The sequence below is a fragment of the Pongo abelii genome, chromosome 1 (genome assembly GCF_028885655.2).
Source record: "Pongo abelii isolate AG06213 chromosome 1, NHGRI_mPonAbe1-v2.0_pri, whole genome shotgun sequence".
NCBI lineage: Eukaryota > Metazoa > Chordata > Mammalia > Primates > Hominidae > Pongo > Pongo abelii.
Window position 1 is genome coordinate 102,888,990 of NC_071985.2, and position 72,089 is coordinate 102,961,078.

Here is a 72,089-nt window from a genome sequence, read left to right on the forward strand (position 1 = left end):
AGCCGTTTTAAAACACCATTGGGTAGCATCTGCAAGTGTTCATACAGAGCGCTTTGAGGCCTGTGGTGGAAAAGGAAATATCTTCATATAAAAACTAGACAGAAGCATTCCCAGAAAATTCTTTACGATGTTTGCATTCAACACACAGAGTTGAAACTTCCTATTGATAGAGCAGTTTTGAAACAGTCTTTTTGCAGAATCTGCAAGTGAATGTTTGGAGCTCTTTCAGACCTTCGGGGGAAACGGGAATTTCTTCACCTAAAAACTAGACAGAAGCATTCTCTGAAACTGCTTTGTGATGTTGGCATTGAACTCACAGAGTAGAACACTTCTTTTGATAGAGCAGTTTTGAAACACTCTTTTTGTGGAATCTGTAAGTGTTCTTTCTGAGCGCTTTGGGGACGATGGTGGAAAAGGAAATATCTTCACATTAAAACTAGACAGAAGCATTCTCAGAAACTTCTTTCTGATGTGTGCATTCCACTCACAGAGTTGAACCTTCCTTTTGATAGGGCAGTTTTTAAACAGTCCCTTTGCAGAAGCTGCAAGTCCATATTTGGAGTTTTTTGAGGCCTTCTTTGGAAACGGGACTTTCTTCACGTAAACGCTAGACAGAAGCATTCTCTGAAACTGCTTTGTGATGTTTGCGTTCAACTCACACAGTTGCACTTTTCTTTTGATAGAGCAGTGTTGAAACACTCTTTCTGTAGAATCGGCAAGCGTTCAGTCAGAGCGCTTGGAGCCCTATATTGGAATACGAAATATCTTCACAAGAAAACTAGACAGAGGCATTCTCAGAAACTCATTTAAGATGTGTGCATTCAACTCACAGGGTTGAACGTTCCTTTTGATAGGGCAGTTATGAAACTGCGCTTTGCAGAATCTGCAAGTACATATTTTGAGCTCTTTGATACCTTTGTTGGAAAAGGGAATTCTTCACATACAAACTAGCAGAAGCATTTTCTGAAACTGCTTTGTGATGTGTGCACTCAGCTCACAGAGTTGAACGTTTCTTTTGTTAGACCAGTTTTGAAACACTATTGTGTAGCACATGCAAGTATTCATTCGGAGTGCTTTGAGTCCTCTGGTGGAGAAGGAAATATCTTCACTTAAAAACTAGACAGAAGCATTCTCAGAGACTTCTTTCTGATGTGTGCATTCAACTCACAGAGTTGAAAATTTCTGTTGCTGGAGTAGTTTTGAAACTCTCTTTTTGTGGAATGTGCAAGTGTTCATCCGGAGCGCTTTGAGGCTTATGGTGCAAGAAGAGATATCATCACATAAAAACTGGGCAGAAACACTCTCAGAAACTTCTTTATGATGTGTGCATTGAAGTCACAGAGTTGAACCTTTCTCTGGATAGAGCAGTGTTGAAACAGTATTTTTGTAGGATCTGCAAGTTAAGGTTTGGAGCTCTTTAAAACCTTTTGGGGGAAATGGGAATTTCTTCACCTAAAACTTAGACAGAATCATTCTCTGAAACTGCTTTGTGATGTTTGCATTCAACTCACAGAGTTGCACCTTTCCTTTCATAGAGCAGTTTTGAAACACTCTTTCTGTAGAATCGGCAAGTGTTCATTCAGAGCGCTTTGAGCCCTGTAGTGGAATACGAAATATCTTCACATGGAAACAAGACAGAAGCATTCTCAGAAACTGATTTAAGATGTGTGCATTCAACTCACAGGGTTGAACATTCCTTTTGGTAGGGCAGTCACGAAACCGTGTTTTTGCAGAATCTGCAAGTGGATATTTGGAGCTCTTTGAGGCCTTCTTTGGAAACGGGAATTTCTTCATATACAAACTAGACAGGAGCATTTTCTGAAACTGCTTTGTGATGTCTGCACTCAACTCACAGATTGGAACCTTTCTCTTGTTAGAGCAGTTTTGAAACACTATTGTGTAGAATCTGCAAGTGTTCATACGGAGAGCTTTGTGGTCTATGGTGGAGAAGAAAATATCTTCATATTAAAACTGGGCAGAAGCATTCTCAGAAACTTCTTTCCGATGTGTGCATTCAACTCACAGAGTTGAACCTTCCTTTTCATAGAGCAGTTTTGAAACTGTGATTTTGCATAATCTGGTAATGGATATTTTGAGCTCTTTGAGACCTTCGTTGGAAACGAGAATTTCTTCACATACAAACTAGACAGAAGAATTATCTGAAACTGCTTTGTGCTGTGTGCACTCAACTCACAGATTTGAAGTTTTCTCCGGTTAGAGCCGTTTTAAAACACCATTGGGTAGCATCTGCAAGTGTTCATACAGAGCGCTTTGAGGCCTGTGGTGGAAAAGGAAATATCTTCATAGAAAAACTAGACAGAAGCATTCCCAGAAAATTCTTTACGATGTTTGCATTCAACACACAGAGTTGAAACTTCCTATTGATAGAGCAGTTTTGAAACAGTCTTTTTGCAGAATCTGCAAGTGAATGTTTGGAGCTCTTTCAGACCTTCGGGGGAAACGGGAATTTCTTCACCTAAAAACTAGACAGAAGCATTCTCTGAAACTGCTTTGTGATGTTGGCATTGAACTCACAGAGTAGAACACTTCTTTTGATAGAGCAGTTTTGAAACACTCTTTTTGTGGAATCTGTAAGTGTTCTTTCTGAGCGCTTTGGGGACGATGGTGGAAAAGGAAATATCTTCACATTAAAACTAGACAGAAGCATTCTCAGAAACTTCTTTCTGATGTGTGCATTCCACTCCCAGAGTTGAACCTTCCTTTTGATAGGGCAGTTTTTAAACAGTCCCTTTGCAGAAGCTGCAAGTCCATATTTGGAGTTTTTTGAGGCCTTCTTTGGAAACGGGACTTTCTTCACGTAAACGCTAGACAGAAGCATTCTCTGAAACTGCTTTGTGATGTTTGCGTTCAACTCACACAGTTGCACTTTTCTTTTGATAGAGCAGTGTTGAAACACTCTTTCTGTAGAATCGGCAAGCGTTCAGTCAGAGCGCTTGGAGCCCTATATTGGAATACGAAATATCTTCACAAGAAAACTAGACAGAGGCATTCTCAGAAACTCATTTAAGATGTGTGCATTCAACTCACAGGGTTGAACGTTCCTTTTGATAGGGCAGTTATGAAACTGCGCTTTGCAGAATCTGCAAGTACATATTTTGAGCTCTTTGATACCTTTGTTGGAAAAGGGAATTCTTCACATACAAACTAGCAGAAGCATTTTCTGAAACTGCTTTGTGATGTGTGCACTCAGCTCACAGAGTTCAACGTTTCTTTTGTTAGGCCAGTTTTGAAACACTATTGTGTAGCACATGCAAGTATTCATTCGGAGTGCTTTGAGTCCTCTGGTGGAGAAGGAAATATCTTCACTTAAAAACTAGACAGAAGCATTCTCAGAGACTTCTTTCTGATGTGTGCATTCAACTCACAGAGTTGAAAATTTCTGTTGCTGGAGTAGTTTTGAAACTCTCTTTTTGTGGAATGTGCAAGTGTTCATCCGGAGCGCTTTGAGGCTTATGGTGCAAGAAGAGATATCATCACATAAAAACTGGGCAGAAACACTCTCAGAAACTTCTTTATGATGTGTGCATTGAAGTCACAGAGTTGAACCTTTCTCTGGATAGAGCAGTGTTGAAACAGTATTTTTGTAGGATCTGCAAGTTAAGGTTTGGAGCTCTTTAAAACCTTTTGGGGGAAATGGGAATTTCTTCACCTAAAACTTAGACAGAATCATTCTCTGAAACTGCTTTGTGATGTTTGCATTCAACTCACAGAGTTGCACCTTTCCTTTCATAGAGCAGTTTTGAAACACTCTTTCTGTAGAATCGGCAAGTGTTCATTCAGAGCGCTTTGAGCCCTGTAGTGGAATACGAAATATCTTCACATGGAAACAAGACAGAAGCATTCTCAGAAACTGATTTAAGATGTGTGCATTCAACTCACAGGGTTGAACATTCCTTTTGGTAGGGCAGTCACGAAACCGTGTTTTTGCAGAATCTGCAAGTGGATATTTGGAGCTCTTTGAGGCCTTCTTTGGAAACGGGAATTTCTTCATATACAAACTAGACAGGAGCATTTTCTGAAACTGCTTTGTGATGTCTGCACTCAACTCACAGATTGGAACCTTTCTCTTGTTAGAGCAGTTTTGAAACGCTATTGTGTAGAATCTGCAAGTGTTCATACGGAGAGCTTTGTGGTCTATGGTGGAGAAGAAAATATCTTCATATTAAAACTGGGCAGAAGCATTCTCAGAAACTTCTTTCCGATGTGTGCATTCAACTCACAGAGTTGAACCTTCCTTTTCATAGAGCAGTTTTGAAACTGTGATTTTGCATAATCTGGTAATGGATATTTTGAGCTCTTTGAGACCTTCGTTGGAAACGAGAATTTCTTCACATACAAACTAGACAGAAGAATTATCTGAAACTGCTTTGTGCTGTGTGCACTCAACTCACAGATTTGAAGTTTTCTCCGGTTAGAGCCGTTTTAAAACACCATTGGGTAGCATCTGCAAGTGTTCATACAGAGCGCTTTGAGGCCTGTGGTGGAAAAGGAAATATCTTCATATAAAAACTAGACAGAAGCATTCCCAGAAAATTCTTTACGATGTTTGCATTCAACACACAGAGTTGAAACTTCCTATTGATAGAGCAGTTTTGAAACAGTCTTTTTGCAGAATCTGCAAGTGAATGTTTGGAGCTCTTTCAGACCTTCGGGGGAAACGGGAATTTCTTCACCTAAAAACTAGACAGAAGCATTCTCTGAAACTGCTTTGTGATGTTGGCATTGAACTCACAGAGTAGAACACTTCTTTTGATAGAGCAGTTTTGAAACACTCTTTTTGTGGAATCTGTAAGTGTTCTTTCTGAGCGCTTTGGGGACGATGGTGGAAAAGGAAATATCTTCACATTAAAACTAGACAGAAGCATTCTCAGAAACTTCTTTCTGATGTGTGCATTCCACTCCCAGAGTTGAACCTTCCTTTTGATAGGGCAGTTTTTAAACAGTCCCTTTGCAGAAGCTGCAAGTCCATATTTGGAGTTTTTTGAGGCCTTCTTTGGAAACGGGACTTTCTTCACGTAAACGCTAGACAGAAGCATTCTCTGAAACTGCTTTGTGATGTTTGCGTTCAACTCACACAGTTGCACTTTTCTTTTGATAGAGCAGTGTTGAAACACTCTTTCTGTAGAATCGGCAAGCGTTCAGTCAGAGCGCTTGGAGCCCTATATTGGAATACGAAATATCTTCACAAGAAAACTAGACAGAGGCATTCTCAGAAACTCATTTAAGATGTGTGCATTCAACTCACAGGGTTGAACGTTCCTTTTGATAGGGCAGTTATGAAACTGCGCTTTGCAGAATCTGCAAGTACATATTTTGAGCTCTTTGATACCTTTGTTGGAAAAGGGAATTCTTCACATACAAACTAGCAGAAGCATTTTCTGAAACTGCTTTGTGATGTGTGCACTCAGCTCACAGAGTTGAACGTTTCTTTTGTTAGGCCAGTTTTGAAACACTATTGTGTAGCACATGCAAGTATTCATTCGGAGTGCTTTGAGTCCTCTGGTGGAGAAGGAAATATCTTCACTTAAAAACTAGACAGAAGCATTCTCAGAGACTTCTTTCTGATGTGTGCATTCAACTCACAGAGTTGAAAATTTCTGTTGCTGGAGTAGTTTTGAAACTCTCTTTTTGTGGAATGTGCAAGTGTTCATCCGGAGCGCTTTGAGGCTTATGGTGCAAGAAGAGATATCATCACATAAAAACTGGGCAGAAACACTCTCAGAAACTTCTTTATGATGTGTGCATTGAAGTCACAGAGTTGAACCTTTCTCTGGATAGAGCAGTGTTGAAACAGTATTTTTGTAGGATCTGCAAGTTAAGGTTTGGAGCTCTTTAAAACCTTTTGGGGGAAATGGGAATTTCTTCACCTAAAACTTAGACAGAATCATTCTCTGAAACTGCTTTGTGATGTTTGCATTCAACTCACAGAGTTGCACCTTTCCTTTCATAGAGCAGTTTTGAAACACTCTTTCTGTAGAATCGGCAAGTGTTCATTCAGAGCGCTTTGAGCCCTGTAGTGGAATACGAAATATCTTCACATGGAAACAAGACAGAAGCATTCTCAGAAACTGATTTAAGATGTGTGCATTCAACTCACAGGGTTGAACATTCCTTTTGGTAGGGCAGTCACGAAACCGTGTTTTTGCAGAATCTGCAAGTGGATATTTGGAGCTCTTTGAGGCCTTCTTTGGAAACGGGAATTTCTTCATATACAAACTAGACAGGAGCATTTTCTGAAACTGCTTTGTGATGTCTGCACTCAACTCACAGATTGGAACCTTTCTCTTGTTAGAGCAGTTTTGAAACGCTATTGTGTAGAATCTGCAAGTGTTCATACGGAGAGCTTTGTGGTCTATGGTGGAGAAGAAAATATCTTCATATTAAAACTGGGCAGAAGCATTCTCAGAAACTTCTTTCCGATGTGTGCATTCAACTCACAGAGTTGAACCTTCCTTTTCATAGAGCAGTTTTGAAACTGTGATTTTGCATAATCTGGTAATGGATATTTTGAGCTCTTTGAGACCTTCGTTGGAAACGAGAATTTCTTCACATACAAACTAGACAGAAGAATTATCTGAAACTGCTTTGTGCTGTGTGCACTCAACTCACAGATTTGAAGTTTTCTCCGGTTAGAGCCGTTTTAAAACACCATTGGGTAGCATCTGCAAGTGTTCATACAGAGCGCTTTGAGGCCTGTGGTGGAAAAGGAAATATCTTCATATAAAAACTAGACAGAAGCATTCCCAGAAAATTCTTTACGATGTTTGCATTCAACACACAGAGTTGAAACTTCCTATTGATAGAGCAGTTTTGAAACAGTCTTTTTGCAGAATCTGCAAGTGAATGTTTGGAGCTCTTTCAGACCTTCGGGGGAAACGGGAATTTCTTCACCTAAAAACTAGACAGAAGCATTCTCTGAAACTGCTTTGTGATGTTGGCATTGAACTCACAGAGTAGAACACTTCTTTTGATAGAGCAGTTTTGAAACACTCTTTTTGTGGAATCTGTAAGTGTTCTTTCTGAGCGCTTTGGGGACGATGGTGGAAAAGGAAATATCTTCACATTAAAACTAGACAGAAGCATTCTCAGAAACTTCTTTCTGATGTGTGCATTCCACTCCCAGAGTTGAACCTTCCTTTTGATAGGGCAGTTTTTAAACAGTCCCTTTGCAGAAGCTGCAAGTCCATATTTGGAGTTTTTTGAGGCCTTCTTTGGAAACGGGACTTTCTTCACGTAAACGCTAGACAGAAGCATTCTCTGAAACTGCTTTGTGATGTTTGCGTTCAACTCACACAGTTGCACTTTTCTTTTGATAGAGCAGTGTTGAAACACTCTTTCTGTAGAATCGGCAAGCGTTCAGTCAGAGCGCTTGGAGCCCTATATTGGAATACGAAATATCTTCACAAGAAAACTAGACAGAGGCATTCTCAGAAACTCATTTAAGATGTGTGCATTCAACTCACAGGGTTGAACGTTCCTTTTGATAGGGCAGTTATGAAACTGCGCTTTGCAGAATCTGCAAGTACATATTTTGAGCTCTTTGATACCTTTGTTGGAAAAGGGAATTCTTCACATACAAACTAGCAGAAGCATTTTCTGAAACTGCTTTGTGATGTGTGCACTCAGCTCACAGAGTTGAACGTTTCTTTTGTTAGACCAGTTTTGAAACACTATTGTGTAGCACATGCAAGTATTCATTCGGAGTGCTTTGAGTCCTCTGGTGGAGAAGGAAATATCTTCACTTAAAAACTAGACAGAAGCATTCTCAGAGACTTCTTTCTGATGTGTGCATTCAACTCACAGAGTTGAAAATTTCTGTTGCTGGAGTAGTTTTGAAACTCTCTTTTTGTGGAATGTGCAAGTGTTCATCCGGAGCGCTTTGAGGCTTATGGTGCAAGAAGAGATATCATCACATAAAAACTGGGCAGAAACACTCTCAGAAACTTCTTTATGATGTGTGCATTGAAGTCACAGAGTTGAACCTTTCTCTGGATAGAGCAGTGTTGAAACAGTATTTTTGTAGGATCTGCAAGTTAAGGTTTGGAGCTCTTTAAAACCTTTTGGGGGAAATGGGAATTTCTTCACCTAAAACTTAGACAGAATCATTCTCTGAAACTGCTTTGTGATGTTTGCATTCAACTCACAGAGTTGCACCTTTCCTTTCATAGAGCAGTTTTGAAACACTCTTTCTGTAGAATCGGCAAGTGTTCATTCAGAGCGCTTTGAGCCCTGTAGTGGAATACGAAATATCTTCACATGGAAACAAGACAGAAGCATTCTCAGAAACTGATTTAAGATGTGTGCATTCAACTCACAGGGTTGAACATTCCTTTTGGTAGGGCAGTCACGAAACCGTGTTTTTGCAGAATCTGCAAGTGGATATTTGGAGCTCTTTGAGGCCTTCTTTGGAAACGGGAATTTCTTCATATACAAACTAGACAGGAGCATTTTCTGAAACTGCTTTGTGATGTCTGCACTCAACTCACAGATTGGAACCTTTCTCTTGTTAGAGCAGTTTTGAAACGCTATTGTGTAGAATCTGCAAGTGTTCATACGGAGAGCTTTGTGGTCTATGGTGGAGAAGAAAATATCTTCATATTAAAACTGGGCAGAAGCATTCTCAGAAACTTCTTTCCGATGTGTGCATTCAACTCACAGAGTTGAACCTTCCTTTTCATAGAGCAGTTTTGAAACTGTGATTTTGCATAATCTGGTAATGGATATTTTGAGCTCTTTGAGACCTTCGTTGGAAACGAGAATTTCTTCACATACAAACTAGACAGAAGAATTATCTGAAACTGCTTTGTGCTGTGTGCACTCAACTCACAGATTTGAAGTTTTCTCCGGTTAGAGCCGTTTTAAAACACCATTGGGTAGCATCTGCAAGTGTTCATACAGAGCGCTTTGAGGCCTGTGGTGGAAAAGGAAATATCTTCATATAAAAACTAGACAGAAGCATTCCCAGAAAATTCTTTACGATGTTTGCATTCAACACACAGAGTTGAAACTTCCTATTGATAGAGCAGTTTTGAAACAGTCTTTTTGCAGAATCTGCAAGTGAATGTTTGGAGCTCTTTCAGACCTTCGGGGGAAACGGGAATTTCTTCACCTAAAAACTAGACAGAAGCATTCTCTGAAACTGCTTTGTGATGTTGGCATTGAACTCACAGAGTAGAACACTTCTTTTGATAGAGCAGTTTTGAAACACTCTTTTTGTGGAATCTGTAAGTGTTCTTTCTGAGCGCTTTGGGGACGATGGTGGAAAAGGAAATATCTTCACATTAAAACTAGACAGAAGCATTCTCAGAAACTTCTTTCTGATGTGTGCATTCCACTCCCAGAGTTGAACCTTCCTTTTGATAGGGCAGTTTTTAAACAGTCCCTTTGCAGAAGCTGCAAGTCCATATTTGGAGTTTTTTGAGGCCTTCTTTGGAAACGGGACTTTCTTCACGTAAACGCTAGACAGAAGCATTCTCTGAAACTGCTTTGTGATGTTTGCGTTCAACTCACACAGTTGCACTTTTCTTTTGATAGAGCAGTGTTGAAACACTCTTTCTGTAGAATCGGCAAGCGTTCAGTCAGAGCGCTTGGAGCCCTATATTGGAATACGAAATATCTTCACAAGAAAACTAGACAGAGGCATTCTCAGAAACTCATTTAAGATGTGTGCATTCAACTCACAGGGTTGAACGTTCCTTTTGATAGGGCAGTTATGAAACTGCGCTTTGCAGAATCTGCAAGTACATATTTTGAGCTCTTTGATACCTTTGTTGGAAAAGGGAATTCTTCACATACAAACTAGCAGAAGCATTTTCTGAAACTGCTTTGTGATGTGTGCACTCAGCTCACAGAGTTGAACGTTTCTTTTGTTAGGCCAGTTTTGAAACACTATTGTGTAGCACATGCAAGTATTCATTCGGAGTGCTTTGAGTCCTCTGGTGGAGAAGGAAATATCTTCACTTAAAAACTAGACAGAAGCATTCTCAGAGACTTCTTTCTGATGTGTGCATTCAACTCACAGAGTTGAAAATTTCTGTTGCTGGAGTAGTTTTGAAACTCTCTTTTTGTGGAATGTGCAAGTGTTCATCCGGAGCGCTTTGAGGCTTATGGTGCAAGAAGAGATATCATCACATAAAAACTGGGCAGAAACACTCTCAGAAACTTCTTTATGATGTGTGCATTGAAGTCACAGAGTTGAACCTTTCTCTGGATAGAGCAGTGTTGAAACAGTATTTTTGTAGGATCTGCAAGTTAAGGTTTGGAGCTCTTTAAAACCTTTTGGGGGAAATGGGAATTTCTTCACCTAAAACTTAGACAGAATCATTCTCTGAAACTGCTTTGTGATGTTTGCATTCAACTCACAGAGTTGCACCTTTCCTTTCATAGAGCAGTTTTGAAACACTCTTTCTGTAGAATCGGCAAGTGTTCATTCAGAGCGCTTTGAGCCCTGTAGTGGAATACGAAATATCTTCACATGGAAACAAGACAGAAGCATTCTCAGAAACTGATTTAAGATGTGTGCATTCAACTCACAGGGTTGAACATTCCTTTTGGTAGGGCAGTCACGAAACCGTGTTTTTGCAGAATCTGCAAGTGGATATTTGGAGCTCTTTGAGGCCTTCTTTGGAAACGGGAATTTCTTCATATACAAACTAGACAGGAGCATTTTCTGAAACTGCTTTGTGATGTCTGCACTCAACTCACAGATTGGAACCTTTCTCTTGTTAGAGCAGTTTTGAAACGCTATTGTGTAGAATCTGCAAGTGTTCATACGGAGAGCTTTGTGGTCTATGGTGGAGAAGAAAATATCTTCATATTAAAACTGGGCAGAAGCATTCTCAGAAACTTCTTTCCGATGTGTGCATTCAACTCACAGAGTTGAACCTTCCTTTTCATAGAGCAGTTTTGAAACTGTGATTTTGCATAATCTGGTAATGGATATTTTGAGCTCTTTGAGACCTTCGTTGGAAACGAGAATTTCTTCACATACAAACTAGACAGAAGAATTATCTGAAACTGCTTTGTGCTGTGTGCACTCAACTCACAGATTTGAAGTTTTCTCCGGTTAGAGCCGTTTTAAAACACCATTGGGTAGCATCTGCAAGTGTTCATACAGAGCGCTTTGAGGCCTGTGGTGGAAAAGGAAATATCTTCATATAAAAACTAGACAGAAGCATTCCCAGAAAATTCTTTACGATGTTTGCATTCAACACACAGAGTTGAAACTTCCTATTGATAGAGCAGTTTTGAAACAGTCTTTTTGCAGAATCTGCAAGTGAATGTTTGGAGCTCTTTCAGACCTTCGGGGGAAACGGGAATTTCTTCACCTAAAAACTAGACAGAAGCATTCTCTGAAACTGCTTTGTGATGTTGGCATTGAACTCACAGAGTAGAACACTTCTTTTGATAGAGCAGTTTTGAAACACTCTTTTTGTGGAATCTGTAAGTGTTCTTTCTGAGCGCTTTGGGGACGATGGTGGAAAAGGAAATATCTTCACATTAAAACTAGACAGAAGCATTCTCAGAAACTTCTTTCTGATGTGTGCATTCCACTCCCAGAGTTGAACCTTCCTTTTGATAGGGCAGTTTTTAAACAGTCCCTTTGCAGAAGCTGCAAGTCCATATTTGGAGTTTTTTGAGGCCTTCTTTGGAAACGGGACTTTCTTCACGTAAACGCTAGACAGAAGCATTCTCTGAAACTGCTTTGTGATGTTTGCGTTCAACTCACACAGTTGCACTTTTCTTTTGATAGAGCAGTGTTGAAACACTCTTTCTGTAGAATCGGCAAGCGTTCAGTCAGAGCGCTTGGAGCCCTATATTGGAATACGAAATATCTTCACAAGAAAACTAGACAGAGGCATTCTCAGAAACTCATTTAAGATGTGTGCATTCAACTCACAGGGTTGAACGTTCCTTTTGATAGGGCAGTTATGAAACTGCGCTTTGCAGAATCTGCAAGTACATATTTTGAGCTCTTTGATACCTTTGTTGGAAAAGGGAATTCTTCACATACAAACTAGCAGAAGCATTTTCTGAAACTGCTTTGTGATGTGTGCACTCAGCTCACAGAGTTGAACGTTTCTTTTGTTAGACCAGTTTTGAAACACTATTGTGTAGCACATGCAAGTATTCATTCGGAGTGCTTTGAGTCCTCTGGTGGAGAAGGAAATATCTTCACTTAAAAACTAGACAGAAGCATTCTCAGAGACTTCTTTCTGATGTGTGCATTCAACTCACAGAGTTGAAAATTTCTGTTGCTGGAGTAGTTTTGAAACTCTCTTTTTGTGGAATGTGCAAGTGTTCATCCGGAGCGCTTTGAGGCTTATGGTGCAAGAAGAGATATCATCACATAAAAACTGGGCAGAAACACTCTCAGAAACTTCTTTATGATGTGTGCATTGAAGTCACAGAGTTGAACCTTTCTCTGGATAGAGCAGTGTTGAAACAGTATTTTTGTAGGATCTGCAAGTTAAGGTTTGGAGCTCTTTAAAACCTTTTGGGGGAAATGGGAATTTCTTCACCTAAAACTTAGACAGAATCATTCTCTGAAACTGCTTTGTGATGTTTGCATTCAACTCACAGAGTTGCACCTTTCCTTTCATAGAGCAGTTTTGAAACACTCTTTCTGTAGAATCGGCAAGTGTTCATTCAGAGCGCTTTGAGCCCTGTAGTGGAATACGAAATATCTTCACATGGAAACAAGACAGAAGCATTCTCAGAAACTGATTTAAGATGTGTGCATTCAACTCACAGGGTTGAACATTCCTTTTGGTAGGGCAGTCACGAAACCGTGTTTTTGCAGAATCTGCAAGTGGATATTTGGAGCTCTTTGAGGCCTTCTTTGGAAACGGGAATTTCTTCATATACAAACTAGACAGGAGCATTTTCTGAAACTGCTTTGTGATGTCTGCACTCAACTCACAGATTGGAACCTTTCTCTTGTTAGAGCAGTTTTGAAACGCTATTGTGTAGAATCTGCAAGTGTTCATACGGAGAGCTTTGTGGTCTATGGTGGAGAAGAAAATATCTTCATATTAAAACTGGGCAGAAGCATTCTCAGAAACTTCTTTCCGATGTGTGCATTCAACTCACAGAGTTGAACCTTCCTTTTCATAGAGCAGTTTTGAAACTGTGATTTTGCATAATCTGGTAATGGATATTTTGAGCTCTTTGAGACCTTCGTTGGAAACGAGAATTTCTTCACATACAAACTAGACAGAAGAATTATCTGAAACTGCTTTGTGCTGTGTGCACTCAACTCACAGATTTGAAGTTTTCTCCGGTTAGAGCCGTTTTAAAACACCATTGGGTAGCATCTGCAAGTGTTCATACAGAGCGCTTTGAGGCCTGTGGTGGAAAAGGAAATATCTTCATAGAAAAACTAGACAGAAGCATTCCCAGAAAATTCTTTACGATGTTTGCATTCAACACACAGAGTTGAAACTTCCTATTGATAGAGCAGTTTTGAAACCGTCTTTTTGCAGAATCTGCAAGTGAATGTTTGGAGCTCTTTCAGACCTTCGGGGGAAACGGGAATTTCTTCACCTAAAAACTAGACAGAAGCATTCTCTGAAACTGCTTTGTGATGTTGGCATTGAACTCACAGAGTAGAACACTTCTTTTGATAGAGCAGTTTTGAAACACTCTTTTTGTGGAATCTGTAAGTGTTCTTTCTGAGCGCTTTGGGGACGATGGTGGAAAAGGAAATATCTTCACATTAAAACTAGACAGAAGCATTCTCAGAAACTTCTTTCTGATGTGTGCATTCCACTCCCAGAGTTGAACCTTCCTTTTGATAGGGCAGTTTTTAAACAGTCCCTTTGCAGAAGCTGCAAGTCCATATTTGGAGTTTTTTGAGGCCTTCTTTGGAAACGGGACTTTCTTCACGTAAACGCTAGACAGAAGCATTCTCTGAAACTGCTTTGTGATGTTTGCGTTCAACTCACACAGTTGCACTTTTCTTTTGATAGAGCAGTGTTGAAACACTCTTTCTGTAGAATCGGCAAGCGTTCAGTCAGAGCGCTTGGAGCCCTATATTGGAATACGAAATATCTTCACAAGAAAACTAGACAGAGGCATTCTCAGAAACTCATTTAAGATGTGTGCATTCAACTCACAGGGTTGAACGTTCCTTTTGATAGGGCAGTTATGAAACTGCGCTTTGCAGAATCTGCAAGTACATATTTTGAGCTCTTTGATACCTTTGTTGGAAAAGGGAATTCTTCACATACAAACTAGCAGAAGCATTTTCTGAAACTGCTTTGTGATGTGTGCACTCAGCTCACAGAGTTGAACGTTTCTTTTGTTAGACCAGTTTTGAAACACTATTGTGTAGCACATGCAAGTATTCATTCGGAGTGCTTTGAGTCCTCTGGTGGAGAAGGAAATATCTTCACTTAAAAACTAGACAGAAGCATTCTCAGAGACTTCTTTCTGATGTGTGCATTCAACTCACAGAGTTGAAAATTTCTGTTGCTGGAGTAGTTTTGAAACTCTCTTTTTGTGGAATGTGCAAGTGTTCATCCGGAGCGCTTTGAGGCTTATGGTGCAAGAAGAGATATCATCACATAAAAACTGGGCAGAAACACTCTCAGAAACTTCTTTATGATGTGTGCATTGAAGTCACAGAGTTGAACCTTTCTCTGGATAGAGCAGTGTTGAAACAGTATTTTTGTAGGATCTGCAAGTTAAGGTTTGGAGCTCTTTAAAACCTTTTGGGGGAAATGGGAATTTCTTCACCTAAAACTTAGACAGAATCATTCTCTGAAACTGCTTTGTGATGTTTGCATTCAACTCACAGAGTTGCACCTTTCCTTTCATAGAGCAGTTTTGAAACACTCTTTCTGTAGAATCGGCAAGTGTTCATTCAGAGCGCTTTGAGCCCTGTAGTGGAATACGAAATATCTTCACATGGAAACAAGACAGAAGCATTCTCAGAAACTGATTTAAGATGTGTGCATTCAACTCACAGGGTTGAACATTCCTTTTGGTAGGGCAGTCACGAAACCGTGTTTTTGCAGAATCTGCAAGTGGATATTTGGAGCTCTTTGAGGCCTTCTTTGGAAACGGGAATTTCTTCATATACAAACTAGACAGGAGCATTTTCTGAAACTGCTTTGTGATGTCTGCACTCAACTCACAGATTGGAACCTTTCTCTTGTTAGAGCAGTTTTGAAACGCTATTGTGTAGAATCTGCAAGTGTTCATACGGAGAGCTTTGTGGTCTATGGTGGAGAAGAAAATATCTTCATATTAAAACTGGGCAGAAGCATTCTCAGAAACTTCTTTCCGATGTGTGCATTCAACTCACAGAGTTGAACCTTCCTTTTCATAGAGCAGTTTTGAAACTGTGATTTTGCATAATCTGGTAATGGATATTTTGAGCTCTTTGAGACCTTCGTTGGAAACGAGAATTTCTTCACATACAAACTAGACAGAAGAATTATCTGAAACTGCTTTGTGCTGTGTGCACTCAACTCACAGATTTGAAGTTTTCTCCGGTTAGAGCCGTTTTAAAACACCATTGGGTAGCATCTGCAAGTGTTCATACAGAGCGCTTTGAGGCCTGTGGTGGAAAAGGAAATATCTTCATAGAAAAACTAGACAGAAGCATTCCCAGAAAATTCTTTACGATGTTTGCATTCAACACACAGAGTTGAAACTTCCTATTGATAGAGCAGTTTTGAAACAGTCTTTTTGCAGAATCTGCAAGTGAATGTTTGGAGCTCTTTCAGACCTTCGGGGGAAACGGGAATTTCTTCACCTAAAAACTAGACAGAAGCATTCTCTGAAACTGCTTTGTGATGTTGGCATTGAACTCACAGAGTAGAACACTTCTTTTGATAGAGCAGTTTTGAAACACTCTTTTTGTGGAATCTGTAAGTGTTCTTTCTGAGCGCTTTGGGGACGATGGTGGAAAAGGAAATATCTTCACATTAAAACTAGACAGAAGCATTCTCAGAAACTTCTTTCTGATGTGTGCATTCCACTCACAGAGTTGAACCTTCCTTTTGATAGGGCAGTTTTTAAACAGTCCCTTTGCAGAAGCTGCAAGTCCATATTTGGAGTTTTTTGAGGCCTTCTTTGGAAACGGGACTTTCTTCACGTAAACACTAGACAGAAGCATTCTCTGAAACTGCTTTGTGATGTTTGCGTTCAACTCACACAGTTGCACTTTCCTTTTGATAGAGCAGTGTTGAAACACTCTTTCTGTAGAATCGGCAAGCGTTCAGTCAGAGCGCTTGGAGCCCTGTATTGGAATACGAAATATCTTCACAAGAAAACTAGACAGAGGCATTCTCAGAAACTCATTTAAGATGTGTGCATTCAACTCACAGGGTTGAACGTTCCTTTTGATAGGGCAGTTATGAAACTGCGCTTTGCAGAATCTGCAAGTACATATTTTGAGCTCTTTGATACCTTTGTTGGAAAAGGGAATTCTTCACATACAAACTAGCAGAAGCATTTTCTGAAACTGCTTTGTGATGTGTGCACTCAGCTCACAGAGTTCAACGTTTCTTTTGTTAGACCAGTTTTGAAACACTATTGTGTAGCACATGCAAGTATTCATTCGGAGTGCTTTGAGTCCTCTGGTGGAGAAGGAAATATCTTCACTTAAAAACTAGACAGAAGCATTCTCAGAGACTTCTTTCTGATGTGTGCATTCAACTCACAGAGTTGAAAATTTCTGTTGCTGGAGTAGTTTTGAAACTCTCTTTTTGTGGAATGTGCAAGTGTTCATCCGGAGCGCTTTGAGGCTTATGGTGCAAGAAGAGATATCATCACATAAAAACTGGGCAGAAACACTCTCAGAAACTTCTTTATGATGTGTGCATTGAAGTCACAGAGTTGAACCTTTCTCTGGATAGAGCAGTGTTGAAACAGTATTTTTGTAGGATCTGCAAGTTAAGGTTTGGAGCTCTTTAAAACCTTTTGGGGGAAATGGGAATTTCTTCACCTAAAACTTAGACAGAATCATTCTCTGAAACTGCTTTGTGATGTTTGCATTCAACTCACAGAGTTGCACCTTTCCTTTCATAGAGCAGTTTTGAAACACTCTTTCTGTAGAATCGGCAAGTGTTCATTCAGAGCGCTTTGAGCCCTGTAGTGGAATACGAAATATCTTCACATGGAAACAAGACAGAAGCATTCTCAGAAACTGATTTAAGATGTGTGCATTCAACTCACAGGGTTGAACATTCCTTTTGGTAGGGCAGTCACGAAACCGTGTTTTTGCAGAATCTGCAAGTGGATATTTGGAGCTCTTTGAGGCCTTCTTTGGAAACGGGAATTTCTTCATATACAAACTAGACAGGAGCATTTTCTGAAACTGCTTTGTGATGTCTGCACTCAACTCACAGATTGGAACCTTTCTCTTGTTAGAGCAGTTTTGAAACACTATTGTGTAGAATCTGCAAGTGTTCATACGGAGAGCTTTGTGGTCTACGGTGGAGAAGAAAATATCTTCATATTAAAACTGGGCAGAAGCATTCTCAGAAACTTCTTTCCGATGTGTGCATTCAACTCACAGAGTTGAACCTTCCTTTTCATAGAGCAGTTTTGAAACTGTGATTTTGCATAATCTGGTAATGGATATTTTGAGCTCTTTGAGACCTTCGTTGGAAACGAGAATTTCTTCACATACAAACTAGACAGAAGAATTATCTGAAACTGCTTTGTGCTGTGTGCACTCAACTCACAGATTTGAAGTTTTCTCCGGTTAGAGCCGTTTTAAAACACCATTGGGTAGCATCTGCAAGTGTTCATACAGAGCGCTTTGAGGCCTGTGGTGGAAAAGGAAATATCTTCATAGAAAAACTAGACAGAAGCATTCCCAGAAAATTCTTTACGATGTTTGCATTCAACACACAGAGTTGAAACTTCCTATTGATAGAGCAGTTTTGAAACAGTCTTTTTGCAGAATCTGCAAGTGAATGTTTGGAGCTCTTTCAGACCTTCGGGGGAAACGGGAATTTCTTCACCTAAAAACTAGACAGAAGCATTCTCTGAAACTGCTTTGTGATGTTGGCATTGAACTCACAGAGTAGAACACTTCTTTTGATAGAGCAGTTTTGAAACACTCTTTTTGTGGAATCTGTAAGTGTTCATTCTGAGCGCTTTGGGGACGATGGTGGAAAAGGAAATATCTTCACATTAAAACTAGACAGAAGCATTCTCAGAAACTTCTTTCTGATGTGTGCATTCCACTCACAGAGTTGAACCTTCCTTTTGATAGGGCAGTTTTTAAACAGTCCCTTTGCAGAAGCTGCAAGTCCATATTTGGAGTTTTTTGAGGCCTTCTTTGGAAACGGGACTTTCTTCACGTAAACACTAGACAGAGGCATTCTCTGAAACTGCTTTGTGATGTTTGCGTTCAACTCACACAGTTGCACTTTCCTTTTGATAGAGCAGTGTTGAAACACTCTTTCTGTAGAATCGGCAAGCGTTCAGTCAGAGCGCTTGGAGCCCTGTATTGGAATACGAAATATCTTCACAAGAAAACTAGACAGAGGCATTCTCAGAAACTCATTTAAGATGTGTGCATTCAACTCACAGGGTTGAACGTTCCTTTTGATAGGGCAGTTATGAAACTGCGCTTTGCAGAATCTGCAAGTACATATTTTGAGCTCTTTGATACCTTTGTTGGAAAAGGGAATTCTTCACATACAAACTAGCAGAAGCATTTTCTGAAACTGCTTTGTGATGTGTGCACTCAGCTCACAGAGTTCAACGTTTCTTTTGTTAGGCCAGTTTTGAAACACTATTGTGTAGCACATGCAAGTATTCATTCGGAGTGCTTTGAGTCCTCTGGTGGAGAAGGAAATATCTTCACTTAAAAACTAGACAGAAGCATTCTCAGAGACTTCTTTCTGATGTGTGCATTCAACTCACAGAGTTGAAAATTTCTGTTGCTGGAGTAGTTTTGAAACTCTCTTTTTGTGGAATGTGCAAGTGTTCATTCGGAGCGCTTTGAGGCTTATGGTGCAAGAAGAGATATCATCACATAAAAACTGGGCAGAAACACTCTCAGAAACTTCTTTATGATGTGTGCATTGAAGTCACAGAGTTGAACCTTTCTCTGGATAGAGCAGTGTTGAAACAGTATTTTTGTAGGATCTGCAAGTTAAGGTTTGGAGCTCTTTAAAACCTTTTGGGGGAAATGGGAATTTCTTCACCTAAAACTTAGACAGAATCATTCTCTGAAACTGCTTTGTGATGTTTGCATTCAACTCACAGAGTTGCACCTTTCCTTTCATAGAGCAGTTTTGAAACACTCTTTCTGTAGAATCGGCAAGTGTTCATTCAGAGCGCTTTGAGCCCTGTAGTGGAATACGAAATATCTTCACATGGAAACAAGACAGAAGCATTCTCAGAAACTGATTTAAGATGTGTGCATTCAACTCACAGGGTTGAACATTCCTTTTGGTAGGGCAGTCACGAAACCGTGTTTTTGCAGAATCTGCAAGTGGATATTTGGAGCTCTTTGAGGCCTTCTTTGGAAACGGGAATTTCTTCATATACAAACTAGACAGGAGCATTTTCTGAAACTGCTTTGTGATGTCTGCACTCAACTCACAGATTGGAACCTTTCTCTTGTTAGAGCAGTTTTGAAACACTATTGTGTAGAATCTGCAAGTGTTCATACGGAGAGCTTTGTGGTCTATGGTGGAGAAGAAAATATCTTCATATTAAAACTGGGCAGAAGCATTCTCAGAAACTTCTTTCCGATGTGTGCATTCAACTCACAGAGTTGAACCTTCCTTTTCATAGAGCAGTTTTGAAACTGTGATTTTGCATAATCTGGTAATGGATATTTTGAGCTCTTTGAGACCTTCGTTGGAAACGAGAATTTCTTCACATACAAACTAGACAGAAGAATTATCTGAAACTGCTTTGTGCTGTGTGCACTCAACTCACAGATTTGAAGTTTTCTCCGGTTAGAGCCGTTTTAAAACACCATTGGGTAGCATCTGCAAGTGTTCATACAGAGCGCTTTGAGGCCTGTGGTGGAAAAGGAAATATCTTCATAGAAAAACTAGACAGAAGCATTCCCAGAAAATTCTTTACGATGTTTGCATTCAACACACAGAGTTGAAACTTCCTATTGATAGAGCAGTTTTGAAACAGTCTTTTTGCAGAATCTGCAAGTGAATGTTTGGAGCTCTTTCAGACCTTCGGGGGAAACGGGAATTTCTTCACCTAAAAACTAGACAGAAGCATTCTCTGAAACTGCTTTGTGATGTTGGCATTGAACTCACAGAGTAGAACACTTCTTTTGATAGAGCAGTTTTGAAACACTCTTTTTGTGGAATCTGTAAGTGTTCTTTCTGAGCGCTTTGGGGACGATGGTGGAAAAGGAAATATCTTCACATTAAAACTAGACAGAAGCATTCTCAGAAACTTCTTTCTGATGTGTGCATTCCACTCACAGAGTTGAACCTTCCTTTTGATAGGGCAGTTTTTAAACAGTCCCTTTGCAGAAGCTGCAAGTCCATATTTGGAGTTTTTTGAGGCCTTCTTTGGAAACGGGACTTTCTTCACGTAAACACTAGACAGAAGCATTCTCTGAAACTGCTTTGTGATGTTTGCGTTCAACTCACACAGTTGCACTTTCCTTTTGATAGAGCAGTGTTGAAACACTCTTTCTGTAGAATCGGCAAGCGTTCAGTCAGAGCGCTTGGAGCCCTGTATTGGAATACGAAATATCTTCACAAGAAAACTAGACAGAGGCATTCTCAGAAACTCATTTAAGATGTGTGCATTCAACTCACAGGGTTGAACGTTCCTTTTGATAGGGCAGTTATGAAACTGCGCTTTGCAGAATCTGCAAGTACATATTTTGAGCTCTTTGATACCTTTGTTGGAAAAGGGAATTCTTCACATACAAACTAGCAGAAGCATTTTCTGAAACTGCTTTGTGATGTGTGCACTCAGCTCACAGAGTTGAACGTTTCTGTTGTTAGGCCAGTTTTGAAACACTATTGTGTAGCACATGCAAGTATTCATTCGGAGTGCTTTGAGTCCTCTGGTGGAGAAGGAAATATCTTCACTTAAAAACTAGAGAGAAGCATTCTCAGAGACTTCTTTCTGATGTGTGCATTCAACTCACAGAGTTGAAAATTTCTGTTGCTGGAGTAGTTTTGAAACTCTCTTTTTGTGGAATGTGCAAGTGTTCATTCGGAGCGCTTTGAGGCTTATGGTGCAAGAAGAGATATCATCACATAAAAACTGGGCAGAAACACTCTCAGAAACTTCTTTATGATGTGTGCATTGAAGTCACAGAGTTGAACCTTTCTCTGGATAGAGCAGTGTTGAAACAGTATTTTTGTAGGATCTGCAAGTTAAGGTTTGGAGCTCTTTAAAACCTTTTGGGGGAAATGGGAATTTCTTCACCTAAAACTTAGACAGAATCATTCTCTGAAACTGCTTTGTGATGTTTGCATTCAACTCACAGAGTTGCACCTTTCCTTTCATAGAGCAGTTTTGAAACACTCTTTCTGTAGAATCGGCAAGTGTTCATTCAGAGCGCTTTGAGCCCTGTAGTGGAATACGAAATATCTTCACATGGAAACAAGACAGAAGCATTCTCAGAAACTGATTTAAGATGTGTGCATTCAACTCACAGGGTTGAACATTCCTTTTGGTAGGGCAGTCACGAAACCGTGTTTTTGCAGAATCTGCAAGTGGATATTTGGAGCTCTTTGAGGCCTTCTTTGGAAACGGGAATTTCTTCATATACAAACTAGACAGGAGCATTTTCTGAAACTGCTTTGTGATGTCTGCACTCAACTCACAGATTGGAACCTTTCTCTTGTTAGAGCAGTTTTGAAACGCTATTGTGTAGAATCTGCAAGTGTTCATACGGAGAGCTTTGTGGTCTACGGTGGAGAAGAAAATATCTTCATATTAAAACTGGGCAGAAGCATTCTCAGAAACTTCTTTCCGATGTGTGCATTCAACTCACAGAGTTGAACCTTCCTTTTCATAGAGCAGTTTTGAAACTGTGATTTTGCATAATCTGGTAATGGATATTTTGAGCTCTTTGAGACCTTCGTTGGAAACGAGAATTTCTTCACATACAAACTAGACAGAAGAATTATCTGAAACTGCTTTGTGCTGTGTGCACTCAACTCACAGATTTGAAGTTTTCTCCGGTTAGAGCCGTTTTAAAACACCATTGGGTAGCATCTGCAAGTGTTCATACAGAGCGCTTTGAGGCCTGTGGTGGAAAAGGAAATATCTTCATAGAAAAACTAGACAGAAGCATTCCCAGAAAATTCTTTACGATGTTTGCATTCAACACACAGAGTTGAAACTTCCTATTGATAGAGCAGTTTTGAAACAGTCTTTTTGCAGAATCTGCAAGTGAATGTTTGGAGCTCTTTCAGACCTTCGGGGGAAACGGGAATTTCTTCACCTAAAAACTAGACAGAAGCATTCTCTGAAACTGCTTTGTGATGTTGGCATTGAACTCACAGAGTAGAACACTTCTTTTGATAGAGCAGTTTTGAAACACTCTTTTTGTGGAATCTGTAAGTGTTCTTTCTGAGCGCTTTGGGGACGATGGCGGAAAAGGAAATATCTTCACATTAAAACTAGACAGAAGCATTCTCAGAAACTTCTTTCTGATGTGTGCATTCCACTCACAGAGTTGAACCTTCCTTTTGATAGGGCAGTTTTTAAACAGTCCCTTTGCAGAAGCTGCAAGTCCATATTTGGAGTTTTTTGAGGCCTTCTTTGGAAACGGGACTTTCTTCACGTAAACGCTAGACAGAAGCATTCTCTGAAACTGCTTTGTGATGTTTGCGTTCAACTCACACAGTTGCACTTTTCTTTTGATAGAGCAGTGTTGAAACACTCTTTCTGTAGAATCGGCAAGCGTTCAGTCAGAGCGCTTGGAGCCCTATATTGGAATACGAAATATCTTCACAAGAAAACTAGACAGAGGCATTCTCAGAAACTCATTTAAGATGTGTGCATTCAACTCACAGGGTTGAACGTTCCTTTTGATAGGGCAGTTATGAAACTGCGCTTTGCAGAATCTGCAAGTACATATTTTGAGCTCTTTGATACCTTTGTTGGAAAAGGGAATTCTTCACATACAAACTAGCAGAAGCATTTTCTGAAACTGCTTTGTGATGTGTGCACTCAGCTCACAGAGTTGAACGTTTCTTTTGTTAGACCAGTTTTGAAACACTATTGTGTAGCACATGCAAGTATTCATTCGGAGTGCTTTGAGTCCTCTGGTGGAGAAGGAAATATCTTCACTTAAAAACTAGACAGAAGCATTCTCAGAGACTTCTTTCTGATGTGTGCATTCAACTCACAGAGTTGAAAATTTCTGTTGCTGGAGTAGTTTTGAAACTCTCTTTTTGTGGAATGTGCAAGTGTTCATCCGGAGCGCTTTGAGGCTTATGGTGCAAGAAGAGATATCATCACATAAAAACTGGGCAGAAACACTCTCAGAAACTTCTTTATGATGTGTGCATTGAAGTCACAGAGTTGAACCTTTCTCTGGATAGAGCAGTGTTGAAACAGTATTTTTGTAGGATCTGCAAGTTAAGGTTTGGAGCTCTTTAAAACCTTTTGGGGGAAATGGGAATTTCTTCACCTAAAACTTAGACAGAATCATTCTCTGAAACTGCTTTGTGATGTTTGCATTCAACTCACAGAGTTGCACCTTTCCTTTCATAGAGCAGTTTTGAAACACTCTTTCTGTAGAATCGGCAAGTGTTCATTCAGAGCGCTTTGAGCCCTGTAGTGGAATACGAAATATCTTCACATGGAAACAAGACAGAAGCATTCTCAGAAACTGATTTAAGATGTGTGCATTCAACTCACAGGGTTGAACATTCCTTTTGGTAGGGCAGTCACGAAACCGTGTTTTTGCAGAATCTGCAAGTGGATATTTGGAGCTCTTTGAGGCCTTCTTTGGAAACGGGAATTTCTTCATATACAAACTAGACAGGAGCATTTTCTGAAACTGCTTTGTGATGTCTGCACTCAACTCACAGATTGGAACCTTTCTCTTGTTAGAGCAGTTTTGAAACACTATTGTGTAGAATCTGCAAGTGTTCATACGGAGAGCTTTGTGGTCTACGGTGGAGAAGAAAATATCTTCATATTAAAACTGGGCAGAAGCATTCTCAGAAACTTCTTTCCGATGTGTGCATTCAACTCACAGAGTTGAACCTTCCTTTTCATAGAGCAGTTTTGAAACTGTGATTTTGCATAATCTGGTAATGGATATTTTGAGCTCTTTGAGACCTTCGTTGGAAACGAGAATTTCTTCACATACAAACTAGACAGAAGAATTATCTGAAACTGCTTTGTGCTGTGTGCACTCAACTCACAGATTTGAAGTTTTCTCCGGTTAGAGCCGTTTTAAAACACCATTGGGTAGCATCTGCAAGTGTTCATACAGAGCGCTTTGAGGCCTGTGGTGGAAAAGGAAATATCTTCATAGAAAAACTAGACAGAAGCATTCCCAGGAAATTCTTTACGATGTTTGCATTCAACACACAGAGTTGAAACTTCCTATTGATAGAGCAGTTTTGAAACAGTCTTTTTGCAGAATCTGCAAGTGAATGTTTGGAGCTCTTTCAGACCTTCGGGGGAAACGGGAATTTCTTCACCTAAAAACTAGACAGAAGCATTCTCTGAAACTGCTTTGTGATGTTGGCATTGAACTCACAGAGTAGAACACTTCTTTTGATAGAGCAGTTTTGAAACACTCTTTTTGTGGAATCTGTAAGTGTTCTTTCTGAGCGCTTTGGGGACGATGGCGGAAAAGGAAATATCTTCACATTAAAACTAGACAGAAGCATTCTCAGAAACTTCTTTCTGATGTGTGCATTCCACTCACAGAGTTGAACCTTCCTTTTGATAGGGCAGTTTTTAAACAGTCCCTTTGCAGAAGCTGCAAGTCCATATTTGGAGTTTTTTGAGGCCTTCTTTGGAAACGGGACTTTCTTCACGTAAACACTAGACAGAGGCATTCTCTGAAACTGCTTTGTGATGTTTGCGTTCAACTCACACAGTTGCACTTTCCTTTTGATAGAGCAGTGTTGAAACACTCTTTCTGTAGAATCGGCAAGCGTTCAGTCAGAGCGCTTGGAGCCCTGTATTGGAATACGAAATATCTTCACAAGAAAACTAGACAGAGGCATTCTCAGAAACTCATTTAAGATGTGTGCATTCAACTCACAGGGTTGAACGTTCCTTTTGATAGGGCAGTTATGAAACTGCGCTTTGCAGAATCTGCAAGTACATATTTTGAGCTCTTTGATACCTTTGTTGGAAAAGGGAATTCTTCACATACAAACTAGCAGAAGCATTTTCTGAAACTGCTTTGTGATGTGTGCACTCAGCTCACAGAGTTCAACGTTTCTTTTGTTAGGCCAGTTTTGAAACACTATTGTGTAGCACATGCAAGTATTCATTCGGAGTGCTTTGAGTCCTCTGGTGGAGAAGGAAATATCTTCACTTAAAAACTAGACAGAAGCATTCTCAGAGACTTCTTTCTGATGTGTGCATTCAACTCACAGAGTTGAAAATTTCTGTTGCTGGAGTAGTTTTGAAACTCTCTTTTTGTGGAATGTGCAAGTGTTCATTCGGAGCGCTTTGAGGCTTATGGTGCAAGAAGAGATATCATCACATAAAAACTGGGCAGAAACACTCTCAGAAACTTCTTTATGATGTGTGCATTGAAGTCACAGAGTTGAACCTTTCTCTGGATAGAGCAGTGTTGAAACAGTATTTTTGTAGGATCTGCAAGTTAAGGTTTGGAGCTCTTTAAAACCTTTTGGGGGAAATGGGAATTTCTTCACCTAAAACTTAGACAGAATCATTCTCTGAAACTGCTTTGTGATGTTTGCATTCAACTCACAGAGTTGCACCTTTCCTTTCATAGAGCAGTTTTGAAACACTCTTTCTGTAGAATCGGCAAGTGTTCATTCAGAGCGCTTTGAGCCCTGTAGTGGAATACGAAATATCTTCACATGGAAACAAGACAGAAGCATTCTCAGAAACTGATTTAAGATGTGTGCATTCAACTCACAGGGTTGAACATTCCTTTTGGTAGGGCAGTCACGAAACCGTGTTTTTGCAGAATCTGCAAGTGGATATTTGGAGCTCTTTGAGGCCTTCTTTGGAAACGGGAATTTCTTCATATACAAACTAGACAGGAGCATTTTCTGAAACTGCTTTGTGATGTCTGCACTCAACTCACAGATTGGAACCTTTCTCTTGTTAGAGCAGTTTTGAAACACTATTGTGTAGAATCTGCAAGTGTTCATACGGAGAGCTTTGTGGTCTACGGTGGAGAAGAAAATATCTTCATATTAAAACTGGGCAGAAGCATTCTCAGAAACTTCTTTCCGATGTGTGCATTCAACTCACAGAGTTGAACCTTCCTTTTCATAGAGCAGTTTTGAAACTGTGATTTTGCATAATCTGGTAATGGATATTTTGAGCTCTTTGAGACCTTCGTTGGAAACGAGAATTTCTTCACATACAAACTAGACAGAAGAATTATCTGAAACTGCTTTGTGCTGTGTGCACTCAACTCACAGATTTGAAGTTTTCTCCGGTTAGAGCCGTTTTAAAACACCATTGGGTAGCATCTGCAAGTGTTCATACAGAGCGCTTTGAGGCCTGTGGTGGAAAAGGAAATATCTTCATAGAAAAACTAGACAGAAGCATTCCCAGAAAATTCTTTACGATGTTTGCATTCAACACACAGAGTTGAAACTTCCTATTGATAGAGCAGTTTTGAAACAGTCTTTTTGCAGAATCTGCAAGTGAATGTTTGGAGCTCTTTCAGACCTTCGGGGGAAACGGGAATTTCTTCACCTAAAAACTAGACAGAAGCATTCTCTGAAACTGCTTTGTGATGTTGGCATTGAACTCACAGAGTAGAACACTTCTTTTGATAGAGCAGTTTTGAAACACTCTTTTTGTGGAATCTGTAAGTGTTCTTTCTGAGCGCTTTGGGGACGATGGCGGAAAAGGAAATATCTTCACATTAAAACTAGACAGAAGCATTCTCAGAAACTTCTTTCTGATGTGTGCATTCCACTCACAGAGTTGAACCTTCCTTTTGATAGGGCAGTTTTTAAACAGTCCCTTTGCAGAAGCTGCAAGTCCATATTTGGAGTTTTTTGAGGCCTTCTTTGGAAACGGGACTTTCTTCACGTAAACACTAGACAGAAGCATTCTCTGAAACTGCTTTGTGATGTTTGCGTTCAACTCACACAGTTGCACTTTCCTTTTGATAGAGCAGTGTTGAAACACTCTTTCTGTAGAATCGGCAAGCGTTCAGTCAGAGCGCTTGGAGCCCTGTATTGGAATACGAAATATCTTCACAAGAAAACTAGACAGAGGCATTCTCAGAAACTCATTTAAGATGTGTGCATTCAACTCACAGGGTTGAACGTTCCTTTTGATAGGGCAGTTATGAAACTGCGCTTTGCAGAATCTGCAAGTACATATTTTGAGCTCTTTGATACCTTTGTTGGAAAAGGGAATTCTTCACATACAAACTAGCAGAAGCATTTTCTGAAACTGCTTTGTGATGTGTGCACTCAGCTCACAGAGTTCAACGTTTCTGTTGTTAGGCCAGTTTTGAAACACTATTGTGTAGCACATGCAAGTATTCATTCGGAGTGCTTTGAGTCCTCTGGTGGAGAAGGAAATATCTTCACTTAAAAACTAGACAGAAGCATTCTCAGAGACTTCTTTCTGATGTGTGCATTCAACTCACAGAGTTGAAAATTTCTGTTGCTGGAGTAGTTTTGAAACTCTCTTTTTGTGGAATGTGCAAGTGTTCATCCGGAGCGCTTTGAGGCTTATGGTGCAAGAAGAGATATCATCACATAAAAACTGGGCAGAAACACTCTCAGAAACTTCTTTATGATGTGTGCATTGAAGTCACAGAGTTGAACCTTTCTCTGGATAGAGCAGTGTTGAAACAGTATTTTTGTAGGATCTGCAAGTTAAGGTTTGGAGCTCTTTAAAACCTTTTGGGGGAAATGGGAATTTCTTCACCTAAAACTTAGACAGAATCATTCTCTGAAACTGCTTTGTGATGTTTGCATTCAACTCACAGAGTTGCACCTTTCCTTTCATAGAGCAGTTTTGAAACACTCTTTCTGTAGAATCGGCAAGTGTTCATTCAGAGCGCTTTGAGCCCTGTAGTGGAATACGAAATATCTTCACATGGAAACAAGACAGAAGCATTCTCAGAAACTGATTTAAGATGTGTGCATTCAACTCACAGGGTTGAACATTCCTTTTGGTAGGGCAGTCACGAAACCGTGTTTTTGCAGAATCTGCAAGTGGATATTTGGAGCTCTTTGAGGCCTTCTTTGGAAACGGGAATTTCTTCATATACAAACTAGACAGGAGCATTTTCTGAAACTGCTTTGTGATGTCTGCACTCAACTCACAGATTGGAACCTTTCTCTTGTTAGAGCAGTTTTGAAACACTATTGTGTAGAATCTGCAAGTGTTCATACGGAGAGCTTTGTGGTCTACGGTGGAGAAGAAAATATCTTCATATTAAAACTGGGCAGAAGCATTCTCAGAAACTTCTTTCCGATGTGTGCATTCAACTCACAGAGTTGAACCTTCCTTTTCATAGAGCAGTTTTGAAACTGTGATTTTGCATAATCTGGTAATGGATATTTTGAGCTCTTTGAGACCTTCGTTGGAAACGAGAATTTCTTCACATACAAACTAGACAGAAGAATTATCTGAAACTGCTTTGTGCTGTGTGCACTCAACTCACAGATTTGAAGTTTTCTCCGGTTAGAGCCGTTTTAAAACACCATTGGGTAGCATCTGCAAGTGTTCATACAGAGCGCTTTGAGGCCTGTGGTGGAAAAGGAAATATCTTCATAGAAAAACTAGACAGAAGCATTCCCAGAAAATTCTTTACGATGTTTGCATTCAACACACAGAGTTGAAACTTCCTATTGATAGAGCAGTTTTGAAACAGTCTTTTTGCAGAATCTGCAAGTGAATGTTTGGAGCTCTTTCAGACCTTCGGGGGAAACGGGAATTTCTTCACCTAAAAACTAGACAGAAGCATTCTCTGAAACTGCTTTGTGATGTTGGCATTGAACTCACAGAGTAGAACACTTCTTTTGATAGAGCAGTTTTGAAACACTCTTTTTGTGGAATCTGTAAGTGTTCATTCTGAGCGCTTTGGGGACGATGGTGGAAAAGGAAATATCTTCACATTAAAACTAGACAGAAGCATTCTCAGAAACTTCTTTCTGATGTGTGCATTCCACTCACAGAGTTGAACCTTCCTTTTGATAGGGCAGTTTTTAAACAGTCCCTTTGCAGAAGCTGCAAGTCCATATTTGGAGTTTTTTGAGGCCTTCTTTGGAAACGGGACTTTCTTCACGTAAACACTAGACAGAGGCATTCTCTGAAACTGCTTTGTGATGTTTGCGTTCAACTCACACAGTTGCACTTTCCTTTTGATAGAGCAGTGTTGAAACACTCTTTCTGTAGAATCGGCAAGCGTTCAGTCAGAGCGCTTGGAGCCCTGTATTGGAATACGAAATATCTTCACAAGAAAACTAGACAGAGGCATTCTCAGAAACTCATTTAAGATGTGTGCATTCAACTCACAGGGTTGAACGTTCCTTTTGATAGGGCAGTTATGAAACTGCGCTTTGCAGAATCTGCAAGTACATATTTTGAGCTCTTTGATACCTTTGTTGGAAAAGGGAATTCTTCACATACAAACTAGCAGAAGCATTTTCTGAAACTGCTTTGTGATGTGTGCACTCAGCTCACAGAGTTCAACGTTTCTTTTGTTAGGCCAGTTTTGAAACACTATTGTGTAGCACATGCAAGTATTCATTCGGAGTGCTTTGAGTCCTCTGGTGGAGAAGGAAATATCTTCACTTAAAAACTAGACAGAAGCATTCTCAGAGACTTCTTTCTGATGTGTGCATTCAACTCACAGAGTTGAAAATTTCTGTTGCTGGAGTAGTTTTGAAACTCTCTTTTTGTGGAATGTGCAAGTGTTCATCCGGAGCGCTTTGAGGCTTATGGTGCAAGAAGAGATATCATCACATAAAAACTGGGCAGAAACACTCTCAGAAACTTCTTTATGATGTGTGCATTGAAGTCACAGAGTTGAACCTTTCTCTGGATAGAGCAGTGTTGAAACAGTATTTTTGTAGGATCTGCAAGTTAAGGTTTGGAGCTCTTTAAAACCTTTTGGGGGAAATGGGAATTTCTTCACCTAAAACTTAGACAGAATCATTCTCTGAAACTGCTTTGTGATGTTTGCATTCAACTCACAGAGTTGCACCTTTCCTTTCATAGAGCAGTTTTGAAACACTCTTTCTGTAGAATCGGCAAGTGTTCATTCAGAGCGCTTTGAGCCCTGTAGTGGAATACGAAATATCTTCACATGGAAACAAGACAGAAGCATTCTCAGAAACTGATTTAAGATGTGTGCATTCAACTCACAGGGTTGAACATTCCTTTTGGTAGGGCAGTCACGAAACCGTGTTTTTGCAGAATCTGCAAGTGGATATTTGGAGCTCTTTGAGGCCTTCTTTGGAAACGGGAATTTCTTCATATACAAACTAGACAGGAGCATTTTCTGAAACTGCTTTGTGATGTCTGCACTCAACTCACAGATTGGAACCTTTCTCTTGTTAGAGCAGTTTTGAAACACTATTGTGTAGAATCTGCAAGTGTTCATACGGAGAGCTTTGTGGTCTATGGTGGAGAAGAAAATATCTTCATATTAAAACTGGGCAGAAGCATTCTCAGAAACTTCTTTCCGATGTGTGCATTGAACTCACAGAGTTGAACCTTCCTTTTCATAGAGCAGTTTTGAAACTGTGATTTTGCATAATCTGGTAATGGATATTTTGAGCTCTTTGAGACCTTCGTTGGAAACGAGAATTTCTTCACATACAAACTAGACAGAAGAATTATCTGAAACTGCTTTGTGCTGTGTGCACTCAACTCACAGATTTGAAGTTTTCTCCGGTTAGAGCCGTTTTAAAACACCATTGGGTAGCATCTGCAAGTGTTCATACAGAGCGCTTTGAGGCCTGTGGTGGAAAAGGAAATATCTTCATATAAAAACTAGACAGAAGCATTCCCAGAAAATTCTTTACGATGTTTGCATTCAACACACAGAGTTGAAACTTCCTATTGATAGAGCAGTTTTGAAACAGTCTTTTTGCAGAATCTGCAAGTGAATGTTTGGAGCTCTTTCAGACCTTCGGGGGAAACGGGAATTTCTTCACCTAAAAACTAGACAGAAGCATTCTCTGAAACTGCTTTGTGATGTTGGCATTGAACTCACAGAGTAGAACACTTCTTTTGATAGAGCAGTTTTGAAACACTCTTTTTGTGGAATCTGTAAGTGTTCTTTCTGAGCGCTTTGGGGACGATGGTGGAAAAGGAAATATCTTCACATTAAAACTAGACAGAAGCATTCTCAGAAACTTCTTTCTGATGTGTGCATTCCACTCACAGAGTTGAACCTTCCTTTTGATAGGGCAGTTTTTAAACAGTCCCTTTGCAGAAGCTGCAAGTCCATATTTGGAGTTTTTTGAGGCCTTCTTTGGAAACGGGACTTTCTTCACGTAAACGCTAGACAGAAGCATTCTCTGAAACTGCTTTGTGATGTTTGCGTTCAACTCACACAGTTGCACTTTTCTTTTGATAGAGCAGTGTTGAAACACTCTTTCTGTAGAATCGGCAAGCGTTCAGTCAGAGCGCTTGGAGCCCTATATTGGAATACGAAATATCTTCACAAGAAAACTAGACAGAGGCATTCTCAGAAACTCATTTAAGATGTGTGCATTCAACTCACAGGGTTGAACGTTCCTTTTGATAGGGCAGTTATGAAACTGCGCTTTGCAGAATCTGCAAGTACATATTTTGAGCTCTTTGATACCTTTGTTGGAAAAGGGAATTCTTCACATACAAACTAGCAGAAGCATTTTCTGAAACTGCTTTGTGATGTGTGCACTCAGCTCACAGAGTTGAACGTTTCTTTTGTTAGACCAGTTTTGAAACACTATTGTGTAGCACATGCAAGTATTCATTCGGAGTGCTTTGAGTCCTCTGGTGGAGAAGGAAATATCTTCACTTAAAAACTAGACAGAAGCATTCTCAGAGACTTCTTTCTGATGTGTGCATTCAACTCACAGAGTTGAAAATTTCTGTTGCTGGAGTAGTTTTGAAACTCTCTTTTTGTGGAATGTGCAAGTGTTCATTCGGAGCGCTTTGAGGCTTATGGTGCAAGAAGAGATATCATCACATAAAAACTGGGCAGAAACACTCTCAGAAACTTCTTTATGATGTGTGCATTGAAGTCACAGAGTTGAACCTTTCTCTGGATAGAGCAGTGTTGAAACAGTATTTTTGTAGGATCTGCAAGTTAAGGTTTGGAGCTCTTTAAAACCTTTTGGGGGAAATGGGAATTTCTTCACCTAAAACTTAGACAGAATCATTCTCTGAAACTGCTTTGTGATGTTTGCATTCAACTCACAGAGTTGCACCTTTCCTTTCATAGAGCAGTTTTGAAACACTCTTTCTGTAGAATCGGCAAGTGTTCATTCAGAGCGCTTTGAGCCCTGTAGTGGAATACGAAATATCTTCACATGGAAACAAGACAGAAGCATTCTCAGAAACTGATTTAAGATGTGTGCATTCAACTCACAGGGTTGAACATTCCTTTTGGTAGGGCAGTCACGAAACCGTGTTTTTGCAGAATCTGCAAGTGGATATTTGGAGCTCTTTGAGGCCTTCTTTGGAAACGGGAATTTCTTCATATACAAACTAGACAGGAGCATTTTCTGAAACTGCTTTGTGATGTCTGCACTCAACTCACAGATTGGAACCTTTCTCTTGTTAGAGCAGTTTTGAAACACTATTGTGTAGAATCTGCAAGTGTTCATACGGAGAGCTTTGTGGTCTATGGTGGAGAAGAAAATATCTTCATATTAAAACTGGGCAGAAGCATTCTCAGAAACTTCTTTCCGATGTGTGCATTCAACTCACAGAGTTGAACCTTCCTTTTCATAGAGCAGTTTTGAAACTGTGATTTTGCATAATCTGGTAATGGATATTTTGAGCTCTTTGAGACCTTCGTTGGAAACGAGAATTTCTTCACATACAAACTAGACAGAAGAATTATCTGAAACTGCTTTGTGCTGTGTGCACTCAACTCACAGATTTGAAGTTTTCTCCGGTTAGAGCCGTTTTAAAACACCATTGGGTAGCATCTGCAAGTGTTCATACAGAGCGCTTTGAGGCCTGTGGTGGAAAAGGAAATATCTTCATATAAAAACTAGACAGAAGCATTCCCAGAAAATTCTTTACGATGTTTGCATTCAACACACAGAGTTGAAACTTCCTATTGATAGAGCAGTTTTGAAACAGTCTTTTTGCAGAATCTGCAAGTGAATGTTTGGAGCTCTTTCAGACCTTCGGGGGAAACGGGAATTTCTTCACCTAAAAACTAGACAGAAGCATTCTCTGAAACTGCTTTGTGATGTTGGCATTGAACTCACAGAGTAGAACACTTCTTTTGATAGAGCAGTTTTGAAACACTCTTTTTGTGGAATCTGTAAGTGTTCTTTCTGAGCGCTTTGGGGACGATGGTGGAAAAGGAAATATCTTCACATTAAAACTAGACAGAAGCATTCTCAGAAACTTCTTTCTGATGTGTGCATTCCACTCACAGAGTTGAACCTTCCTTTTGATAGGGCAGTTTTTAAACAGTCCCTTTGCAGAAGCTGCAAGTCCATATTTGGAGTTTTTTGAGGCCTTCTTTGGAAACGGGACTTTCTTCACGTAAACGCTAGACAGAAGCATTCTCTGAAACTGCTTTGTGATGTTTGCGTTCAACTCACACAGTTGCACTTTTCTTTTGATAGAGCAGTGTTGAAACACTCTTTCTGTAGAATCGGCAAGCGTTCAGTCAGAGCGCTTGGAGCCCTATATTGGAATACGAAATATCTTCACAAGAAAACTAGACAGAGGCATTCTCAGAAACTCATTTAAGATGTGTGCATTCAACTCACAGGGTTGAACGTTCCTTTTGATAGGGCAGTTATGAAACTGCGCTTTGCAGAATCTGCAAGTACATATTTTGAGCTCTTTGATACCTTTGTTGGAAAAGGGAATTCTTCACATACAAACTAGCAGAAGCATTTTCTGAAACTGCTTTGTGATGTGTGCACTCAGCTCACAGAGTTGAACGTTTCTTTTGTTAGGCCAGTTTTGAAACACTATTGTGTAGCACATGCAAGTATTCATTCGGAGTGCTTTGAGTCCTCTGGTGGAGAAGGAAATATCTTCACTTAAAAACTAGACAGAAGCATTCTCAGAGACTTCTTTCTGATGTGTGCATTCAACTCACAGAGTTGAAAATTTCTGTTGCTGGAGTAGTTTTGAAACTCTCTTTTTGTGGAATGTGCAAGTGTTCATCCGGAGCGCTTTGAGGCTTATGGTGCAAGAAGAGATATCATCACATAAAAACTGGGCAGAAACACTCTCAGAAACTTCTTTATGATGTGTGCATTGAAGTCACAGAGTTGAACCTTTCTCTGGATAGAGCAGTGTTGAAACAGTATTTTTGTAGGATCTGCAAGTTAAGGTTTGGAGCTCTTTAAAACCTTTTGGGGGAAATGGGAATTTCTTCACCTAAAACTTAGACAGAATCATTCTCTGAAACTGCTTTGTGATGTTTGCATTCAACTCACAGAGTTGCACCTTTCCTTTCATAGAGCAGTTTTGAAACACTCTTTCTGTAGAATCGGCAAGTGTTCATTCAGAGCGCTTTGAGCCCTGTAGTGGAATACGAAATATCTTCACATGGAAACAAGACAGAAGCATTCTCAGAAACTGATTTAAGATGTGTGCATTCAACTCACAGGGTTGAACATTCCTTTTGGTAGGGCAGTCACGAAACCGTGTTTTTGCAGAATCTGCAAGTGGATATTTGGAGCTCTTTGAGGCCTTCTTTGGAAACGGGAATTTCTTCATATACAAACTAGACAGGAGCATTTTCTGAAACTGCTTTGTGATGTCTGCACTCAACTCACAGATTGGAACCTTTCTCTTGTTAGAGCAGTTTTGAAACGCTATTGTGTAGAATCTGCAAGTGTTCATACGGAGAGCTTTGTGGTCTATGGTGGAGAAGAAAATATCTTCATATTAAAACTGGGCAGAAGCATTCTCAGAAACTTCTTTCCGATGTGTGCATTCAACTCACAGAGTTGAACCTTCCTTTTCATAGAGCAGTTTTGAAACTGTGATTTTGCATAATCTGGTAATGGATATTTTGAGCTCTTTGAGACCTTCGTTGGAAACGAGAATTTCTTCACATACAAACTAGACAGAAGAATTATCTGAAACTGCTTTGTGCTGTGTGCACTCAACTCACAGATTTGAAGTTTTCTCCGGTTAGAGCCGTTTTAAAACACCATTGGGTAGCATCTGCAAGTGTTCATACAGAGCGCTTTGAGGCCTGTGGTGGAAAAGGAAATATCTTCATATAAAAACTAGACAGAAGCATTCCCAGAAAATTCTTTACGATGTTTGCATTCAACACACAGAGTTGAAACTTCCTATTGATAGAGCAGTTTTGAAACAGTCTTTTTGCAGAATCTGCAAGTGAATGTTTGGAGCTCTTTCAGACCTTCGGGGGAAACGGGAATTTCTTCACCTAAAAACTAGACAGAAGCATTCTCTGAAACTGCTTTGTGATGTTGGCATTGAACTCACAGAGTAGAACACTTCTTTTGATAGAGCAGTTTTGAAACACTCTTTTTGTGGAATCTGTAAGTGTTCTTTCTGAGCGCTTTGGGGACGATGGTGGAAAAGGAAATATCTTCACATTAAAACTAGACAGAAGCATTCTCAGAAACTTCTTTCTGATGTGTGCATTCCACTCCCAGAGTTGAACCTTCCTTTTGATAGGGCAGTTTTTAAACAGTCCCTTTGCAGAAGCTGCAAGTCCATATTTGGAGTTTTTTGAGGCCTTCTTTGGAAACGGGACTTTCTTCACGTAAACGCTAGACAGAAGCATTCTCTGAAACTGCTTTGTGATGTTTGCGTTCAACTCACACAGTTGCACTATTCTTTTGATAGAGCAGTGTTGAAACACTCTTTCTGTAGAATCGGCAAGCGTTCAGTCAGAGCGCTTGGAGCCCTATATTGGAATACGAAATATCTTCACAAGAAAACTAGACAGAGGCATTCTCAGAAACTCATTTAAGATGTGTGCATTCAACTCACAGGGTTGAACGTTCCTTTTGATAGGGCAGTTATGAAACTGCGCTTTGCAGAATCTGCAAGTACATATTTTGAGCTCTTTGATACCTTTGTTGGAAAAGGGAATTCTTCACATACAAACTAGCAGAAGCATTTTCTGAAACTGCTTTGTGATGTGTGCACTCAGCTCACAGAGTTGAACGTTTCTTTTGTTAGACCAGTTTTGAAACACTATTGTGTAGCACATGCAAGTATTCATTCGGAGTGCTTTGAGTCCTCTGGTGGAGAAGGAAATATCTTCACTTAAAAACTAGACAGAAGCATTCTCAGAGACTTCTTTCTGATGTGTGCATTCAACTCACAGAGTTGAAAATTTCTGTTGCTGGAGTAGTTTTGAAACTCTCTTTTTGTGGAATGTGCAAGTGTTCATCCGGAGCGCTTTGAGGCTTATGGTGCAAGAAGAGATATCATCACATAAAAACTGGGCAGAAACACTCTCAGAAACTTCTTTATGATGTGTGCATTGAAGTCACAGAGTTGAACCTTTCTCTGGATAGAGCAGTGTTGAAACAGTATTTTTGTAGGATCTGCAAGTTAAGGTTTGGAGCTCTTTAAAACCTTTTGGGGGAAATGGGAATTTCTTCACCTAAAACTTAGACAGAATCATTCTCTGAAACTGCTTTGTGATGTTTGCATTCAACTCACAGAGTTGCACCTTTCCTTTCATAGAGCAGTTTTGAAACACTCTTTCTGTAGAATCGGCAAGTGTTCATTCAGAGCGCTTTGAGCCCTGTAGTGGAATACGAAATATCTTCACATGGAAACAAGACAGAAGCATTCTCAGAAACTGATTTAAGATGTGTGCATTCAACTCACAGGGTTGAACATTCCTTTTGGTAGGGCAGTCACGAAACCGTGTTTTTGCAGAATCTGCAAGTGGATATTTGGAGCTCTTTGAGGCCTTCTTTGGAAACGGGAATTTCTTCATATACAAACTAGACAGGAGCATTTTCTGAAACTGCTTTGTGATGTCTGCACTCAACTCACAGATTGGAACCTTTCTCTTGTTAGAGCAGTTTTGAAACGCTATTGTGTAGAATCTGCAAGTGTTCATACGGAGAGCTTTGTGGTCTATGGTGGAGAAGAAAATATCTTCATATTAAAACTGGGCAGAAGCATTCTCAGAAACTTCTTTCCGATGTGTGCATTCAACTCACAGAGTTGAGCCTTCCTTTTCATAGAGCAGTTTTGAAACTGTGATTTTGCATAATCTGGTAATGGATATTTTGAGCTCTTTGAGACCTTCGTTGGAAACGAGAATTTCTTCACATACAAACTAGACAGAAGAATTATCTGAAACTGCTTTGTGCTGTGTGCACTCAACTCACAGATTTGAAGTTTTCTCCGGTTAGAGCCGTTTTAAAACACCATTGGGTAGCATCTGCAAGTGTTCATACAGAGCGCTTTGAGGCCTGTGGTGGAAAAGGAAATATCTTCATAGAAAAACTAGACAGAAGCATTCCCAGAAAATTCTTTACGATGTTTGCATTCAACACACAGAGTTGAAACTTCCTATTGATAGAGCAGTTTTGAAACAGTCTTTTTGCAGAATCTGCAAGTGAATGTTTGGAGCTCTTTCAGACCTTCGGGGGAAACGGGAATTTCTTCACCTAAAAACTAGACAGAAGCATTCTCTGAAACTGCTTTGTGATGTTGGCATTGAACTCACAGAGTAGAACACTTCTTTTGATAGAGCAGTTTTGAAACACTCTTTTTGTGGAATCTGTAAGTGTTCTTTCTGAGCGCTTTGGGGACGATGGTGGAAAAGGAAATATCTTCACATTAAAACTAGACAGAAGCATTCTCAGAAACTTCTTTCTGATGTGTGCATTCCACTCACAGAGTTGAACCTTCCTTTTGATAGGGCAGTTTTTAAACAGTCCCTTTGCAGAAGCTGCAAGTCCATATTTGGAGTTTTTTGAGGCCTTCTTTGGAAACGGGACTTTCTTCACGTAAACGCTAGACAGAAGCATTCTCTGAAACTGCTTTGTGATGTTTGCGTTCAACTCACACAGTTGCACTTTTCTTTTGATAGAGCAGTGTTGAAACACTCTTTCTGTAGAATCGGCAAGCGTTCAGTCAGAGCGCTTGGAGCCCTATATTGGAATACGAAATATCTTCACAAGAAAACTAGACAGAGGCATTCTCAGAAACTCATTTAAGATGTGTGCATTCAACTCACAGGGTTGAACGTTCCTTTTGATAGGGCAGTTATGAAACTGCGCTTTGCAGAATCTGCAAGTACATATTTTGAGCTCTTTGATACCTTTGTTGGAAAAGGGAATTCTTCACATACAAACTAGCAGAAGCATTTTCTGAAACTGCTTTGTGATGTGTGCACTCAGCTCACAGAGTTGAACGTTTCTTTTGTTAGGCCAGTTTTGAAACACTATTGTGTAGCACATGCAAGTATTCATTCGGAGTGCTTTGAGTCCTCTGGTGGAGAAGGAAATATCTTCACTTAAAAACTAGACAGAAGCATTCTCAGAGACTTCTTTCTGATGTGTGCATTCAACTCACAGAGTTGAAAATTTCTGTTGCTGGAGTAGTTTTGAAACTCTCTTTTTGTGGAATGTGCAAGTGTTCATCCGGAGCGCTTTGAGGCTTATGGTGCAAGAAGAGATATCATCACATAAAAACTGGGCAGAAACACTCTCAGAAACTTCTTTATGATGTGTGCATTGAAGTCACAGAGTTGAACCTTTCTCTGGATAGAGCAGTGTTGAAACAGTATTTTTGTAGGATCTGCAAGTTAAGGTTTGGAGCTCTTTAAAACCTTTTGGGGGAAATGGGAATTTCTTCACCTAAAACTTAGACAGAATCATTCTCTGAAACTGCTTTGTGATGTTTGCATTCAACTCACAGAGTTGCACCTTTCCTTTCATAGAGCAGTTTTGAAACACTCTTTCTGTAGAATCGGCAAGTGTTCATTCAGAGCGCTTTGAGCCCTGTAGTGGAATACGAAATATCTTCACATGGAAACAAGACAGAAGCATTCTCAGAAACTGATTTAAGATGTGTGCATTCAACTCACAGGGTTGAACATTCCTTTTGGTAGGGCAGTCACGAAACCGTGTTTTTGCAGAATCTGCAAGTGGATATTTGGAGCTCTTTGAGGCCTTCTTTGGAAACGGGAATTTCTTCATATACAAACTAGACAGGAGCATTTTCTGAAACTGCTTTGTGATGTCTGCACTCAACTCACAGATTGGAACCTTTCTCTTGTTAGAGCAGTTTTGAAACGCTATTGTGTAGAATCTGCAAGTGTTCATACGGAGAGCTTTGTGGTCTATGGTGGAGAAGAAAATATCTTCATATTAAAACTGGGCAGAAGCATTCTCAGAAACTTCTTTCCGATGTGTGCATTCAACTCACAGAGTTGAACCTTCCTTTTCATAGAGCAGTTTTGAAACTGTGATTTTGCATAATCTGGTAATGGATATTTTGAGCTCTTTGAGACCTTCGTTGGAAACGAGAATTTCTTCACATACAAACTAGACAGAAGAATTATCTGAAACTGCTTTGTGCTGTGTGCACTCAACTCACAGATTTGAAGTTTTCTCCGGTTAGAGCCGTTTTAAAACACCATTGGGTAGCATCTGCAAGTGTTCATACAGAGCGCTTTGAGGCCTGTGGTGGAAAAGGAAATATCTTCATAGAAAAACTAGACAGAAGCATTCCCAGAAAATTCTTTACGATGTTTGCATTCAACACACAGAGTTGAAACTTCCTATTGATAGAGCAGTTTTGAAACAGTCTTTTTGCAGAATCTGCAAGTGAATGTTTGGAGCTCTTTCAGACCTTCGGGGGAAACGGGAATTTCTTCACCTAAAAACTAGACAGAAGCATTCTCTGAAACTGCTTTGTGATGTTGGCATTGAACTCACAGAGTAGAACACTTCTTTTGATAGAGCAGTTTTGAAACACTCTTTTTGTGGAATCTGTAAGTGTTCTTTCTGAGCGCTTTGGGGACGATGGTGGAAAAGGAAATATCTTCACATTAAAACTAGACAGAAGCATTCTCAGAAACTTCTTTCTGATGTGTGCATTCCACTCCCAGAGTTGAACCTTCCTTTTGATAGGGCAGTTTTTAAACAGTCCCTTTGCAGAAGCTGCAAGTCCATATTTGGAGTTTTTTGAGGCCTTCTTTGGAAACGGGACTTTCTTCACGTAAACGCTAGACAGAAGCATTCTCTGAAACTGCTTTGTGATGTTTGCGTTCAACTCACACAGTTGCACTTTTCTTTTGATAGAGCAGTGTTGAAACACTCTTTCTGTAGAATCGGCAAGCGTTCAGTCAGAGCGCTTGGAGCCCTATATTGGAATACGAAATATCTTCACAAGAAAACTAGACAGAGGCATTCTCAGAAACTCATTTAAGATGTGTGCATTCAACTCACAGGGTTGAACGTTCCTTTTGATAGGGCAGTTATGAAACTGCGCTTTGCAGAATCTGCAAGTACATATTTTGAGCTCTTTGATACCTTTGTTGGAAAAGGGAATTCTTCACATACAAACTAGCAGAAGCATTTTCTGAAACTGCTTTGTGATGTGTGCACTCAGCTCACAGAGTTCAACGTTTCTTTTGTTAGGCCAGTTTTGAAACACTATTGTGTAGCACATGCAAGTATTCATTCGGAGTGCTTTGAGTCCTCTGGTGGAGAAGGAAATATCTTCACTTAAAAACTAGACAGAAGCATTCTCAGAGACTTCTTTCTGATGTGTGCATTCAACTCACAGAGTTGAAAATTTCTGTTGCTGGAGTAGTTTTGAAACTCTCTTTTTGTGGAATGTGCAAGTGTTCATCCGGAGCGCTTTGAGGCTTATGGTGCAAGAAGAGATATCATCACATAAAAACTGGGCAGAAACACTCTCAGAAACTTCTTTATGATGTGTGCATTGAAGTCACAGAGTTGAACCTTTCTCTGGATAGAGCAGTGTTGAAACAGTATTTTTGTAGGATCTGCAAGTTAAGGTTTGGAGCTCTTTAAAACCTTTTGGGGGAAATGGGAATTTCTTCACCTAAAACTTAGACAGAATCATTCTCTGAAACTGCTTTGTGATGTTTGCATTCAACTCACAGAGTTGCACCTTTCCTTTCATAGAGCAGTTTTGAAACACTCTTTCTGTAGAATCGGCAAGTGTTCATTCAGAGCGCTTTGAGCCCTGTAGTGGAATACGAAATATCTTCACATGGAAACAAGACAGAAGCATTCTCAGAAACTGATTTAAGATGTGTGCATTCAACTCACAGGGTTGAACATTCCTTTTGGTAGGGCAGTCACGAAACCGTGTTTTTGCAGAATCTGCAAGTGGATATTTGGAGCTCTTTGAGGCCTTCTTTGGAAACGGGAATTTCTTCATATACAAACTAGACAGGAGCATTTTCTGAAACTGCTTTGTGATGTCTGCACTCAACTCACAGATTGGAACCTTTCTCTTGTTAGAGCAGTTTTGAAACACTATTGTGTAGAATCTGCAAGTGTTCATACGGAGAGCTTTGTGGTCTATGGTGGAGAAGAAAATATCTTCATATTAAAACTGGGCAGAAGCATTCTCAGAAACTTCTTTCCGATGTGTGCATTCAACTCACAGAGTTGAACCTTCCTTTTCATAGAGCAGTTTTGAAACTGTGATTTTGCATAATCTGGTAATGGATATTTTGAGCTCTTTGAGACCTTCGTTGGAAACGAGAATTTCTTCACATACAAACTAGACAGAAGAATTATCTGAAACTGCTTTGTGCTGTGTGCACTCAACTCACAGATTTGAAGTTTTCTCCGGTTAGAGCCGTTTTAAAACACCATTGGGTAGCATCTGCAAGTGTTCATACAGAGCGCTTTGAGGCCTGTGGTGGAAAAGGAAATATCTTCATATAAAAACTAGACAGAAGCATTCCCAGAAAATTCTTTACGATGTTTGCATTCAACACACAGAGTTGAAACTTCCTATTGATAGAGCAGTTTTGAAACAGTCTTTTTGCAGAATCTGCAAGTGAATGTTTGGAGCTCTTTCAGACCTTCGGGGGAAACGGGAATTTCTTCACCTAAAAACTAGACAGAAGCATTCTCTGAAACTGCTTTGTGATGTTGGCATTGAACTCACAGAGTAGAACACTTCTTTTGATAGAGCAGTTTTGAAACACTCTTTTTGTGGAATCTGTAAGTGTTCTTTCTGAGCGCTTTGGGGACGATGGTGGAAAAGGAAATATCTTCACATTAAAACTAGACAGAAGCATTCTCAGAAACTTCTTTCTGATGTGTGCATTCCACTCACAGAGTTGAACCTTCCTTTTGATAGGGCAGTTTTTAAACAGTCCCTTTGCAGAAGCTGCAAGTCCATATTTGGAGTTTTTTGAGGCCTTCTTTGGAAACGGGACTTTCTTCACGTAAACGCTAGACAGAAGCATTCTCTGAAACTGCTTTGTGATGTTTGCGTTCAACTCACACAGTTGCACTTTTCTTTTGATAGAGCAGTGTTGAAACACTCTTTCTGTAGAATCGGCAAGCGTTCAGTCAGAGCGCTTGGAGCCCTATATTGGAATACGAAATATCTTCACAAGAAAACTAGACAGAGGCATTCTCAGAAACTCATTTAAGATGTGTGCATTCAACTCACAGGGTTGAACGTTCCTTTTGATAGGGCAGTTATGAAACTGCGCTTTGCAGAATCTGCAAGTACATATTTTGAGCTCTTTGATACCTTTGTTGGAAAAGGGAATTCTTCACATACAAACTAGCAGAAGCATTTTCTGAAACTGCTTTGTGATGTGTGCACTCAGCTCACAGAGTTGAACGTTTCTTTTGTTAGACCAGTTTTGAAACACTATTGTGTAGCACATGCAAGTATTCATTCGGAGTGCTTTGAGTCCTCTGGTGGAGAAGGAAATATCTTCACTTAAAAACTAGACAGAAGCATTCTCAGAGACTTCTTTCTGATGTGTGCATTCAACTCACAGAGTTGAAAATTTCTGTTGCTGGAGTAGTTTTGAAACTCTCTTTTTGTGGAATGTGCAAGTGTTCATCCGGAGCGCTTTGAGGCTTATGGTGCAAGAAGAGATATCATCACATAAAAACTGGGCAGAAACACTCTCAGAAACTTCTTTATGATGTGTGCATTGAAGTCACAGAGTTGAACCTTTCTCTGGATAGAGCAGTGTTGAAACAGTATTTTTGTAGGATCTGCAAGTTAAGGTTTGGAGCTCTTTAAAACCTTTTGGGGGAAATGGGAATTTCTTCACCTAAAACTTAGACAGAATCATTCTCTGAAACTGCTTTGTGATGTTTGCATTCAACTCACAGAGTTGCACCTTTCCTTTCATAGAGCAGTTTTGAAACACTCTTTCTGTAGAATCGGCAAGTGTTCATTCAGAGCGCTTTGAGCCCTGTAGTGGAATACGAAATATCTTCACATGGAAACAAGACAGAAGCATTCTCAGAAACTGATTTAAGATGTGTGCATTCAACTCACAGGGTTGAACATTCCTTTTGGTAGGGCAGTCACGAAACCGTGTTTTTGCAGAATCTGCAAGTGGATATTTGGAGCTCTTTGAGGCCTTCTTTGGAAACGGGAATTTCTTCATATACAAACTAGACAGGAGCATTTTCTGAAACTGCTTTGTGATGTCTGCACTCAACTCACAGATTGGAACCTTTCTCTTGTTAGAGCAGTTTTGAAACACTATTGTGTAGAATCTGCAAGTGTTCATACGGAGAGCTTTGTGGTCTATGGTGGAGAAGAAAATATCTTCATATTAAAACTGGGCAGAAGCATTCTCAGAAACTTCTTTCCGATGTGTGCATTCAACTCACAGAGTTGAACCTTCCTTTTCATAGAGCAGTTTTGAAACTGTGATTTTGCATAATCTGGTAATGGATATTTTGAGCTCTTTGAGACCTTCGTTGGAAACGAGAATTTCTTCACATACAAACTAGACAGAAGAATTATCTGAAACTGCTTTGTGCTGTGTGCACTCAACTCACAGATTTGAAGTTTTCTCCGGTTAGAGCCGTTTTAAAACACCATTGGGTAGCATCTGCAAGTGTTCATACAGAGCGCTTTGAGGCCTGTGGTGGAAAAGGAAATATCTTCATAGAAAAACTAGACAGAAGCATTCCCAGAAAATTCTTTACGATGTTTGCATTCAACACACAGAGTTGAAACTTCCTATTGATAGAGCAGTTTTGAAACAGTCTTTTTGCAGAATCTGCAAGTGAATGTTTGGAGCTCTTTCAGACCTTCGGGGGAAACGGGAATTTCTTCACCTAAAAACTAGACAGAAGCATTCTCTGAAACTGCTTTGTGATGTTGGCATTGAACTCACAGAGTAGAACACTTCTTTTGATAGAGCAGTTTTGAAACACTCTTTTTGTGGAATCTGTAAGTGTTCTTTCTGAGCGCTTTGGGGACGATGGTGGAAAAGGAAATATCTTCACATTAAAACTAGACAGAAGCATTCTCAGAAACTTCTTTCTGATGTGTGCATTCCACTCCCAGAGTTGAACCTTCCTTTTGATAGGGCAGTTTTTAAACAGTCCCTTTGCAGAAGCTGCAAGTCCATATTTGGAGTTTTTTGAGGCCTTCTTTGGAAACGGGACTTTCTTCACGTAAACGCTAGACAGAAGCATTCTCTGAAACTGCTTTGTGATGTTTGCGTTCAACTCACACAGTTGCACTTTTCTTTTGATAGAGCAGTGTTGAAACACTCTTTCTGTAGAATCGGCAAGCGTTCAGTCAGAGCGCTTGGAGCCCTATATTGGAATACGAAATATCTTCACAAGAAAACTAGACAGAGGCATTCTCAGAAACTCATTTAAGATGTGTGCATTCAACTCACAGGGTTGAACGTTCCTTTTGATAGGGCAGTTATGAAACTGCGCTTTGCAGAATCTGCAAGTACATATTTTGAGCTCTTTGATACCTTTGTTGGAAAAGGGAATTCTTCACATACAAACTAGCAGAAGCATTTTCTGAAACTGCTTTGTGATGTGTGCACTCAGCTCACAGAGTTGAACGTTTCTTTTGTTAGGCCAGTTTTGAAACACTATTGTGTAGCACATGCAAGTATTCATTCGGAGTGCTTTGAGTCCTCTGGTGGAGAAGGAAATATCTTCACTTAAAAACTAGACAGAAGCATTCTCAGAGACTTCTTTCTGATGTGTGCATTCAACTCACAGAGTTGAAAATTTCTGTTGCTGGAGTAGTTTTGAAACTCTCTTTTTGTGGAATGTGCAAGTGTTCATCCGGAGCGCTTTGAGGCTTATGGTGCAAGAAGAGATATCATCACATAAAAACTGGGCAGAAACACTCTCAGAAACTTCTTTATGATGTGTGCATTGAAGTCACAGAGTTGAACCTTTCTCTGGATAGAGCAGTGTTGAAACAGTATTTTTGTAGGATCTGCAAGTTAAGGTTTGGAGCTCTTTAAAACCTTTTGGGGGAAATGGGAATTTCTTCACCTAAAACTTAGACAGAATCATTCTCTGAAACTGCTTTGTGATGTTTGCATTCAACTCACAGAGTTGCACCTTTCCTTTCATAGAGCAGTTTTGAAACACTCTTTCTGTAGAATCGGCAAGTGTTCATTCAGAGCGCTTTGAGCCCTGTAGTGGAATACGAAATATCTTCACATGGAAACAAGACAGAAGCATTCTCAGAAACTGATTTAAGATGTGTGCATTCAACTCACAGGGTTGAACATTCCTTTTGGTAGGGCAGTCACGAAACCGTGTTTTTGCAGAATCTGCAAGTGGATATTTGGAGCTCTTTGAGGCCTTCTTTGGAAACGGGAATTTCTTCATATACAAACTAGACAGGAGCATTTTCTGAAACTGCTTTGTGATGTCTGCACTCAACTCACAGATTGGAACCTTTCTCTTGTTAGAGCAGTTTTGAAACGCTATTGTGTAGAATCTGCAAGTGTTCATACGGAGAGCTTTGTGGTCTATGGTGGAGAAGAAAATATCTTCATATTAAAACTGGGCAGAAGCATTCTCAGAAACTTCTTTCCGATGTGTGCATTCAACTCACAGAGTTGAACCTTCCTTTTCATAGAGCAGTTTTGAAACTGTGATTTTGCATAATCTGGTAATGGATATTTTGAGCTCTTTGAGACCTTCGTTGGAAACGAGAATTTCTTCACATACAAACTAGACAGAAGAATTATCTGAAACTGCTTTGTGCTGTGTGCACTCAACTCACAGATTTGAAGTTTTCTCCGGTTAGAGCCGTTTTAAAACACCATTGGGTAGCATCTGCAAGTGTTCATACAGAGCGCTTTGAGGCCTGTGGTGGAAAAGGAAATATCTTCATATAAAAACTAGACAGAAGCATTCCCAGAAAATTCTTTACGATGTTTGCATTCAACACACAGAGTTGAAACTTCCTATTGATAGAGCAGTTTTGAAACAGTCTTTTTGCAGAATCTGCAAGTGAATGTTTGGAGCTCTTTCAGACCTTCGGGGGAAACGGGAATTTCTTCACCTAAAAACTAGACAGAAGCATTCTCTGAAACTGCTTTGTGATGTTGGCATTGAACTCACAGAGTAGAACACTTCTTTTGATAGAGCAGTTTTGAAACACTCTTTTTGTGGAATCTGTAAGTGTTCTTTCTGAGCGCTTTGGGGACGATGGTGGAAAAGGAAATATCTTCACATTAAAACTAGACAGAAGCATTCTCAGAAACTTCTTTCTGATGTGTGCATTCCACTCCCAGAGTTGAACCTTCCTTTTGATAGGGCAGTTTTTAAACAGTCCCTTTGCAGAAGCTGCAAGTCCATATTTGGAGTTTTTTGAGGCCTTCTTTGGAAACGGGACTTTCTTCACGTAAACGCTAGACAGAAGCATTCTCTGAAACTGCTTTGTGATGTTTGCGTTCAACTCACACAGTTGCACTTTTCTTTTGATAGAGCAGTGTTGAAACACTCTTTCTGTAGAATCGGCAAGCGTTCAGTCAGAGCGCTTGGAGCCCTATATTGGAATACGAAATATCTTCACAAGAAAACTAGACAGAGGCATTCTCAGAAACTCATTTAAGATGTGTGCATTCAACTCACAGGGTTGAACGTTCCTTTTGATAGGGCAGTTATGAAACTGCGCTTTGCAGAATCTGCAAGTACATATTTTGAGCTCTTTGATACCTTTGTTGGAAAAGGGAATTCTTCACATACAAACTAGCAGAAGCATTTTCTGAAACTGCTTTGTGATGTGTGCACTCAGCTCACAGAGTTGAACGTTTCTTTTGTTAGGCCAGTTTTGAAACACTATTGTGTAGCACATGCAAGTATTCATTCGGAGTGCTTTGAGTCCTCTGGTGGAGAAGGAAATATCTTCACTTAAAAACTAGACAGAAGCATTCTCAGAGACTTCTTTCTGATGTGTGCATTCAACTCACAGAGTTGAAAATTTCTGTTGCTGGAGTAGTTTTGAAACTCTCTTTTTGTGGAATGTGCAAGTGTTCATCCGGAGCGCTTTGAGGCTTATGGTGCAAGAAGAGATATCATCACATAAAAACTGGGCAGAAACACTCTCAGAAACTTCTTTATGATGTGTGCATTGAAGTCACAGAGTTGAACCTTTCTCTGGATAGAGCAGTGTTGAAACAGTATTTTTGTAGGATCTGCAAGTTAAGGTTTGGAGCTCTTTAAAACCTTTTGGGGGAAATGGGAATTTCTTCACCTAAAACTTAGACAGAATCATTCTCTGAAACTGCTTTGTGATGTTTGCATTCAACTCACAGAGTTGCACCTTTCCTTTCATAGAGCAGTTTTGAAACACTCTTTCTGTAGAATCGGCAAGTGTTCATTCAGAGCGCTTTGAGCCCTGTAGTGGAATACGAAATATCTTCACATGGAAACAAGACAGAAGCATTCTCAGAAACTGATTTAAGATGTGTGCATTCAACTCACAGGGTTGAACATTCCTTTTGGTAGGGCAGTCACGAAACCGTGTTTTTGCAGAATCTGCAAGTGGATATTTGGAGCTCTTTGAGGCCTTCTTTGGAAACGGGAATTTCTTCATATACAAACTAGACAGGAGCATTTTCTGAAACTGCTTTGTGATGTCTGCACTCAACTCACAGATTGGAACCTTTCTCTTGTTAGAGCAGTTTTGAAACGCTATTGTGTAGAATCTGCAAGTGTTCATACGGAGAGCTTTGTGGTCTATGGTGGAGAAGAAAATATCTTCATATTAAAACTGGGCAGAAGCATTCTCAGAAACTTCTTTCCGATGTGTGCATTGAACTCACAGAGTTGAACCTTCCTTTTCATAGAGCAGTTTTGAAACTGTGATTTTGCATAATCTGGTAATGGATATTTTGAGCTCTTTGAGACCTTCGTTGGAAACGAGAATTTCTTCACATACAAACTAGACAGAAGAATTATCTGAAACTGCTTTGTGCTGTGTGCACTCAACTCACAGATTTGAAGTTTTCTCCGGTTAGAGCCGTTTTAAAACACCATTGGGTAGCATCTGCAAGTGTTCATACAGAGCGCTTTGAGGCCTGTGGTGGAAAAGGAAATATCTTCATATAAAAACTAGACAGAAGCATTCCCAGAAAATTCTTTACGATGTTTGCATTCAACACACAGAGTTGAAACTTCCTATTGATAGAGCAGTTTTGAAACAGTCTTTTTGCAGAATCTGCAAGTGAATGTTTGGAGCTCTTTCAGACCTTCGGGGGAAACGGGAATTTCTTCACCTAAAAACTAGACAGAAGCATTCTCTGAAACTGCTTTGTGATGTTGGCATTGAACTCACAGAGTAGAACACTTCTTTTGATAGAGCAGTTTTGAAACACTCTTTTTGTGGAATCTGTAAGTGTTCTTTCTGAGCGCTTTGGGGACGATGGTGGAAAAGGAAATATCTTCACATTAAAACTAGACAGAAGCATTCTCAGAAACTTCTTTCTGATGTGTGCATTCCACTCACAGAGTTGAACCTTCCTTTTGATAGGGCAGTTTTTAAACAGTCCCTTTGCAGAAGCTGCAAGTCCATATTTGGAGTTTTTTGAGGCCTTCTTTGGAAACGGGACTTTCTTCACGTAAACGCTAGACAGAAGCATTCTCTGAAACTGCTTTGTGATGTTTGCGTTCAACTCACACAGTTGCACTTTTCTTTTGATAGAGCAGTGTTGAAACACTCTTTCTGTAGAATCGGCAAGCGTTCAGTCAGAGCGCTTGGAGCCCTATATTGGAATACGAAATATCTTCACAAGAAAACTAGACAGAGGCATTCTCAGAAACTCATTTAAGATGTGTGCATTCAACTCACAGGGTTGAACGTTCCTTTTGATAGGGCAGTTATGAAACTGCGCTTTGCAGAATCTGCAAGTACATATTTTGAGCTCTTTGATACCTTTGTTGGAAAAGGGAATTCTTCACATACAAACTAGCAGAAGCATTTTCTGAAACTGCTTTGTGATGTGTGCACTCAGCTCACAGAGTTGAACGTTTCTTTTGTTAGACCAGTTTTGAAACACTATTGTGTAGCACATGCAAGTATTCATTCGGAGTGCTTTGAGTCCTCTGGTGGAGAAGGAAATATCTTCACTTAAAAACTAGACAGAAGCATTCTCAGAGACTTCTTTCTGATGTGTGCATTCAACTCACAGAGTTGAAAATTTCTGTTGCTGGAGTAGTTTTGAAACTCTCTTTTTGTGGAATGTGCAAGTGTTCATTCGGAGCGCTTTGAGGCTTATGGTGCAAGAAGAGATATCATCACATAAAAACTGGGCAGAAACACTCTCAGAAACTTCTTTATGATGTGTGCATTGAAGTCACAGAGTTGAACCTTTCTCTGGATAGAGCAGTGTTGAAACAGTATTTTTGTAGGATCTGCAAGTTAAGGTTTGGAGCTCTTTAAAACCTTTTGGGGGAAATGGGAATTTCTTCACCTAAAACTTAGACAGAATCATTCTCTGAAACTGCTTTGTGATGTTTGCATTCAACTCACAGAGTTGCACCTTTCCTTTCATAGAGCAGTTTTGAAACACTCTTTCTGTAGAATCGGCAAGTGTTCATTCAGAGCGCTTTGAGCCCTGTAGTGGAATACGAAATATCTTCACATGGAAACAAGACAGAAGCATTCTCAGAAACTGATTTAAGATGTGTGCATTCAACTCACAGGGTTGAACATTCCTTTTGGTAGGGCAGTCACGAAACCGTGTTTTTGCAGAATCTGCAAGTGGATATTTGGAGCTCTTTGAGGCCTTCTTTGGAAACGGGAATTTCTTCATATACAAACTAGACAGGAGCATTTTCTGAAACTGCTTTGTGATGTCTGCACTCAACTCACAGATTGGAACCTTTCTCTTGTTAGAGCAGTTTTGAAACACTATTGTGTAGAATCTGCAAGTGTTCATACGGAGAGCTTTGTGGTCTATGGTGGAGAAGAAAATATCTTCATATTAAAACTGGGCAGAAGCATTCTCAGAAACTTCTTTCCGATGTGTGCATTCAACTCACAGAGTTGAACCTTCCTTTTCATAGAGCAGTTTTGAAACTGTGATTTTGCATAATCTGGTAATGGATATTTTGAGCTCTTTGAGACCTTCGTTGGAAACGAGAATTTCTTCACATACAAACTAGACAGAAGAATTATCTGAAACTGCTTTGTGCTGTGTGCACTCAACTCACAGATTTGAAGTTTTCTCCGGTTAGAGCCGTTTTAAAACACCATTGGGTAGCATCTGCAAGTGTTCATACAGAGCGCTTTGAGGCCTGTGGTGGAAAAGGAAATATCTTCATATAAAAACTAGACAGAAGCATTCCCAGAAAATTCTTTACGATGTTTGCATTCAACACACAGAGTTGAAACTTCCTATTGATAGAGCAGTTTTGAAACAGTCTTTTTGCAGAATCTGCAAGTGAATGTTTGGAGCTCTTTCAGACCTTCGGGGGAAACGGGAATTTCTTCACCTAAAAACTAGACAGAAGCATTCTCTGAAACTGCTTTGTGATGTTGGCATTGAACTCACAGAGTAGAACACTTCTTTTGATAGAGCAGTTTTGAAACACTCTTTTTGTGGAATCTGTAAGTGTTCTTTCTGAGCGCTTTGGGGACGATGGTGGAAAAGGAAATATCTTCACATTAAAACTAGACAGAAGCATTCTCAGAAACTTCTTTCTGATGTGTGCATTCCACTCACAGAGTTGAACCTTCCTTTTGATAGGGCAGTTTTTAAACAGTCCCTTTGCAGAAGCTGCAAGTCCATATTTGGAGTTTTTTGAGGCCTTCTTTGGAAACGGGACTTTCTTCACGTAAACGCTAGACAGAAGCATTCTCTGAAACTGCTTTGTGATGTTTGCGTTCAACTCACACAGTTGCACTTTTCTTTTGATAGAGCAGTGTTGAAACACTCTTTCTGTAGAATCGGCAAGCGTTCAGTCAGAGCGCTTGGAGCCCTATATTGGAATACGAAATATCTTCACAAGAAAACTAGACAGAGGCATTCTCAGAAACTCATTTAAGATGTGTGCATTCAACTCACAGGGTTGAACGTTCCTTTTGATAGGGCAGTTATGAAACTGCGCTTTGCAGAATCTGCAAGTACATATTTTGAGCTCTTTGATACCTTTGTTGGAAAAGGGAATTCTTCACATACAAACTAGCAGAAGCATTTTCTGAAACTGCTTTGTGATGTGTGCACTCAGCTCACAGAGTTGAACGTTTCTTTTGTTAGGCCAGTTTTGAAACACTATTGTGTAGCACATGCAAGTATTCATTCGGAGTGCTTTGAGTCCTCTGGTGGAGAAGGAAATATCTTCACTTAAAAACTAGACAGAAGCATTCTCAGAGACTTCTTTCTGATGTGTGCATTCAACTCACAGAGTTGAAAATTTCTGTTGCTGGAGTAGTTTTGAAACTCTCTTTTTGTGGAATGTGCAAGTGTTCATCCGGAGCGCTTTGAGGCTTATGGTGCAAGAAGAGATATCATCACATAAAAACTGGGCAGAAACACTCTCAGAAACTTCTTTATGATGTGTGCATTGAAGTCACAGAGTTGAACCTTTCTCTGGATAGAGCAGTGTTGAAACAGTATTTTTGTAGGATCTGCAAGTTAAGGTTTGGAGCTCTTTAAAACCTTTTGGGGGAAATGGGAATTTCTTCACCTAAAACTTAGACAGAATCATTCTCTGAAACTGCTTTGTGATGTTTGCATTCAACTCACAGAGTTGCACCTTTCCTTTCATAGAGCAGTTTTGAAACACTCTTTCTGTAGAATCGGCAAGTGTTCATTCAGAGCGCTTTGAGCCCTGTAGTGGAATACGAAATATCTTCACATGGAAACAAGACAGAAGCATTCTCAGAAACTGATTTAAGATGTGTGCATTCAACTCACAGGGTTGAACATTCCTTTTGGTAGGGCAGTCACGAAACCGTGTTTTTGCAGAATCTGCAAGTGGATATTTGGAGCTCTTTGAGGCCTTCTTTGGAAACGGGAATTTCTTCATATACAAACTAGACAGGAGCATTTTCTGAAACTGCTTTGTGATGTCTGCACTCAACTCACAGATTGGAACCTTTCTCTTGTTAGAGCAGTTTTGAAACGCTATTGTGTAGAATCTGCAAGTGTTCATACGGAGAGCTTTGTGGTCTATGGTGGAGAAGAAAATATCTTCATATTAAAACTGGGCAGAAGCATTCTCAGAAACTTCTTTCCGATGTGTGCATTCAACTCACAGAGTTGAACCTTCCTTTTCATAGAGCAGTTTTGAAACTGTGATTTTGCATAATCTGGTAATGGATATTTTGAGCTCTTTGAGACCTTCGTTGGAAACGAGAATTTCTTCACATACAAACTAGACAGAAGAATTATCTGAAACTGCTTTGTGCTGTGTGCACTCAACTCACAGATTTGAAGTTTTCTCCGGTTAGAGCCGTTTTAAAACACCATTGGGTAGCATCTGCAAGTGTTCATACAGAGCGCTTTGAGGCCTGTGGTGGAAAAGGAAATATCTTCATATAAAAACTAGACAGAAGCATTCCCAGAAAATTCTTTACGATGTTTGCATTCAACACACAGAGTTGAAACTTCCTATTGATAGAGCAGTTTTGAAACAGTCTTTTTGCAGAATCTGCAAGTGAATGTTTGGAGCTCTTTCAGACCTTCGGGGGAAACGGGAATTTCTTCACCTAAAAACTAGACAGAAGCATTCTCTGAAACTGCTTTGTGATGTTGGCATTGAACTCACAGAGTAGAACACTTCTTTTGATAGAGCAGTTTTGAAACACTCTTTTTGTGGAATCTGTAAGTGTTCTTTCTGAGCGCTTTGGGGACGATGGTGGAAAAGGAAATATCTTCACATTAAAACTAGACAGAAGCATTCTCAGAAACTTCTTTCTGATGTGTGCATTCCACTCCCAGAGTTGAACCTTCCTTTTGATAGGGCAGTTTTTAAACAGTCCCTTTGCAGAAGCTGCAAGTCCATATTTGGAGTTTTTTGAGGCCTTCTTTGGAAACGGGACTTTCTTCACGTAAACGCTAGACAGAAGCATTCTCTGAAACTGCTTTGTGATGTTTGCGTTCAACTCACACAGTTGCACTATTCTTTTGATAGAGCAGTGTTGAAACACTCTTTCTGTAGAATCGGCAAGCGTTCAGTCAGAGCGCTTGGAGCCCTATATTGGAATACGAAATATCTTCACAAGAAAACTAGACAGAGGCATTCTCAGAAACTCATTTAAGATGTGTGCATTCAACTCACAGGGTTGAACGTTCCTTTTGATAGGGCAGTTATGAAACTGCGCTTTGCAGAATCTGCAAGTACATATTTTGAGCTCTTTGATACCTTTGTTGGAAAAGGGAATTCTTCACATACAAACTAGCAGAAGCATTTTCTGAAACTGCTTTGTGATGTGTGCACTCAGCTCACAGAGTTGAACGTTTCTTTTGTTAGACCAGTTTTGAAACACTATTGTGTAGCACATGCAAGTATTCATTCGGAGTGCTTTGAGTCCTCTGGTGGAGAAGGAAATATCTTCACTTAAAAACTAGACAGAAGCATTCTCAGAGACTTCTTTCTGATGTGTGCATTCAACTCACAGAGTTGAAAATTTCTGTTGCTGGAGTAGTTTTGAAACTCTCTTTTTGTGGAATGTGCAAGTGTTCATCCGGAGCGCTTTGAGGCTTATGGTGCAAGAAGAGATATCATCACATAAAAACTGGGCAGAAACACTCTCAGAAACTTCTTTATGATGTGTGCATTGAAGTCACAGAGTTGAACCTTTCTCTGGATAGAGCAGTGTTGAAACAGTATTTTTGTAGGATCTGCAAGTTAAGGTTTGGAGCTCTTTAAAACCTTTTGGGGGAAATGGGAATTTCTTCACCTAAAACTTAGACAGAATCATTCTCTGAAACTGCTTTGTGATGTTTGCATTCAACTCACAGAGTTGCACCTTTCCTTTCATAGAGCAGTTTTGAAACACTCTTTCTGTAGAATCGGCAAGTGTTCATTCAGAGCGCTTTGAGCCCTGTAGTGGAATACGAAATATCTTCACATGGAAACAAGACAGAAGCATTCTCAGAAACTGATTTAAGATGTGTGCATTCAACTCACAGGGTTGAACATTCCTTTTGGTAGGGCAGTCACGAAACCGTGTTTTTGCAGAATCTGCAAGTGGATATTTGGAGCTCTTTGAGGCCTTCTTTGGAAACGGGAATTTCTTCATATACAAACTAGACAGGAGCATTTTCTGAAACTGCTTTGTGATGTCTGCACTCAACTCACAGATTGGAACCTTTCTCTTGTTAGAGCAGTTTTGAAACGCTATTGTGTAGAATCTGCAAGTGTTCATACGGAGAGCTTTGTGGTCTATGGTGGAGAAGAAAATATCTTCATATTAAAACTGGGCAGAAGCATTCTCAGAAACTTCTTTCCGATGTGTGCATTCAACTCACAGAGTTGAGCCTTCCTTTTCATAGAGCAGTTTTGAAACTGTGATTTTGCATAATCTGGTAATGGATATTTTGAGCTCTTTGAGACCTTCGTTGGAAACGAGAATTTCTTCACATACAAACTAGACAGAAGAATTATCTGAAACTGCTTTGTGCTGTGTGCACTCAACTCACAGATTTGAAGTTTTCTCCGGTTAGAGCCGTTTTAAAACACCATTGGGTAGCATCTGCAAGTGTTCATACAGAGCGCTTTGAGGCCTGTGGTGGAAAAGGAAATATCTTCATATAAAAACTAGACAGAAGCATTCCCAGAAAATTCTTTACGATGTTTGCATTCAACACACAGAGTTGAAACTTCCTATTGATAGAGCAGTTTTGAAACAGTCTTTTTGCAGAATCTGCAAGTGAATGTTTGGAGCTCTTTCAGACCTTCGGGGGAAACGGGAATTTCTTCACCTAAAAACTAGACAGAAGCATTCTCTGAAACTGCTTTGTGATGTTGGCATTGAACTCACAGAGTAGAACACTTCTTTTGATAGAGCAGTTTTGAAACACTCTTTTTGTGGAATCTGTAAGTGTTCTTTCTGAGCGCTTTGGGGACGATGGTGGAAAAGGAAATATCTTCACATTAAAACTAGACAGAAGCATTCTCAGAAACTTCTTTCTGATGTGTGCATTCCACTCACAGAGTTGAACCTTCCTTTTGATAGGGCAGTTTTTAAACAGTCCCTTTGCAGAAGCTGCAAGTCCATATTTGGAGTTTTTTGAGGCCTTCTTTGGAAACGGGACTTTCTTCACGTAAACGCTAGACAGAAGCATTCTCTGAAACTGCTTTGTGATGTTTGCGTTCAACTCACACAGTTGCACTTTTCTTTTGATAGAGCAGTGTTGAAACACTCTTTCTGTAGAATCGGCAAGCGTTCAGTCAGAGCGCTTGGAGCCCTATATTGGAATACGAAATATCTTCACAAGAAAACTAGACAGAGGCATTCTCAGAAACTCATTTAAGATGTGTGCATTCAACTCACAGGGTTGAACGTTCCTTTTGATAGGGCAGTTATGAAACTGCGCTTTGCAGAATCTGCAAGTACATATTTTGAGCTCTTTGATACCTTTGTTGGAAAAGGGAATTCTTCACATACAAACTAGCAGAAGCATTTTCTGAAACTGCTTTGTGATGTGTGCACTCAGCTCACAGAGTTGAACGTTTCTTTTGTTAGGCCAGTTTTGAAACACTATTGTGTAGCACATGCAAGTATTCATTCGGAGTGCTTTGAGTCCTCTGGTGGAGAAGGAAATATCTTCACTTAAAAACTAGACAGAAGCATTCTCAGAGACTTCTTTCTGATGTGTGCATTCAACTCACAGAGTTGAAAATTTCTGTTGCTGGAGTAGTTTTGAAACTCTCTTTTTGTGGAATGTGCAAGTGTTCATCCGGAGCGCTTTGAGGCTTATGGTGCAAGAAGAGATATCATCACATAAAAACTGGGCAGAAACACTCTCAGAAACTTCTTTATGATGTGTGCATTGAAGTCACAGAGTTGAACCTTTCTCTGGATAGAGCAGTGTTGAAACAGTATTTTTGTAGGATCTGCAAGTTAAGGTTTGGAGCTCTTTAAAACCTTTTGGGGGAAATGGGAATTTCTTCACCTAAAACTTAGACAGAATCATTCTCTGAAACTGCTTTGTGATGTTTGCATTCAACTCACAGAGTTGCACCTTTCCTTTCATAGAGCAGTTTTGAAACACTCTTTCTGTAGAATCGGCAAGTGTTCATTCAGAGCGCTTTGAGCCCTGTAGTGGAATACGAAATATCTTCACATGGAAACAAGACAGAAGCATTCTCAGAAACTGATTTAAGATGTGTGCATTCAACTCACAGGGTTGAACATTCCTTTTGGTAGGGCAGTCACGAAACCGTGTTTTTGCAGAATCTGCAAGTGGATATTTGGAGCTCTTTGAGGCCTTCTTTGGAAACGGGAATTTCTTCATATACAAACTAGACAGGAGCATTTTCTGAAACTGCTTTGTGATGTCTGCACTCAACTCACAGATTGGAACCTTTCTCTTGTTAGAGCAGTTTTGAAACGCTATTGTGTAGAATCTGCAAGTGTTCATACGGAGAGCTTTGTGGTCTATGGTGGAGAAGAAAATATCTTCATATTAAAACTGGGCAGAAGCATTCTCAGAAACTTCTTTCCGATGTGTGCATTCAACTCACAGAGTTGAACCTTCCTTTTCATAGAGCAGTTTTGAAACTGTGATTTTGCATAATCTGGTAATGGATATTTTGAGCTCTTTGAGACCTTCGTTGGAAACGAGAATTTCTTCACATACAAACTAGACAGAAGAATTATCTGAAACTGCTTTGTGCTGTGTGCACTCAACTCACAGATTTGAAGTTTTCTCCGGTTAGAGCCGTTTTAAAACACCATTGGGTAGCATCTGCAAGTGTTCATACAGAGCGCTTTGAGGCCTGTGGTGGAAAAGGAAATATCTTCATAGAAAAACTAGACAGAAGCATTCCCAGAAAATTCTTTACGATGTTTGCATTCAACACACAGAGTTGAAACTTCCTATTGATAGAGCAGTTTTGAAACAGTCTTTTTGCAGAATCTGCAAGTGAATGTTTGGAGCTCTTTCAGACCTTCGGGGGAAACGGGAATTTCTTCACCTAAAAACTAGACAGAAGCATTCTCTGAAACTGCTTTGTGATGTTGGCATTGAACTCACAGAGTAGAACACTTCTTTTGATAGAGCAGTTTTGAAACACTCTTTTTGTGGAATCTGTAAGTGTTCTTTCTGAGCGCTTTGGGGACGATGGTGGAAAAGGAAATATCTTCACATTAAAACTAGACAGAAGCATTCTCAGAAACTTCTTTCTGATGTGTGCATTCCACTCCCAGAGTTGAACCTTCCTTTTGATAGGGCAGTTTTTAAACAGTCCCTTTGCAGAAGCTGCAAGTCCATATTTGGAGTTTTTTGAGGCCTTCTTTGGAAACGGGACTTTCTTCACGTAAACGCTAGACAGAAGCATTCTCTGAAACTGCTTTGTGATGTTTGCGTTCAACTCACACAGTTGCACTTTTCTTTTGATAGAGCAGTGTTGAAACACTCTTTCTGTAGAATCGGCAAGCGTTCAGTCAGAGCGCTTGGAGCCCTATATTGGAATACGAAATATCTTCACAAGAAAACTAGACAGAGGCATTCTCAGAAACTCATTTAAGATGTGTGCATTCAACTCACAGGGTTGAACGTTCCTTTTGATAGGGCAGTTATGAAACTGCGCTTTGCAGAATCTGCAAGTACATATTTTGAGCTCTTTGATACCTTTGTTGGAAAAGGGAATTCTTCACATACAAACTAGCAGAAGCATTTTCTGAAACTGCTTTGTGATGTGTGCACTCAGCTCACAGAGTTCAACGTTTCTTTTGTTAGGCCAGTTTTGAAACACTATTGTGTAGCACATGCAAGTATTCATTCGGAGTGCTTTGAGTCCTCTGGTGGAGAAGGAAATATCTTCACTTAAAAACTAGACAGAAGCATTCTCAGAGACTTCTTTCTGATGTGTGCATTCAACTCACAGAGTTGAAAATTTCTGTTGCTGGAGTAGTTTTGAAACTCTCTTTTTGTGGAATGTGCAAGTGTTCATCCGGAGCGCTTTGAGGCTTATGGTGCAAGAAGAGATATCATCACATAAAAACTGGGCAGAAACACTCTCAGAAACTTCTTTATGATGTGTGCATTGAAGTCACAGAGTTGAACCTTTCTCTGGATAGAGCAGTGTTGAAACAGTATTTTTGTAGGATCTGCAAGTTAAGGTTTGGAGCTCTTTAAAACCTTTTGGGGGAAATGGGAATTTCTTCACCTAAAACTTAGACAGAATCATTCTCTGAAACTGCTTTGTGATGTTTGCATTCAACTCACAGAGTTGCACCTTTCCTTTCATAGAGCAGTTTTGAAACACTCTTTCTGTAGAATCGGCAAGTGTTCATTCAGAGCGCTTTGAGCCCTGTAGTGGAATACGAAATATCTTCACATGGAAACAAGACAGAAGCATTCTCAGAAACTGATTTAAGATGTGTGCATTCAACTCACAGGGTTGAACATTCCTTTTGGTAGGGCAGTCACGAAACCGTGTTTTTGCAGAATCTGCAAGTGGATATTTGGAGCTCTTTGAGGCCTTCTTTGGAAACGGGAATTTCTTCATATACAAACTAGACAGGAGCATTTTCTGAAACTGCTTTGTGATGTCTGCACTCAACTCACAGATTGGAACCTTTCTCTTGTTAGAGCAGTTTTGAAACACTATTGTGTAGAATCTGCAAGTGTTCATACGGAGAGCTTTGTGGTCTATGGTGGAGAAGAAAATATCTTCATATTAAAACTGGGCAGAAGCATTCTCAGAAACTTCTTTCCGATGTGTGCATTCAACTCACAGAGTTGAACCTTCCTTTTCATAGAGCAGTTTTGAAACTGTGATTTTGCATAATCTGGTAATGGATATTTTGAGCTCTTTGAGACCTTCGTTGGAAACGAGAATTTCTTCACATACAAACTAGACAGAAGAATTATCTGAAACTGCTTTGTGCTGTGTGCACTCAACTCACAGATTTGAAGTTTTCTCCGGTTAGAGCCGTTTTAAAACACCATTGGGTAGCATCTGCAAGTGTTCATACAGAGCGCTTTGAGGCCTGTGGTGGAAAAGGAAATATCTTCATATAAAAACTAGACAGAAGCATTCCCAGAAAATTCTTTACGATGTTTGCATTCAACACACAGAGTTGAAACTTCCTATTGATAGAGCAGTTTTGAAACAGTCTTTTTGCAGAATCTGCAAGTGAATGTTTGGAGCTCTTTCAGACCTTCGGGGGAAACGGGAATTTCTTCACCTAAAAACTAGACAGAAGCATTCTCTGAAACTGCTTTGTGATGTTGGCATTGAACTCACAGAGTAGAACACTTCTTTTGATAGAGCAGTTTTGAAACACTCTTTTTGTGGAATCTGTAAGTGTTCTTTCTGAGCGCTTTGGGGACGATGGTGGAAAAGGAAATATCTTCACATTAAAACTAGACAGAAGCATTCTCAGAAACTTCTTTCTGATGTGTGCATTCCACTCACAGAGTTGAACCTTCCTTTTGATAGGGCAGTTTTTAAACAGTCCCTTTGCAGAAGCTGCAAGTCCATATTTGGAGTTTTTTGAGGCCTTCTTTGGAAACGGGACTTTCTTCACGTAAACGCTAGACAGAAGCATTCTCTGAAACTGCTTTGTGATGTTTGCGTTCAACTCACACAGTTGCACTTTTCTTTTGATAGAGCAGTGTTGAAACACTCTTTCTGTAGAATCGGCAAGCGTTCAGTCAGAGCGCTTGGAGCCCTATATTGGAATACGAAATATCTTCACAAGAAAACTAGACAGAGGCATTCTCAGAAACTCATTTAAGATGTGTGCATTCAACTCACAGGGTTGAACGTTCCTTTTGATAGGGCAGTTATGAAACTGCGCTTTGCAGAATCTGCAAGTACATATTTTGAGCTCTTTGATACCTTTGTTGGAAAAGGGAATTCTTCACATACAAACTAGCAGAAGCATTTTCTGAAACTGCTTTGTGATGTGTGCACTCAGCTCACAGAGTTGAACGTTTCTTTTGTTAGACCAGTTTTGAAACACTATTGTGTAGCACATGCAAGTATTCATTCGGAGTGCTTTGAGTCCTCTGGTGGAGAAGGAAATATCTTCACTTAAAAACTAGACAGAAGCATTCTCAGAGACTTCTTTCTGATGTGTGCATTCAACTCACAGAGTTGAAAATTTCTGTTGCTGGAGTAGTTTTGAAACTCTCTTTTTGTGGAATGTGCAAGTGTTCATCCGGAGCGCTTTGAGGCTTATGGTGCAAGAAGAGATATCATCACATAAAAACTGGGCAGAAACACTCTCAGAAACTTCTTTATGATGTGTGCATTGAAGTCACAGAGTTGAACCTTTCTCTGGATAGAGCAGTGTTGAAACAGTATTTTTGTAGGATCTGCAAGTTAAGGTTTGGAGCTCTTTAAAACCTTTTGGGGGAAATGGGAATTTCTTCACCTAAAACTTAGACAGAATCATTCTCTGAAACTGCTTTGTGATGTTTGCATTCAACTCACAGAGTTGCACCTTTCCTTTCATAGAGCAGTTTTGAAACACTCTTTCTGTAGAATCGGCAAGTGTTCATTCAGAGCGCTTTGAGCCCTGTAGTGGAATACGAAATATCTTCACATGGAAACAAGACAGAAGCATTCTCAGAAACTGATTTAAGATGTGTGCATTCAACTCACAGGGTTGAACATTCCTTTTGGTAGGGCAGTCACGAAACCGTGTTTTTGCAGAATCTGCAAGTGGATATTTGGAGCTCTTTGAGGCCTTCTTTGGAAACGGGAATTTCTTCATATACAAACTAGACAGGAGCATTTTCTGAAACTGCTTTGTGATGTCTGCACTCAACTCACAGATTGGAACCTTTCTCTTGTTAGAGCAGTTTTGAAACACTATTGTGTAGAATCTGCAAGTGTTCATACGGAGAGCTTTGTGGTCTATGGTGGAGAAGAAAATATCTTCATATTAAAACTGGGCAGAAGCATTCTCAGAAACTTCTTTCCGATGTGTGCATTCAACTCACAGAGTTGAACCTTCCTTTTCATAGAGCAGTTTTGAAACTGTGATTTTGCATAATCTGGTAATGGATATTTTGAGCTCTTTGAGACCTTCGTTGGAAACGAGAATTTCTTCACATACAAACTAGACAGAAGAATTATCTGAAACTGCTTTGTGCTGTGTGCACTCAACTCACAGATTTGAAGTTTTCTCCGGTTAGAGCCGTTTTAAAACACCATTGGGTAGCATCTGCAAGTGTTCATACAGAGCGCTTTGAGGCCTGTGGTGGAAAAGGAAATATCTTCATAGAAAAACTAGACAGAAGCATTCCCAGAAAATTCTTTACGATGTTTGCATTCAACACACAGAGTTGAAACTTCCTATTGATAGAGCAGTTTTGAAACAGTCTTTTTGCAGAATCTGCAAGTGAATGTTTGGAGCTCTTTCAGACCTTCGGGGGAAACGGGAATTTCTTCACCTAAAAACTAGACAGAAGCATTCTCTGAAACTGCTTTGTGATGTTGGCATTGAACTCACAGAGTAGAACACTTCTTTTGATAGAGCAGTTTTGAAACACTCTTTTTGTGGAATCTGTAAGTGTTCTTTCTGAGCGCTTTGGGGACGATGGTGGAAAAGGAAATATCTTCACATTAAAACTAGACAGAAGCATTCTCAGAAACTTCTTTCTGATGTGTGCATTCCACTCCCAGAGTTGAACCTTCCTTTTGATAGGGCAGTTTTTAAACAGTCCCTTTGCAGAAGCTGCAAGTCCATATTTGGAGTTTTTTGAGGCCTTCTTTGGAAACGGGACTTTCTTCACGTAAACGCTAGACAGAAGCATTCTCTGAAACTGCTTTGTGATGTTTGCGTTCAACTCACACAGTTGCACTTTTCTTTTGATAGAGCAGTGTTGAAACACTCTTTCTGTAGAATCGGCAAGCGTTCAGTCAGAGCGCTTGGAGCCCTATATTGGAATACGAAATATCTTCACAAGAAAACTAGACAGAGGCATTCTCAGAAACTCATTTAAGATGTGTGCATTCAACTCACAGGGTTGAACGTTCCTTTTGATAGGGCAGTTATGAAACTGCGCTTTGCAGAATCTGCAAGTACATATTTTGAGCTCTTTGATACCTTTGTTGGAAAAGGGAATTCTTCACATACAAACTAGCAGAAGCATTTTCTGAAACTGCTTTGTGATGTGTGCACTCAGCTCACAGAGTTGAACGTTTCTTTTGTTAGGCCAGTTTTGAAACACTATTGTGTAGCACATGCAAGTATTCATTCGGAGTGCTTTGAGTCCTCTGGTGGAGAAGGAAATATCTTCACTTAAAAACTAGACAGAAGCATTCTCAGAGACTTCTTTCTGATGTGTGCATTCAACTCACAGAGTTGAAAATTTCTGTTGCTGGAGTAGTTTTGAAACTCTCTTTTTGTGGAATGTGCAAGTGTTCATCCGGAGCGCTTTGAGGCTTATGGTGCAAGAAGAGATATCATCACATAAAAACTGGGCAGAAACACTCTCAGAAACTTCTTTATGATGTGTGCATTGAAGTCACAGAGTTGAACCTTTCTCTGGATAGAGCAGTGTTGAAACAGTATTTTTGTAGGATCTGCAAGTTAAGGTTTGGAGCTCTTTAAAACCTTTTGGGGGAAATGGGAATTTCTTCACCTAAAACTTAGACAGAATCATTCTCTGAAACTGCTTTGTGATGTTTGCATTCAACTCACAGAGTTGCACCTTTCCTTTCATAGAGCAGTTTTGAAACACTCTTTCTGTAGAATCGGCAAGTGTTCATTCAGAGCGCTTTGAGCCCTGTAGTGGAATACGAAATATCTTCACATGGAAACAAGACAGAAGCATTCTCAGAAACTGATTTAAGATGTGTGCATTCAACTCACAGGGTTGAACATTCCTTTTGGTAGGGCAGTCACGAAACCGTGTTTTTGCAGAATCTGCAAGTGGATATTTGGAGCTCTTTGAGGCCTTCTTTGGAAACGGGAATTTCTTCATATACAAACTAGACAGGAGCATTTTCTGAAACTGCTTTGTGATGTCTGCACTCAACTCACAGATTGGAACCTTTCTCTTGTTAGAGCAGTTTTGAAACGCTATTGTGTAGAATCTGCAAGTGTTCATACGGAGAGCTTTGTGGTCTATGGTGGAGAAGAAAATATCTTCATATTAAAACTGGGCAGAAGCATTCTCAGAAACTTCTTTCCGATGTGTGCATTCAACTCACAGAGTTGAACCTTCCTTTTCATAGAGCAGTTTTGAAACTGTGATTTTGCATAATCTGGTAATGGATATTTTGAGCTCTTTGAGACCTTCGTTGGAAACGAGAATTTCTTCACATACAAACTAGACAGAAGAATTATCTGAAACTGCTTTGTGCTGTGTGCACTCAACTCACAGATTTGAAGTTTTCTCCGGTTAGAGCCGTTTTAAAACACCATTGGGTAGCATCTGCAAGTGTTCATACAGAGCGCTTTGAGGCCTGTGGTGGAAAAGGAAATATCTTCATATAAAAACTAGACAGAAGCATTCCCAGAAAATTCTTTACGATGTTTGCATTCAACACACAGAGTTGAAACTTCCTATTGATAGAGCAGTTTTGAAACAGTCTTTTTGCAGAATCTGCAAGTGAATGTTTGGAGCTCTTTCAGACCTTCGGGGGAAACGGGAATTTCTTCACCTAAAAACTAGACAGAAGCATTCTCTGAAACTGCTTTGTGATGTTGGCATTGAACTCACAGAGTAGAACACTTCTTTTGATAGAGCAGTTTTGAAACACTCTTTTTGTGGAATCTGTAAGTGTTCTTTCTGAGCGCTTTGGGGACGATGGTGGAAAAGGAAATATCTTCACATTAAAACTAGACAGAAGCATTCTCAGAAACTTCTTTCTGATGTGTGCATTCCACTCCCAGAGTTGAACCTTCCTTTTGATAGGGCAGTTTTTAAACAGTCCCTTTGCAGAAGCTGCAAGTCCATATTTGGAGTTTTTTGAGGCCTTCTTTGGAAACGGGACTTTCTTCACGTAAACGCTAGACAGAAGCATTCTCTGAAACTGCTTTGTGATGTTTGCGTTCAACTCACACAGTTGCACTTTTCTTTTGATAGAGCAGTGTTGAAACACTCTTTCTGTAGAATCGGCAAGCGTTCAGTCAGAGCGCTTGGAGCCCTATATTGGAATACGAAATATCTTCACAAGAAAACTAGACAGAGGCATTCTCAGAAACTCATTTAAGATGTGTGCATTCAACTCACAGGGTTGAACGTTCCTTTTGATAGGGCAGTTATGAAACTGCGCTTTGCAGAATCTGCAAGTACATATTTTGAGCTCTTTGATACCTTTGTTGGAAAAGGGAATTCTTCACATACAAACTAGCAGAAGCATTTTCTGAAACTGCTTTGTGATGTGTGCACTCAGCTCACAGAGTTGAACGTTTCTTTTGTTAGGCCAGTTTTGAAACACTATTGTGTAGCACATGCAAGTATTCATTCGGAGTGCTTTGAGTCCTCTGGTGGAGAAGGAAATATCTTCACTTAAAAACTAGACAGAAGCATTCTCAGAGACTTCTTTCTGATGTGTGCATTCAACTCACAGAGTTGAAAATTTCTGTTGCTGGAGTAGTTTTGAAACTCTCTTTTTGTGGAATGTGCAAGTGTTCATCCGGAGCGCTTTGAGGCTTATGGTGCAAGAAGAGATATCATCACATAAAAACTGGGCAGAAACACTCTCAGAAACTTCTTTATGATGTGTGCATTGAAGTCACAGAGTTGAACCTTTCTCTGGATAGAGCAGTGTTGAAACAGTATTTTTGTAGGATCTGCAAGTTAAGGTTTGGAGCTCTTTAAAACCTTTTGGGGGAAATGGGAATTTCTTCACCTAAAACTTAGACAGAATCATTCTCTGAAACTGCTTTGTGATGTTTGCATTCAACTCACAGAGTTGCACCTTTCCTTTCATAGAGCAGTTTTGAAACACTCTTTCTGTAGAATCGGCAAGTGTTCATTCAGAGCGCTTTGAGCCCTGTAGTGGAATACGAAATATCTTCACATGGAAACAAGACAGAAGCATTCTCAGAAACTGATTTAAGATGTGTGCATTCAACTCACAGGGTTGAACATTCCTTTTGGTAGGGCAGTCACGAAACCGTGTTTTTGCAGAATCTGCAAGTGGATATTTGGAGCTCTTTGAGGCCTTCTTTGGAAACGGGAATTTCTTCATATACAAACTAGACAGGAGCATTTTCTGAAACTGCTTTGTGATGTCTGCACTCAACTCACAGATTGGAACCTTTCTCTTGTTAGAGCAGTTTTGAAACGCTATTGTGTAGAATCTGCAAGTGTTCATACGGAGAGCTTTGTGGTCTATGGTGGAGAAGAAAATATCTTCATATTAAAACTGGGCAGAAGCATTCTCAGAAACTTCTTTCCGATGTGTGCATTCAACTCACAGAGTTGAACCTTCCTTTTCATAGAGCAGTTTTGAAACTGTGATTTTGCATAATCTGGTAATGGATATTTTGAGCTCTTTGAGACCTTCGTTGGAAACGAGAATTTCTTCACATACAAACTAGACAGAAGAATTATCTGAAACTGCTTTGTGCTGTGTGCACTCAACTCACAGATTTGAAGTTTTCTCCGGTTAGAGCCGTTTTAAAACACCATTGGGTAGCATCTGCAAGTGTTCATACAGAGCGCTTTGAGGCCTGTGGTGGAAAAGGAAATATCTTCATATAAAAACTAGACAGAAGCATTCCCAGAAAATTCTTTACGATGTTTGCATTCAACACACAGAGTTGAAACTTCCTATTGATAGAGCAGTTTTGAAACAGTCTTTTTGCAGAATCTGCAAGTGAATGTTTGGAGCTCTTTCAGACCTTCGGGGGAAACGGGAATTTCTTCACCTAAAAACTAGACAGAAGCATTCTCTGAAACTGCTTTGTGATGTTGGCATTGAACTCACAGAGTAGAACACTTCTTTTGATAGAGCAGTTTTGAAACACTCTTTTTGTGGAATCTGTAAGTGTTCTTTCTGAGCGCTTTGGGGACGATGGTGGAAAAGGAAATATCTTCACATTAAAACTAGACAGAAGCATTCTCAGAAACTTCTTTCTGATGTGTGCATTCCACTCCCAGAGTTGAACCTTCCTTTTGATAGGGCAGTTTTTAAACAGTCCCTTTGCAGAAGCTGCAAGTCCATATTTGGAGTTTTTTGAGGCCTTCTTTGGAAACGGGACTTTCTTCACGTAAACGCTAGACAGAAGCATTCTCTGAAACTGCTTTGTGATGTTTGCGTTCAACTCACACAGTTGCACTTTTCTTTTGATAGAGCAGTGTTGAAACACTCTTTCTGTAGAATCGGCAAGCGTTCAGTCAGAGCGCTTGGAGCCCTATATTGGAATACGAAATATCTTCACAAGAAAACTAGACAGAGGCATTCTCAGAAACTCATTTAAGATGTGTGCATTCAACTCACAGGGTTGAACGTTCCTTTTGATAGGGCAGTTATGAAACTGCGCTTTGCAGAATCTGCAAGTACATATTTTGAGCTCTTTGATACCTTTGTTGGAAAAGGGAATTCTTCACATACAAACTAGCAGAAGCATTTTCTGAAACTGCTTTGTGATGTGTGCACTCAGCTCACAGAGTTGAACGTTTCTTTTGTTAGACCAGTTTTGAAACACTATTGTGTAGCACATGCAAGTATTCATTCGGAGTGCTTTGAGTCCTCTGGTGGAGAAGGAAATATCTTCACTTAAAAACTAGACAGAAGCATTCTCAGAGACTTCTTTCTGATGTGTGCATTCAACTCACAGAGTTGAAAATTTCTGTTGCTGGAGTAGTTTTGAAACTCTCTTTTTGTGGAATGTGCAAGTGTTCATCCGGAGCGCTTTGAGGCTTATGGTGCAAGAAGAGATATCATCACATAAAAACTGGGCAGAAACACTCTCAGAAACTTCTTTATGATGTGTGCATTGAAGTCACAGAGTTGAACCTTTCTCTGGATAGAGCAGTGTTGAAACAGTATTTTTGTAGGATCTGCAAGTTAAGGTTTGGAGCTCTTTAAAACCTTTTGGGGGAAATGGGAATTTCTTCACCTAAAACTTAGACAGAATCATTCTCTGAAACTGCTTTGTGATGTTTGCATTCAACTCACAGAGTTGCACCTTTCCTTTCATAGAGCAGTTTTGAAACACTCTTTCTGTAGAATCGGCAAGTGTTCATTCAGAGCGCTTTGAGCCCTGTAGTGGAATACGAAATATCTTCACATGGAAACAAGACAGAAGCATTCTCAGAAACTGATTTAAGATGTGTGCATTCAACTCACAGGGTTGAACATTCCTTTTGGTAGGGCAGTCACGAAACCGTGTTTTTGCAGAATCTGCAAGTGGATATTTGGAGCTCTTTGAGGCCTTCTTTGGAAACGGGAATTTCTTCATATACAAACTAGACAGGAGCATTTTCTGAAACTGCTTTGTGATGTCTGCACTCAACTCACAGATTGGAACCTTTCTCTTGTTAGAGCAGTTTTGAAACGCTATTGTGTAGAATCTGCAAGTGTTCATACGGAGAGCTTTGTGGTCTATGGTGGAGAAGAAAATATCTTCATATTAAAACTGGGCAGAAGCATTCTCAGAAACTTCTTTCCGATGTGTGCATTCAACTCACAGAGTTGAACCTTCCTTTTCATAGAGCAGTTTTGAAACTGTGATTTTGCATAATCTGGTAATGGATATTTTGAGCTCTTTGAGACCTTCGTTGGAAACGAGAATTTCTTCACATACAAACTAGACAGAAGAATTATCTGAAACTGCTTTGTGCTGTGTGCACTCAACTCACAGATTTGAAGTTTTCTCCGGTTAGAGCCGTTTTAAAACACCATTGGGTAGCATCTGCAAGTGTTCATACAGAGCGCTTTGAGGCCTGTGGTGGAAAAGGAAATATCTTCATATAAAAACTAGACAGAAGCATTCCCAGAAAATTCTTTACGATGTTTGCATTCAACACACAGAGTTGAAACTTCCTATTGATAGAGCAGTTTTGAAACAGTCTTTTTGCAGAATCTGCAAGTGAATGTTTGGAGCTCTTTCAGACCTTCGGGGGAAACGGGAATTTCTTCACCTAAAAACTAGACAGAAGCATTCTCTGAAACTGCTTTGTGATGTTGGCATTGAACTCACAGAGTAGAACACTTCTTTTGATAGAGCAGTTTTGAAACACTCTTTTTGTGGAATCTGTAAGTGTTCTTTCTGAGCGCTTTGGGGACGATGGTGGAAAAGGAAATATCTTCACATTAAAACTAGACAGAAGCATTCTCAGAAACTTCTTTCTGATGTGTGCATTCCACTCCCAGAGTTGAACCTTCCTTTTGATAGGGCAGTTTTTAAACAGTCCCTTTGCAGAAGCTGCAAGTCCATATTTGGAGTTTTTTGAGGCCTTCTTTGGAAACGGGACTTTCTTCACGTAAACGCTAGACAGAAGCATTCTCTGAAACTGCTTTGTGATGTTTGCGTTCAACTCACACAGTTGCACTTTTCTTTTGATAGAGCAGTGTTGAAACACTCTTTCTGTAGAATCGGCAAGCGTTCAGTCAGAGCGCTTGGAGCCCTATATTGGAATACGAAATATCTTCACAAGAAAACTAGACAGAGGCATTCTCAGAAACTCATTTAAGATGTGTGCATTCAACTCACAGGGTTGAACGTTCCTTTTGATAGGGCAGTTATGAAACTGCGCTTTGCAGAATCTGCAAGTACATATTTTGAGCTCTTTGATACCTTTGTTGGAAAAGGGAATTCTTCACATACAAACTAGCAGAAGCATTTTCTGAAACTGCTTTGTGATGTGTGCACTCAGCTCACAGAGTTGAACGTTTCTTTTGTTAGGCCAGTTTTGAAACACTATTGTGTAGCACATGCAAGTATTCATTCGGAGTGCTTTGAGTCCTCTGGTGGAGAAGGAAATATCTTCACTTAAAAACTAGACAGAAGCATTCTCAGAGACTTCTTTCTGATGTGTGCATTCAACTCACAGAGTTGAAAATTTCTGTTGCTGGAGTAGTTTTGAAACTCTCTTTTTGTGGAATGTGCAAGTGTTCATCCGGAGCGCTTTGAGGCTTATGGTGCAAGAAGAGATATCATCACATAAAAACTGGGCAGAAACACTCTCAGAAACTTCTTTATGATGTGTGCATTGAAGTCACAGAGTTGAACCTTTCTCTGGATAGAGCAGTGTTGAAACAGTATTTTTGTAGGATCTGCAAGTTAAGGTTTGGAGCTCTTTAAAACCTTTTGGGGGAAATGGGAATTTCTTCACCTAAAACTTAGACAGAATCATTCTCTGAAACTGCTTTGTGATGTTTGCATTCAACTCACAGAGTTGCACCTTTCCTTTCATAGAGCAGTTTTGAAACACTCTTTCTGTAGAATCGGCAAGTGTTCATTCAGAGCGCTTTGAGCCCTGTAGTGGAATACGAAATATCTTCACATGGAAACAAGACAGAAGCATTCTCAGAAACTGATTTAAGATGTGTGCATTCAACTCACAGGGTTGAACATTCCTTTTGGTAGGGCAGTCACGAAACCGTGTTTTTGCAGAATCTGCAAGTGGATATTTGGAGCTCTTTGAGGCCTTCTTTGGAAACGGGAATTTCTTCATATACAAACTAGACAGGAGCATTTTCTGAAACTGCTTTGTGATGTCTGCACTCAACTCACAGATTGGAACCTTTCTCTTGTTAGAGCAGTTTTGAAACGCTATTGTGTAGAATCTGCAAGTGTTCATACGGAGAGCTTTGTGGTCTATGGTGGAGAAGAAAATATCTTCATATTAAAACTGGGCAGAAGCATTCTCAGAAACTTCTTTCCGATGTGTGCATTCAACTCACAGAGTTGAACCTTCCTTTTCATAGAGCAGTTTTGAAACTGTGATTTTGCATAATCTGGTAATGGATATTTTGAGCTCTTTGAGACCTTCGTTGGAAACGAGAATTTCTTCACATACAAACTAGACAGAAGAATTATCTGAAACTGCTTTGTGCTGTGTGCACTCAACTCACAGATTTGAAGTTTTCTCCGGTTAGAGCCGTTTTAAAACACCATTGGGTAGCATCTGCAAGTGTTCATACAGAGCGCTTTGAGGCCTGTGGTGGAAAAGGAAATATCTTCATATAAAAACTAGACAGAAGCATTCCCAGAAAATTCTTTACGATGTTTGCATTCAACACACAGAGTTGAAACTTCCTATTGATAGAGCAGTTTTGAAACAGTCTTTTTGCAGAATCTGCAAGTGAATGTTTGGAGCTCTTTCAGACCTTCGGGGGAAACGGGAATTTCTTCACCTAAAAACTAGACAGAAGCATTCTCTGAAACTGCTTTGTGATGTTGGCATTGAACTCACAGAGTAGAACACTTCTTTTGATAGAGCAGTTTTGAAACACTCTTTTTGTGGAATCTGTAAGTGTTCTTTCTGAGCGCTTTGGGGACGATGGTGGAAAAGGAAATATCTTCACATTAAAACTAGACAGAAGCATTCTCAGAAACTTCTTTCTGATGTGTGCATTCCACTCCCAGAGTTGAACCTTCCTTTTGATAGGGCAGTTTTTAAACAGTCCCTTTGCAGAAGCTGCAAGTCCATATTTGGAGTTTTTTGAGGCCTTCTTTGGAAACGGGACTTTCTTCACGTAAACGCTAGACAGAAGCATTCTCTGAAACTGCTTTGTGATGTTTGCGTTCAACTCACACAGTTGCACTTTTCTTTTGATAGAGCAGTGTTGAAACACTCTTTCTGTAGAATCGGCAAGCGTTCAGTCAGAGCGCTTGGAGCCCTATATTGGAATACGAAATATCTTCACAAGAAAACTAGACAGAGGCATTCTCAGAAACTCATTTAAGATGTGTGCATTCAACTCACAGGGTTGAACGTTCCTTTTGATAGGGCAGTTATGAAACTGCGCTTTGCAGAATCTGCAAGTACATATTTTGAGCTCTTTGATACCTTTGTTGGAAAAGGGAATTCTTCACATACAAACTAGCAGAAGCATTTTCTGAAACTGCTTTGTGATGTGTGCACTCAGCTCACAGAGTTGAACGTTTCTTTTGTTAGACCAGTTTTGAAACACTATTGTGTAGCACATGCAAGTATTCATTCGGAGTGCTTTGAGTCCTCTGGTGGAGAAGGAAATATCTTCACTTAA